General features: G+C 40.2%; 6 protein-coding genes and 1 long non-coding RNA gene across 12 annotated transcripts; 1 reads left to right on the top strand and 6 right to left on the bottom strand.

Annotated features, from left to right (window-relative positions):
* Nucleotides 1-8,810: 8,810 nt before the first annotated feature.
* On the bottom strand, nucleotides 8,811-19,527 carry LOC146576643 (uncharacterized). Of its 3 annotated transcripts, none has more exons than XM_085272058.1 (8): nucleotides 19,040-19,527; nucleotides 14,827-14,886; nucleotides 14,521-14,577; nucleotides 12,414-12,473; nucleotides 12,179-12,262; nucleotides 12,027-12,086; nucleotides 11,524-11,583; nucleotides 8,811-11,417 (listed from the first exon to the last, which is right to left on the bottom strand). In XM_085272058.1, exons 1-8 carry the CDS (start codon nucleotides 19,256-19,258, stop codon nucleotides 9,177-9,179), a joined length of 2,841 nt encoding a protein of 946 aa, XP_085128184.1. In that variant the 5' UTR covers nucleotides 19,259-19,527; the 3' UTR covers nucleotides 8,811-9,176. The 3 variants fall into 3 exon arrangements, with proteins under 3 accessions (XP_085128184.1, XP_085128185.1, XP_085128186.1); XM_085272059.1 differs by having other exon boundaries at nucleotides 12,048-12,086; XM_085272060.1 differs by lacking the exon at nucleotides 12,027-12,086.
* A 298-nt stretch (nucleotides 19,528-19,825) lies between these two features.
* Nucleotides 19,826-24,375, top strand: LOC146576642 (uncharacterized). 3 transcript variants are annotated; one of them, XM_085272687.1, is made up of 3 exons: nucleotides 19,837-19,959; nucleotides 20,192-20,272; nucleotides 21,390-24,375. In XM_085272687.1, exon 3 carries the CDS (start codon nucleotides 21,414-21,416, stop codon nucleotides 23,163-23,165), a length of 1,752 nt encoding a protein of 583 aa, XP_085128813.1. In that variant the 5' UTR covers nucleotides 19,837-19,959; nucleotides 20,192-20,272; nucleotides 21,390-21,413; the 3' UTR covers nucleotides 23,166-24,375. The 3 variants fall into 3 exon arrangements, with proteins under 3 accessions (XP_085128812.1, XP_085128813.1, XP_085128814.1); XM_085272686.1 differs by lacking the exon at nucleotides 20,192-20,272 and having other exon boundaries at nucleotides 19,826-19,959; XM_085272688.1 differs by lacking the exons at nucleotides 19,837-19,959; nucleotides 20,192-20,272 and adding an exon at nucleotides 20,062-20,154.
* Nucleotides 24,376-24,509: 134 nt separating this feature from the next.
* LOC146576641 (uncharacterized) lies at nucleotides 24,510-29,072 on the bottom strand. 2 transcript variants are annotated; one of them, XR_014892348.1, is made up of 3 exons: nucleotides 28,939-29,072; nucleotides 26,499-27,508; nucleotides 24,510-25,823 (listed from the first exon to the last, which is right to left on the bottom strand). It is a non-coding gene; the product is annotated as an uncharacterized LOC146576641 (long non-coding RNA). The 2 variants fall into 2 exon arrangements; XR_014892347.1 differs by having other exon boundaries at nucleotides 24,510-27,508.
* Nucleotides 29,073-31,189: 2,117 nt separating this feature from the next.
* On the bottom strand, nucleotides 31,190-42,187 carry LOC146576640 (uncharacterized). Its single transcript, XM_085272054.1, has 11 exons — nucleotides 41,918-42,187; nucleotides 38,313-38,366; nucleotides 38,142-38,237; nucleotides 37,977-38,036; nucleotides 36,036-36,086; nucleotides 35,840-35,923; nucleotides 35,722-35,766; nucleotides 35,182-35,259; nucleotides 35,024-35,083; nucleotides 33,974-34,033; nucleotides 31,190-33,867 (listed from the first exon to the last, which is right to left on the bottom strand). Exons 1-11 carry the CDS (start codon nucleotides 42,131-42,133, stop codon nucleotides 31,627-31,629), a joined length of 3,045 nt encoding a protein of 1,014 aa, XP_085128180.1. The 5' UTR covers nucleotides 42,134-42,187; the 3' UTR covers nucleotides 31,190-31,626.
* A 1,095-nt stretch (nucleotides 42,188-43,282) lies between these two features.
* On the bottom strand, nucleotides 43,283-50,884 carry LOC146576639 (uncharacterized). The gene is made up of 9 exons (XM_085272056.1): nucleotides 50,610-50,884; nucleotides 49,295-49,351; nucleotides 47,701-47,754; nucleotides 47,508-47,591; nucleotides 47,372-47,413; nucleotides 47,044-47,115; nucleotides 46,914-46,952; nucleotides 45,825-45,884; nucleotides 43,283-45,712 (listed from the first exon to the last, which is right to left on the bottom strand). Exons 1-9 carry the CDS (start codon nucleotides 50,823-50,825, stop codon nucleotides 43,472-43,474), a joined length of 2,865 nt encoding a protein of 954 aa, XP_085128182.1. The 5' UTR covers nucleotides 50,826-50,884; the 3' UTR covers nucleotides 43,283-43,471.
* A 627-nt stretch (nucleotides 50,885-51,511) lies between these two features.
* Nucleotides 51,512-56,867, bottom strand: nucb1 (nucleobindin 1). The gene is made up of 13 exons (XM_085272057.1): nucleotides 56,770-56,867; nucleotides 55,474-55,597; nucleotides 55,268-55,375; nucleotides 54,997-55,129; nucleotides 54,586-54,689; nucleotides 54,185-54,370; nucleotides 53,998-54,088; nucleotides 53,825-53,883; nucleotides 53,507-53,599; nucleotides 53,331-53,420; nucleotides 52,267-52,437; nucleotides 52,058-52,175; nucleotides 51,512-51,969 (listed from the first exon to the last, which is right to left on the bottom strand). Exons 2-13 carry the CDS (start codon nucleotides 55,591-55,593, stop codon nucleotides 51,884-51,886), a joined length of 1,359 nt encoding a protein of 452 aa, XP_085128183.1. The 5' UTR covers nucleotides 55,594-55,597; nucleotides 56,770-56,867; the 3' UTR covers nucleotides 51,512-51,883.
* Nucleotides 56,868-57,245: 378 nt separating this feature from the next.
* ccndx (cyclin Dx) lies at nucleotides 57,246-59,107 on the bottom strand. The gene is made up of 4 exons (XM_085272685.1): nucleotides 58,713-59,107; nucleotides 58,383-58,598; nucleotides 57,888-58,208; nucleotides 57,246-57,667 (listed from the first exon to the last, which is right to left on the bottom strand). Exons 1-4 carry the CDS (start codon nucleotides 58,977-58,979, stop codon nucleotides 57,518-57,520), a joined length of 954 nt encoding a protein of 317 aa, XP_085128811.1. The 5' UTR covers nucleotides 58,980-59,107; the 3' UTR covers nucleotides 57,246-57,517.
* Between the last annotated feature and the right edge of the window lie 3,405 nt (nucleotides 59,108-62,512).

The raw sequence follows: 62,512 nt of genomic DNA, 5'->3' as shown, positions 1-62,512 counted from the left end.
AGTGACTGAGGACATGCAGAGGGTTAGTGTGACACAGGAGGATGCTCGAGACAGGGTGAGGTGAAGGCAAATGATCTGCTGTGTTGACTCTTTAAGTAAACAGCCTAAAAAAAGAAAGAATTTAAATTATGAAAGAATTTAAATTATGAAAGAATTTAGCAGAAATTGTGCTTAGAAGCAAATTTCCAGGAGAAAAAGAAAGAATTTTCAAATCTTATTTCTTATTTCCATTTTAAAATCAGATTCAGTATAAATGCAGTTTTGAGGTCAGAGTTCAAGAGTTTAAAGATTTATCCATTAAACACGAGGAGACTAATTGTTTCCCACAAGCCAAAAGATGAGTATATAAATGGACAAGTACCGTACCGTTTTATCCATGGTGCCCACTTTCCACATTTCATTACAGTGATTTTTTATTTAAAGTAATTCTAACCAAAACATAAAGGTCAAAGGACAAATCAGGAGATTGTAAACTAGGATAGAAAACAAATGTAATCTATATCTGCTGTATTTCTAGTTTATTTATTTTTTTAAAATATGTTTTTGGATTTACCCAATCTTTCTCTTTTAACTGAGATATATATTTGAGTGGAACTTCGTGCAAGTAAAGCTGTTAAACACGTGAAAACACTGAATTTTCAGGACAGAATGAGTAGCCTGATTCAGAAAAAAACATCAGAGAGGGACCGTGAACATATTTACCTTTTTTTGCCCCTCGGAAATAATAAATATGTTATTATAAAGTTGCTCTGTGGGGAAAAATGAGCCGTGACTGAACAAAATGAACGCTTCAAAGAGGTTTATATTAAAGACAAACTCGAGCTTTTCCGCCTCCCTTCCTGCTGTTTCTGTGAAGCTTGACGACCTCCAATCGTTTTCTCTCCTCGTGAAGACGCTGTCTCTTAAAGAAACACGCTCTTACCGGCTTTCACGTTTTTAAACCTCCCATCCTCACATCCCCACATTTCTTTCCAGCTGCCTCTCCTCGCCTTTTCTCCGTGCTTATCCGCAGAACAAAGGCAGACCAATCTGAGCTGTTATGTGGGTGAATACTTTCCAATTTATCCTCTTTGTGTAATAGATAAAACTTGCAGGCACAATGGTACAATTCCACCCTCTAGTGTCTGAAATGGAGAAATTCAGTACACTAGTAGCATAAGGTTTCAGGCTAAATGTCTGGAATTTAGGCAAACATCATCATATCTGTTTAACTGGAGGTTTTTAAAAGGTCGCAGTCAGCAATGAACAACTTCAAAATGAACAAAGTTGAACTTTTGCGAAGTCAGACATTAGAAAGGAATCTGGGGCTTATTGTGGGGGAACTTTTTTTCTTCTTCAGTCTAATTAAATAGAAAAAAAATGTATACATTTCTTCTTTTATGTGATTGGTCGGAAAATGTGAAGATGTATCTATGAAAATTTCTCAGTCACTTCACCAATAGGAGCTCTGGGGAGGCGGGTTTTAAGCCCCTGGGTATTGGGGTGGGGGGGTTGCCGGGGTGACGTAATGTCCTCTCCAGAGAGCCACCAGTGCTCTAAATTAAATAGTTTTGAGATGCGGAGGGGGTGGGGTGTGTGTGTGTGTGTGTGGGGGGGGGGGGGGGGGGGGGGGGGATAAAGAAATGATGGAAAATAATAGAAAAAATGAAAAGAAAGAAAAAGAAAAGCCAGAAGAAGTCTTTGTAATACTGAGAAGAAATGTTATGTGATCTACTTTCTTAAAGATTTTGGTGTTGGTACAATTTAATGGCCCAAGGTTGTATAGTATACCAGATAATACCTTTTACTAGACACACCTTGCTAGTTGTAGTTGGATATTATTGCCTTAATTCTACATGACACAAATCAAAACAGCTGCTGGAAACATTCCTCTGAGATTCTGGTCCATAGTGACATGATCACATCGCACAGTTGTTGATTTAATCCCAAGCTCTCATTCCACCACATGCCAGAGGTGCTCTATTGGACTCAGAGCTTGTGACCTTGGAGGTCATCTGAGTACAGTGAACTCAGTGTCATGTTTTTTGAAGGATGCAAAGTTGGTACTAAAGGGCCCACACCATTTCATCTCCACCAACAGCATGAACTGTTGAAACAAAGCAGGAGGGATTCATGCTTTCATGTTGTTAAATTCTGTCACAGCATCAAAACTCAGACCAGGAAGTGTGAATTGTCGCCTCAGTTTATTGTTAGCTGTCAGGAGTGGCACACAGTGTGCTCTTCTGCTTCAAGATTTACTGTTTTGTGTGTTCAGAGATGCTGCATGGTTGTAAAGAGCAGTTATTTGACTTACTGTTGCCTTCCCATCAGCTTGACATAAACTGGCTAATCTCCTCTGCCATTAATAAAACATTTTCATCCAGTATACTACACTAGATTGGCTCTCTTTCAGACCATTCTCTGTAAACCCTGGAGGTGGTTGTGTGGGTAAATTCCAGTAGAGGAGTGACACACTCAGACCAGCTCGTCTGGTACCAACTACCATGCCATATCCAAAGGCACCAATCCACCTTTCAGTTTGAACCTCAGCAGGTCATCTTGACCATGTCGGCACGCCTGAATGCACTGAGCTGCTGCCATGTGAGTGGACTGTGAGTGTATTTTAATGAATATAAGCCAGGTTGAGAATGTTGTACAGCCACAAAATGTCTAAAAACGATGGAAAATAAATATATAATGTGTTTTGTTCCCTTTTTTTTCACATCTGCAGCTGAGTTAACAGATTACTATACATCACTTCAAAAATCAGAAATGATACTTGCAAAATATTCAGTTAATCTATTTATTCACATTAAAATTTGACAGTCTTTGCGAATAATGATGAAATGCACTCATGAGTTAAGGTCTGCAAAAAGTAATTTGTCCATTTCAAATCGACAGAGAGACAAAAGCTAAATAATAAGCTTCCTAGTTTACGGAATAACAGAGTTGATTAAATATGAGCTGCAAATACATGAGATGTTGCCTGGAATGACAACTCTGTGTGACTCATTTGGGATTTTCATACAAAGAGACAAGAGAGGAAGGGACAAGCAGCTTGGCATTGTGATTTGGCAACACTACATGAAAAAGGTTTATTACTAAAAAGCTCAGAACAGCAGCTGGAGGAGGAGGAGGAGGCACCATTTACAGAATTACAATGTCTGCTCCTCTTTAAGGGATTGAACAAGTCAGAGTAGTCATGATGGATGTGAGCAGAAGTACTCAAATCTTTTATATAACTACAACTATCAATACACCTATTGGGAATCATAGTTCTTTAAAAGTAAGTCTCGATATTAAATTTGATTAAAGGCGGAGGTGGAGGATGTGTTCAGATCCTTTCTTCATTACAAATAAAAGCCCTGCAGGAAATTATTTATTTTATAAGAGCATATAATAAGATATAACCCCTCCCCCAAATTAATAACAGCCAATTAAAATGGACATAAAATGACTCTATGTATTTGCCAAATATATTTTATCAGTTGACCACTGGACAGTTTAATCGATTCACCTCTGCTTTTATATTCTAATTAGCAAATGTACTGTCTATTTTAATTTATCTTGTTTTGTATGGAAAAAAAATCTGAAATTTAGAGTAGAAAAGTAGAATAACTGGAGCTGTCAAATAAGTGTAAAGGGATAAATAATACAGTGGAGGAAATAATTATTTGATCCAGAGCAAAAATGAACAGTCTCTAATTTTTCTGTTAGTTTCATTTTAATCTAGAAAACCCCCCCACACTACATAAAAGTTATACATTGATTTGCAACCCTTTTGGCAAGCACAGTGGTGAGACGTTTCTTGTACTCGGTTGCCAGGTTTGCACGTCTCAGGAAGCATTCAGGCACTTGTTTTCCTTTAGGTTTTTTGGCTGCTCGAAGCTTCAGCGTCTTGCACAGATTTTCTATAGGACTGAGGTCTGGAGACTGGCTCGGCCACTCCATGACCTCAATGTTTTTCTCCTTTAGTCACTCCATTGTTGTCTTATCGGTATGTTTTGGATTATTGCCATGCTGGAAGGCTTGTTCTCAATCCATCTTCAGTGTTCTGGCAGAGGAAAGGAGGTTCTCTTCCAAAACTTTATGGTACATGGTCCCCTTGATTGGTGCCTCAATGCAGTGAAGTCGTCCTGTACCCTTAGCACAAAAACATGTTGCCACATCCGTGCTTGACTGTGGGGATGATATTCTTCAGGTCCTCCAAACACAGTGGGTTGAGTTGGTGCCATATAGCTTGGTTTTGGTTTCAAACCGCAGAACTTTCTCTGAATCATTTAAATGTTCACCGCCAAACTTAAGACAGGCATGTACAAATGCCTGCTTGAGCAGGGGGACCTTTCCGGTGCTGCAAGATTTCAATCTATTACAGCGTAGTGTGTTACCAGTTTTGTCCTTGATGACTGCTCAGCCCCTATAGTTTTGAGCTGATCCCCCACCTTGCTCATGATGATCCTCACCCCATGAGGTAAGGTCGACTGAATGTCATTTTAAATGTCTTCAATAACTTCTGCATAACTGCACCAACAGCTGTCATCTTCTCACCAAACTTCACCCTGATGGTCTTATAGCTCATTCCAGCATTGTGCAGGTCTACAGTCTTGCTCCTGACATCCTTTGACAGCTCTTTGGTCTTTCTCATGGTGGTGGAGAAGTTTGAATGGAACAGAATGGAATGAACATCTGTCCACAGACACCAGAAATCACATTAGTAAGTAAGTAAGTAAAGTTTATTTATATAGCACCTTTCACAGACATATGTCACAAAGTGCTTTACAAGGTAAAAACATAATAGAGTCATAAAATACATCATAAATACCCTGGTCTAATTAAAAGCTTTTTGAAATAAAAATGTCTTTAGCTGTTTTTTGAAGGTCTCCACTGAGTCCAAACCCCGTAGAAATGGGGGAAGCATAACACTAAAAAACAAACAAAACCTCATAAATAAACTCACCTCTTTACGTCCATGCTGAATACAGCTGCACATTATCATATTTAAAAGTTAAAAATATTTTTAATGTAAACACTTGTGTAAAACGCTTACTTCTACTATAGTTTCTAGATGTTTTTTCAACAAGTAGATTTGACTAGAATTGTTAAAATATTTTCCTGTAATAATAATTCCCTTAACAGTTTAACTAAAGGAATGTTTGTTAACCAATCTAAAATTTACTGTGATGCTCCTATATTAGCACAAACATCAGCTATAATTATTTTACCATTTTTCTTTGCTAACTGCTTAATAGCTACAGTCAAGTTTTGGTCAGCATCATTTCAGTTAGCTGCTGAAATAAAAACAAAAACAAAAAACAATAACTTGTGCTTACCCTGCAGCAGAAATGCATTTTAATGTTTATACTGCCTGAAAATGGTGGAGAGACGATAATAACCTCACCTGAAATCCCAAGTGAATTCAACAGGACATAGAGAGAAAAATGCAAATATAAATCTGATGAGTCACAGAAGTTGCTTCATGATAAACACAGACTGGATAATTTGGAAGGTTTGTTCAGACATCTATATTTGGCTGATGTGACAGCAGTGACTGACATGTGGCAGATGCATGGTCACCAGGAGGGGAGGGGCCCTGTGGGGTCATGACAGGTCAGCGGGTTAGAGGAATGCTGATAGGAATGCCCTGAGCGACAATCAGGGGTGCAACTCATCATGAGGACAACAACAAGAAGGATCAGCAGGTCCCCTGGGAGGCATGACAGTGGACAACAGGCCCAGTGTGTCTGCACACTCACAGTGATTCAGAGGAGAGGAGGGGGAAGCTGCGTTCACAAAAACTCATCTAAACAAGGAGATGCAATGTGTGATACACAATAAACACAGATTATTACGCAGTGGGGGGAAAAGCTTGTGGAAAGACTTGGTTTTCAGCTTTAATTGATCATAAAATGTGCAAACACGATCTGCTAGAAAACACACACTCACTAGTTTTTCACCTATCTGGAGACAGATAAACAACTCAGGTTCTGGTGGAAAAACTGGTGAATATTTCTACCTTGCTTATAGCTGGAAATTAGACCTTTTTAAGTCACTCTTTGTCTTCACAGAACTGCTTCAGCTCAGCATTATTCTCAGACTCTCTGAGGAGTCTGGATGCTTGTTTTATGCCTAAGCAGGATAGTGTGAAGACAGTCTGCAGGCAATCATGGATGGCCCGTCTACTTGCAGAGAGTGTTTGCTGTCAGAAGGGGGCAGTGTCAAAAGCATGATTCAACTAGTCTGTGGGTCACTCTTGGTTGTGCTGTTGCCGGTCGATCAGCCAACTACAGAGAAGAGTGAAGCTATAACCTACGAAGAACTGAAGTGAAAGGCCGGTCCTTATTCTATATCTCAGTAAATTTCATTTCTTTATTTATTATTAATTTATTCATCGCCTGATGTCAACCAAATAAAACATGGAGACACCTGTAAACTGAGACAGTGAAATCCTGATATTGCAGGAGGCTTTCTAGGCCACTGTCACCTTATGCTCAGTCCCTGACCCTATAGCCACAAGCTGTGGGTAGTAAGTAAAACAGTGAGATTATAGATACATATAGCAGAAGTTAGCTTTTTCTGAAGGATGTCTGGGCTCTTCCTTAGAGATGAGGATGAAGCTTGGTCATTTGGAAGGGGCCTAGTAGTAGAGCTACTACCCATCCACATTGAAAGGAACCAGCTGAGTTCCTTTCAGTGTGGTATTTTAGGCATGTCTAACTGGGAGTAGGCCCTGAGAAAAACCAAGGAAACACTGGAGAGATTATGTCTCTCAGCTGGCTTGCCTTCACATCTCCCAGAAACATGTGGGTAAGACAGGGTGATCTGGGCATTTCGGTTTAGATTACTGGGAAAATGGATGGATGGATTTAACCAGGTTTAATGAGAAGAGCTGGTTTAAAGATTAGCACATGTTTTCCAACTCAAGCCCACAGAGGTCTGACTTAAATCATAAATGACAGACTTTTAATGTGTCTCAAACACAGGCATTCTTTAATTTTCCTCACTTTTACAAGGTATTTGGCGATGTTTGTGTTGATCTGTGTGTCGTGGATAGTTGGCTGTCTGGTTAGTCGCTGCAGCTGCTTGCAGAAAAAGACCAGTTCTCTGCACGAGCAGTCGGGCCTTCCTTCACAGCTGCAGGGTTTCGGTACAACGACCAAGGACTCCACCACAGCAAAGCAACTGCTTGTCTCTATTACTGAATTGTTTCTTTTTAATGTGGTACTGCACTCCAAACTAGTAACTAGCATGTTCTTATAAACACAACACTTATATTCGTTTACACCACCACAAAACAAAGCAAAACCTCATCGTTTCTATATTTTAAAAAAGAGGAAACAAATGAAAAACACTGTCAGGTTGTCTTTTGTAGTTTTATCATCAGATGAAGCAGAGCTAGTTGCTCCTTGGTACTATAACATAAAAGAGAAAGAGATATAAGCAGGTGTATTTAGGTAGGTGTAAGTTTAACATGTTTCTTAAACAGTCAAGGTCAAGAGTAGGGCTGCAATGATTCATCGCAGAACTTGAGTAACCTGATTACAACATCCTCTAGGCAAATTCTTTTCTTTGATGTTTGGTTTAATCCATTTAAGTCGAGCGAAGTTTGCGACTAAAAATAGACTTGCAATAAAAAGGTATTTAGGGGCGCACGTCAATTAAAAGTATTTGAACATGCTCATGCCGCTCCCACTTTTCTCCACAAAGAGCCTTGTAGAGGCTAAACCTACTCTGAAGCCACTGAGGTGTTCGATGGGCGGGGTCGACGCGATGCTACTGTTATGAGCAAAACCTGTGGTAATGAGAAAGTCCAATAACTCCTGCTCATCATCGGTTCCATTTGTTGTTCCACCGTTCATCTTAGTATGCAACGTGTTTGCAATTAAACACGTAACGGTAATTAAATATACCTTAATAACCTTAAATACAACTAACCACTCTTACTAGATTTTATCATGTCGTCTCAACAAGAACAAATTAAGTTGCTGAATTTCTTTTTTTTGAGTGCAGACACACGCTTACTCATTCACAAGTGCATTTAGACACATAGAAATACACAAATACACATACCCATGTTAATGGAATAATCAATGGATATAAAATAATCAACAGCTGCAGTCCAAGTCAAGCATTAAAGCTAGGAGCAATCTTGGGATTTTAGTTGCCTGAATCTGCCTGTTGCCCCCTGTAGAGTTGTCAGTCCAAGAGTACCAGTACCCCAGCGCAAGGAACCTTTCCGAACACTTACTCGTGTGATGCACATTTCTAAATTGTGTTTATTTTGTTCTCACAATGGCTGGATAGCTGGTGGAAATCTGGTGAAAGACTTCTAGCTGACTGGTTCTTGTTTAAACAGTTTTTGTGTGGTTGGGTTCCGTGCTTTGGCTTTGACCTGTTGAAGGAGAAAAATGGTTTAAACTCAAGCAGCACCCACAGGGCAGGGCATAGTGTTGTTAAATGAAGTGTAACCTGTAGAAATCTCCCACTTTAATAACACCACAATCGTATTTGCTTTGAAAAGTTACACTGAGAAATCCTCCAGCATCTTCAATTGTGTCACACAAAAGTTGTTCTAGAAACAAAAGCTCAAACCTGTGCCCAACATTATCTTTACTTTTATTGGTATCAGATGATGTAATCAGTCTATTGACCTCAGCCAAAATTAATATGGAGCCACGTGAAGTATTCCTCATAGGAAGCTCTTTTGTCAACTGTTAGATAATGCTGGGATAATGATGGTGATTAAAAAAACAAACCGGTCCATAAAGCATGGGTGCTGCTGGTATTAAAGCCAAATGAGAGCAAAGAAGCACAAAGATGTTCTGAAACGCATGCACATTTTCAAAAGTTTCCACTTTTTAATCAAAGCTGATATATGCAAAACAAATGCAAAATTGAAGGACCTTCACTGGTGGTGTCTAATTTACACACAAAATATGGAACTGGTACTCTTTAACAGGAAGATGTAAAGCATTGCACAAAATAAAAAAGTAATGATAAAATACTAATGTAAATCACTTTATTCCGCTGGTGCAATAATAACCTAATCAATGCAGTACACAAGTTGTGCTTGTTGTATGTTTCAGTACTGCCCACAGTGGGTTTATGATGATACATCAGTTGGAAATCAGTTGTTGGAACATGGAAAACATATTTACTTATTTTTTACCTGATTTCCTTGATTTAATCAGGGGTTGACTTTAATGTGTCTCAAACACAGGCATTCTCATGACATATAAGTGACCCACGTGTTCAATCATGAAGCATTTGGAAACAATGTCCTGGCATGTTATTGCACACAGTTCATTTGAGTTCCTCACTTTTACAAGGAATTTGGCGATGTTTGTGTTGATCTGTGTGTCCTGGATAGTTGGCTGTCTGGTTAGTCGCTGCAGCTGCTTGCAGAAAAAGACCAGTTCTCTGCAGGAGCAGTCGGGCCTTCCTTCACAGCTGCAGGGTTTCGGTACAACGACCAAGGACTCCACCACAGCAAAGCAACTGCTTGTTTCTATTACTGAATTGTTTCTTTTTAATGTGCCACTACACTCCAAACTAGTAACCAGCATGTTCTTATAAACACAACGCTTATATTCAGTTACACTGTCACGATGTGGCTGGCACCACGAAAGTGTTTCATTCTTCTGCAACGCTGCAATTTCTCTTGGTGTCAAAACTCTCTGAGAGCCACTTCCCAGAGTCACTAACTCTTCTCCAATGTAATTTAATGACTTTGTAAAACGATCACAACTTGCCATGGAACAGAAGAAGTCTTTGATTTCTGTGCTGGCGTCCTGAAGGGTAGCACTTCCTTGTCTTATTATTTTCTCATATGAAAAGAAATTCTTGAAAATCTGTAATGAAATTGACTGCGTACCAGAGTACATCTGCAACAGTCTGCTGTTCATGTCTTGAAAAACAAAGACTGAATTGGCCCACAAAAGCCCCCAGTTCCGGACACCTTCTGTAAGATGCGTCAACAAATGGCAGTCGTACGAACAATGCTCGAGTCCATAGAGAGACGGTATCTGTGCTACAAACTGAACCAGACACAACTCTGCACAGTTGAGCTCATCCTGAGTGGCAAAGTGGGAGAGGAGGACGTGAAGGGCACAAGGAAGAAGCATCCAGTGCTTGTAGTACACTGCTGGCAAAACATTCCTCAGTATTACAGGAGAATAGAGGAGAGCAAATGCTCTCCACTCACAAGCTGTCCAATGCATCCTCTCACTGAGGCTCCGGGGACTTCGGCTGATTTCATTTGGTGGCTGGATCTCACACAAGGCTCTGTCCAGGTCGTTTAAATGCTCATCTGTCAAATGGAAGTCCTTGCTGGCATAAAGTGGGTCGAACCACAGATTGACGAACTGACGGACAACGCCCAGACAAAAACAGTGCATGTAATCTGGAACAAAGCCTTTGATAATGTCAAATGACGGCAAAAGAAACAGGAGACTTGGACCTTTAACCCCCATTTGACTCTGGTCATAACTATTTCCCATCACTAACTCAGCAAGTTGGACTGTTTCAGGCATGTGTCTCAGATCACAGCCGTCCATCTGTATCGGGTAAACTCTGGTAAAACCCCTGCCCTTTATAACCATCTCACCTTTGTGGTAGCAAAAACCACAACCAAATTCTTTGTTAAACGGCTCAAAGTTCTGCACCATTGCTCTTGCTATCGCATCACATGTGCATATTTTAACTGTTACCGTGGTGTGATGCTCCGAGCCGATCTCATCTTTCCAACAGAACCCTGCAGCAGACAGTTTCTGAAGCTCGTTAATGAACGGAGTCAAAAAACTCTGAACTTGTGGTTTTCCTTTGCCAAACCATAAAGTGTGCAACAGAACGTTTTTGCACCGTTCCACATACGGTAGTTCATTGATGGTACACAGGATGGGCCAGATGGAGTATTTTGAGGAGCTGAACACGGGCGAGCCATCGCAGTTGAAGGTGAGTGTAATACTGCCGTCTTGTCTTTCACTCTTGTATTCGTTTCCAGTGTGGACATCAGAAAAGGAATCATCCCTCGTGAAATGCTTCCCAAGCTTTGAGTGGACGCGTGCAAGGAGGTTTCTTAGCTGAATTTCGAGCGGCATTACAAGGAAGTAGTAAGCCTTCAAGATCAGATATTTTCTGCTCAAGCTCTGCTGGCACACACTACACTCATTACCGGGATCCACACCAAGGTAGTTTGTACACCTGGGGCAATAAAAGTGAATCTCAGTCTTTCCATTGTAATCAGTCGAATGCTTTTTTAAAAAGCGAAGCGACTTTGGAACACATCCGGGTACCACCAAGTTTAGGAGGTGCAGGAGATCTCTGGATGCTGCTTTTGACAAGCCGTGCTTCACAATGAACGCCAGGAGGAGCAGGAGGAGGGCTCCCATTGTGACTGAGGAACCAGCATATATCTTCTTCTCTCCACAGAAAAACTGCTCCTAGTAACACAGGCCAGAAATATGCTTTAAAAGCTAAATGTAGTAGAAATGAACCAAAATGTCATCATTTCCATATGTAAAAAAATAACAAATGAAAAATACTAACTGTCGGATCTTCTTCTGTAGTTTCATCATCACATGAAGCACAGCTCGTCGGTTCTTGGTGCTATAACATATAAGAGAACGAGATACAAAATGTGTATTGAGGCAGATGATGTTTCTTAAACAGAGTAGACGAGGTGAAGACTGGCAGAAATCTAGAGGATATAGGTGCCAGGAACCTTCTTATAGCCCCTGCACAATTATGAGTGGGGAATTTTATTGTAGAGAGTATCTTACTATAATATAAAGCACCTGTAGGTGACTGTGGCTGTGATTTGGCACCATGTAAAAAAATTGAAATGAATTTAAATAAATTTAGCTTTTGTGAGCAACACATTTTGCAAGCTGTAATCCTGCCTCTTTCTACTAGGCATAGGACATTTAAACGTGACGATCTATGGATGTTATTTAAGTGGCAGCCTTCAGTCTATGAAAAAAGAAGAAGAAAAAACAGACTCAGTCTCCTCAGACTGCCATGTTAAAACTTCCTGTATGCATATACGCTACCATTTCATGGTCTGGATCTACCTCTTTGGTTTCTGCTTTCCCAGCTGACAGATGACTGGCCTACGAGTCAAAAAAAAGATGGATGATGACCATCTCAATGGCATAATTTTAATATCCTTAAAATACTTTTCACTCAAGGCAGCTTCACATACCGTAGGATCTTCATCTTCGTCAGAATCAGATGAGTAACAATCTGTGTCCCCATCATTGTAGACTGTGTTATCTCTCGCAATATGCTGTCATGGATTGTAGCACAAAAACAGAATGAGGAACCTTTTTCATTTTAGAAGTATAAAAACTTCTAAACATATCAATAAACTACATATGCCGGATCCATGATTTAATCCCAATAATAATCCCATGTAATGTTTGACACCCCTACTTTACCATTACATGCTCTGAATCTCCTCTTCTGTCATCTGTAGGCCCAGCAGACACATGAGTGGCCTGAGATAAAGAAAATTATGATTTCTAAGCATGATATGATCACATTCAACGTTTATATATAATCACCATAGGATGTTTTGTATCTTCAGTATTAGATACTATTGTCTCCAAGTACTCCAACTAACTAATGGCCTCAATAAGAAATTTCATTCACCACCTTTTGACAACAGCTGTACTACAGTTAGGTCCATAAATACTTGGATAGAGATAACTGTTTTTTTTCTAATTTTGGCTCTGTATATTACCACAATGAATTTTAAATGAAACAACTGAGTTGCAGTTGAAGTGCAGACTTTCAGCTTTAATTCAATGGGTTGAACAAAATGATTACAAAAAAAAAAATGTCAGGAACTAAAGCACTTTTTAACACAATCCCTTCATTTCCAGGGTTCGAAAGTAATTGTAATTAAATAACCTAAAATATAATGTTAATTTTTTTCCCTTTTTAATCCTCTGCCAGGCCTTTACTGCAGTGGCTTTCAGTTGCTGTTTGTTTTTGGCTTTTCTGTCTGAAGTTTAGTAAGGTTAGGTTAAGATCAGGTGACTTACTTGGCCATTCAAGGATATTCCACTTCTTTGCTTAAAAAAAAAACTCCCTTTGGCTGCTTGTTTTAGGTCGTTTTCCATCTGTATTATGAAACAGCGCCCAATCAATTTGACTGCATCTAGCTGGATTTGAGCAGACAGTATGTCTCTGAACACCTCCAAATTAATTCGGTTGCTTCTGTCCTGTGTCACATCATCAATAAACACTAGTGTCCCTGTGCCACTGGCAGCCATGCATGCCCAAGCCATCACAATTACTCCGCCGTGCTTTACAGATGATGTGGTGTGCTTTGGATCATGAGCTGTTCCACACCTTCTCCATACTTTTTTCTTGCCATCATTCTGGTAGATGTTGATCTTGGTTTCATGTGCCCAAAAAATATTTTCCCAGAACTGTGCTGCCTTTTTTTGATGGTTTTTTTTTTGTTTTTTGTTTAGCAAATTCCAGTCTAGCCTTTCTATTCTTGAGGCTTATGAGTGGCGCCTTTATTTACTTTCATGCAGTCTTGTCTTTATGGTAGACGTTGATATGGATACGCCTACCTCCTGGAGAGTGTTGTTCACTTGGTTGGCTGTTGTGAAGGAGTTTCTCATCACCACGGAAATGATTCTGTGATCATCCACCACTGTTGTCTTCTGTAGCCGTATAGGGGTTTTTTTTTTGCGTTGCTGAGTTCATCAGTGCTTTCTTTCTTTCTTAAGATTACGACACTGTAGATTTTGCCACTCTGACTGTTTTAGCCATTGCTCGAATGGGTTGTTTCTGTTTTTGCAGCTTACAGATGGCTTGTTTCAACTGCATGGAGAGCTCCTTTGACCGCATGTTGTCTGCTCACAGAAAAATCTTCCAAATGCAAACATCACACCACAAATAAACTCCAGGTCTTTCATCTGCTTAATTGACATTAATGACATAATGAAATTGCCCACACCTGCATATGAAATAGCCTTTGAGTCAATTGTCAAATTACTTTTGGTTCTTTTAAAAAGAGGTGGGACATATTAGGAGCTGAAACTCCTAAACCCTTCATCCAATTTAAATGTGATACCCTCAAATGACACCTGAGAGTCTACACATTATTTCCATGTTCATTATATAACTATAGATGGAATATGTTTCAGTAAACGGGTAAAAAAACAAAAAAACAAACTTGTGTCAGTGTCCAAATATACATGGACCACTCTGTGTATTTCACATGTATCTAGAGTGGCCAGGGAGGATAAATAAGCTTCTTCAAAAACTTCCATGACTGCTCCTATAAAAAGATGAAAAATGCACTTGATTTAAATCTGGTTGCTTATTTTATTTTCTCCCTAGAAGTGTGACACTGGACAAAGAAGCTTGTTTGGTTTGTGCACAAAATTTAAATCAGTTATGTTTACTCCCTTTTTGCACATTTTTACTCTATTCTTGCGGCCAATGTTATAGCCTCTCTGGATTTTAAGTAATTTTGGATTCTTCTTTTTCTAAACCTTAAAAATTCTCAAAACGATAATTTACCGTTTGATGGTCTGAATCTGTTCTATCATCTGCTGGCCCAGCAGACCCATGATGAGCCTAGAAGACAGGACTTTGTTATAAACATCTTCATATGATCATTTTAATATTGTGAAAGAAAAAGCATTTCATTTACTGTAAGGCTCACATATACGGGTGCTACTTCAGTATCAGATGAGCGGAAATATATAATCTCGACATGAATGTGACGTTACAGTCTTTCTGATCATTAACTGTAAAATAACATTTAATTTTTTTTCTAAGGTTTAATAATTCTTATTATATAGTATCAGTATTAAGATATTTTACCTTTTTATGGTTTGAATCTCCTCTTCTGTTACCTTTTGGCTCAGTAGAGCCATGACCAGCCTGAGAGACACAAAAAGATAAATTAAGGAATCTACACATATTTGGTAATTTAAAGATGTGAAACATCAATTTGCAGCTGCCATTGATTTTTAACAGGAGTATTATCATTGTTGTGGTTGACAAGCCTCATGCATCACTAGGTGTGATCATGAATCTTTTCCTGTCCTCTATGTGGTCTGTCTTGTCCTCAGTGTTTTACTTTCAGTTATGCCTGTGCGTTTGTCTCTCTGCTTGTTCTATGTCCTAATTGTCTAGCTGGTGTTGTCATGTCTACGTCTCTCCATGTTTCCGGTTTTATTTAGAAAAATCTGGTGTTTCCATGTTTAATGTGTATAGTTGTACGTTCCCTGTGGTGTCATTATGTTTATTCCAGTCAGTTGTTTCCCCATGTGTTTCCACTTCCCCTGATCACCTCCTGTGTGTATTTAGTCTGTGTTTTCATTTAGTTTTGTCAGGTTGTCTGTTTTCCTTCTCCCCGTCATTTCAGGTTTCCAATGTCTTTATGATTCTGTGATTCTGAGCGGTGTTTTGTTATTGGACTTCTGTGCAAATCACAGTTTGGCCATAACGAACACCTTGTTCAAACACAAGAGTGTCCATAAGTGCACGTGGCACCAGGACGCTCTAGGCCGCAGGTCGATGATCAATTTTGTAATCGTATCACCAGACCTGCGACCAAATGTTCTGGACACTCGGGTAAAGAGAGGGGCTGAGCTGTCAACTGATCACCACCTGGTGGTGAGTTGGATCAGGTGGCAGGGGAGGACGCTGGACAGACCCGGTGCACCTAAAAGCGTAGTGAGGGTGTGCTGGGAACGCTTAGCAGAGGCCCCAGTCCGTGAGATCTTCAACGCACACCTGCGGCAGAGCTTCAACAGCATTCCGAGGGAGACTGGGGACATTGAGTCTAAATGGACCATGTTCAGCATCTCCATTGCCGAAGCTGCTGCTTTGAGCTGCGGCCACAAGGTGGTTGGTGCCTGTCGTGGTGGTAACCCCCGAACCAAATGGTGGACACAAGAGGTGAAGGGAGCCACCAGCTGAAGAAGGAGTCCTATCGGGCTTGGTTAGCCTGTGGGACTTCGGAAGCAGCTGACAGGTACCGACAGGCCAAGCAAAATGCGGCTCGGTCAGTGGCTGAAGCAAAAACTCAGGTGTGGGAGGAGTTCGGAGAGGCCATGGAAAAAGACTTTCGGACTGCCTCGAAGAGATTCTGGCAAACCGTCAGGCGTCTCAGTAGGGGAAAGCGGTGCTCTACCTGCACTGTGTATAGTGCTGGCGGAGCGCTGCTGACTTCGACTGAGAAAATTGTCGGGCGGTGGAAGGAATACTTCAAGGACCTCCTTAATCCCATTGACACGTCTTACGAGGAGGAAGCAGAGTCTGGGGATGAGGGGGATGACCCGCCAATTTCCGAGGGTGAGGTCACTGAGGCAGTTAAACAACTCCTTGGTGGCAGAGCCCCTGGTGTGGATGAGGTCCGCCCCGAGTTCCTGAAGGCTCTGGACATTGTAGGGCTGTCCTGGCTGACACGCCTCTACAATGTTGCGTGGAGATCAGGGGCAGTACCCCTGGACTGGCAGACCGGGGTGGTGGTCCCCATCTTTAAGAAGGGGGACCAGAGGGTGTGTTCCAACTACAGGGGGATCACACTCCTCAGCCTTCCTGGGAAAGTCTATGCCAGGGTGCTGGAAAGGAGAGTTCGTCCACTAATCGAACCTCAGATACAGGAGGAACGATGCGGTTTTCGTCCTGGTCATGGAACACTGGACCAGCTCTTTATCCTCTCAAGGATACTTGAGGGCGCATGGGAGTTTGCCCAACCAGTCTACATGTGTTTTGTGAACTTGGAGAAGGCATTTGACCGTGTCCCTCGGGGTGTCCTGTGGGAGGTGCTGCGGGAGTATGGGGTGTCTGGCCCATTGCTACGGGCCATTTGATCCCTATACAACCGGTGCAAGAGCTTGGTTCGCATTGCCGGCAATAAGTCGGACTCGTTCCCGGTGGGTGATGCGTTCCACCAGGGCTGCCCTTTGTCACGATTCTGTTCATAATTTTTATGGACAGGATTTCTAGGCGCAGCCAAGTGGTGGAGGGCTTTCACTTTGGTGGCCTCAGAATCTCATCTCTGCTTTTCGCGGATGATGTGGTTCTGTTGGCTTCATCGGGTGAGGGCCTCCAGCTCGCACTGGAACAGTTCGCAGCCGAGTGTGAAGCAGCGGGAATGAGGATCAGCACCTCCAAATCTGAAGCCACAGTTCTCAGTCGGAAAAGGGTGGAGTGCCCACTCCGGGTCGGGGATGAGTTCCTGCCCCAAGTGGAGGAGTTCAAGTATCTCGGGGTCTTGTTCACGAGTGATGGGAGAAGGGAGCCGGAGATCGACAGACGGATTGGTGCTGCGGCCGCAGTGATGCAGACGCTGCACTGGTCCGTTGTGGTGAAGAGAGAGCTGAGTGTAAAAGCGAAGCTCTCAATTTACCGGTCGATCTACGCCCCTACCCTAACCTATGGCCACGAGCTGTGGATAGTGACTGAAAGAACGAGATTGCGGATACAAGAAGCGGAAATGAGCTTCCTCCAAAGGGTGGCTGGCCTCTCCCTTAGAGATAGGGTGAGAAGTTAAGCTAGAGGAGGTGGCTGGAGAGAGCGAGGTCTGGGCTTCTCTGCTTAGGCTGCTGCCCCCGCGACCCGGCCCCGGATAAAGCGGAAGAAGATGGATATACGGATGGATGGATGGAGTTGTTATAGCCAATGCTAGTTTTTTCAGTTTAGGTTTTAGTTTCGTAATAAAGGCTTGCCTTTTGTTTAACCAGTAAGTAGTTTTCTTTCGTGTTCTGCTTTTGGGTCCGTTCCTTTAACCCCCCGGAGTTCCCCACCGTGACAACTACTGTTACCAAAAAATCTACGGCGGGATAATAATGGCCGACCAAAATATAAGTCAGTTAGAGTTAGATAAAGCACATTCCTTCAGTGTTAAAAGTGGGGCTGCACCTATTGATTCCTTAGTAACTGAGGATTTTATCAATTATTCCATCAATTAAATGACTTATCGGATAAGAAATACTTTTGTCTCGGCAATAGTGAATATTCAAACGAATAAAAAAATAAAACAAACTGCTCCTTAGTTTCCATTTTACAAGTTACAATGTTTTAACAGTTGAACTCACTTTAACTAACAGTTTATGAAGGAAACATTTTATGAAACGTTAACAAAATAATTAATCACAATACAATATAATAAAGCATCAATACAACCCAAACAAGGCCATCAAATAAAATAGTCTTTAGTTTCGGTCTTACTGGAAGACTTATATTAATAAAGAGCTCTGACAGTGTTGTCTCCTGGATGAGGCAGATTTGGTGTGTCTTAACGTGTTTGTGTGTGTGTTTGAGCATTTAACGCAGCATATCAGCATTTTCATTTATGTAATATAATTTATATTTATATTAACCTACATTAGGAATCACTCTGGCAGAAAGTGGGACTAATTTAAACATCATGTCACACTGAGTTACGAGTGTACATATGCTTTTATTTTGACCTCTGTGGATTTGCTGTAGATTTTGTCACTGTTTAAAACAAACAGCGCTGGGTGGGAGGTTCTGAAAGGTTCTCTTTTCTTCACGTTGGAGCTCGTTTTCTAGTAAAGGTTTTTAACGGCGCTTATAGGAACAGCGCTCCACCTGAGCTAATGGCTCCATCTCTCTGCTCTCCGCCGGGTGTGCAGATCCCATAAAAAACTATGACAGCATCATCTTCACTGCTGCCGGTGTGTTACCAGTCTTTTTTCGTTGAAAACATGGGGACTGCCTGCATTAATGTTGTAAAGCTTTTTATTCACACGTATGCTCCCAGATGCATCTTCTCCTGCAGGTCTGATTTTAGTTGCAAACGTGGGAGAAACCCTCGCCTTTATAAGTTGAGATCTACGCAGTCGTGCATTAATTTAAATGAAGCAACGAAGCAAAAAAATAAAAAATGAATAAAAAAATAAATAATTAAATAAATAAGATGCGTCGAAGATGTTTTATGTATTATTTTTGTGATCCAGTTATTTTAATCAACTCGATGACTCGCTGCAGCCCCGCAGAGGTGCCTTTATGCACGCATGGCTGCACGATTTACTTTTTGCAGACTGATTATTAAGGTTACCTCGTTGATGATCTTTGTCTTTGCAGACGTCTTTGTAGGGCGTCCACTTCTCGGCAGAGTAGCCACAGTATTGAATCGTCTCCATTTATGCACAATCTCCCTGACTGTGGAGAGATGAATACCTAAAGTGCGTGCTATTATTTTATACCCTTTTCCAGTTTTGTGCAAATCAACAATTTTGGCTCGTAAATCTTCTGAGAGCTCCTTTTTACGAGGCATGATTCACATGAACAGGAATATCCATCAATAAAAACATTTGAATATATTTGTTGAGGGATTCAGCCACCAGGAAGCGCTCCCTCTGCACCGGAAGTGTGGACTTTTTCCTCATTATTAAAAAAAACAAACAAAAAACAGGACAAAAAGAAACAACTTTCTTTGGGATTCTGACAACCTAATAATTTGTTAAAACAACACAGTATGAACTGCAAAGGTTATGATAACCAGAGATAAGAAACTTGCACTCTTTTAAATTCCAGCCTTCTTGACTGCTATAAATTAACCAGAGCAGGTCAGTGATTTACGGAAGAGGATTAGGGCCACTGGAAAAAAAAAAAAAGAATTCTGACTTTAATCTCAGAATTCTGACTTTATTCTCAGAATTCTGACTTTTTTCTCAGAATTCTGACTTTATTCTCAGAATTCTGACTTTTTTCTCAGAATTCTGACTTTAATCTCAGAATTCTGACTTTTTTCTCAGACTTCTGACTTTATTCTCAGAATTCTGAGATTAAAGTCAGAATTCTGACTTTAATCTCAGAATTTTGAGGTGGGCACCTGCAGGCTTCCAGCTTCGGTGACAGCGATGTGTCCAGTTTGGCAGGTGGAGAACTAATTCACTAAATATGGTGGATATAAGTGACTTTTTGCGTGGCCGAGGGGTCCCCGAAGATGCTATTTTATTAATGGAAGAGCAGAAGGTGAGTAACAAAAAAGAGAAATAGTTTGGTGTCTCCTATTTTTACAGGAAAACAGTTACGGTACAGTTACGGTTAGCTGTTAGCATGCTTGTTAGCTTATAATGTTATATAGGAATGAACGTGTTTCACGATGTTACAGTATACTAGGTGAATTGACGTTTTAACTGTTGTTGATCGCAGGATCATCCCAGATGGGTTCGTTGCATTTTATTTTATTGTTCTACTATTTCAGAGTTTTTCAAGGCAGTTAAGCGGAGCTGTGTTACAGATGCTAGCCGCCTGCCAATATCACTGATATATTTGATGTGTACAAGTAAGTTACACTTAGTACAGCGGAGGAGAGAAGCTGTAATGAATGTTTATGCGGATATTTCACTCAGAAAAATGGGTGGCGTTCATACACAGCCACCGACACAGCCCCGGTTGTTGTTCTGACGGTGGCCGACTGACGATCCCCTCACAACATGTTAGCTAACACAAACTAATGTAGTGCATGTAACTGTGTATACGTTAGTGGTACAGTGTCGGAAGAAATGAGCAAACTGTTTATAATGTCAGAATGACATCATCTTTCTCCTATATATAAAAGTGCTGGCTGAGGAGCGCTGCCGGGTTGAACTTTGACCTCGGAGTGACGTGACGTTTGTTCGCACAACCAATAGAAGTGCAGAAAGTCGCAAATCAGGCATATTGTTCGCATAAACACAAAAATAAATAACGAAATAATCCCGATATTGTGCCAAAGACTGATTTACAATGTTACTTTGTGTTCTATGTGTAATACCTTTGCTTAAATGACTAAATGGACTGTGTATTTATGACTCTGCGTTATAGTCTTACATACATAAGTAACATTCATATGTACAGATAAAAATGTTCAGAGCTATGTACACAAGCGTGTACACAAAAGTCTACTGCTGATCGAGCTGCTCAGTGGTCGTACAGTCTCATGCAGAGAGCGTGGAGGTGTTGTCCATGGTGGATGTTAGCTTAGACAACATCCTCTCCTCCCCAGTCTGCTCAGTGGACTTTAGCAGACCGCTAAAGCTGGCCCTCCCGACCAGTTTGTTAAGTTTCCCCCTGTCCCTCTCTGCCATTCCACCACTCCAGCAGACCACAACATAAAAGACAGCAGACGCCACCACAGTGTCGTAGAACATCCTTAGAAGACGTACTACCTACATCATAACCAATCAAGTCCCACTTTTTTTTAAATACAGAAGAGGATTTATTATTTACTGAAAGGCTATGCCTTAGTTTGCTTCTTTCATTATTGTGTTTCGCCCTGCATAAAATAGATAGCTTTTCTGATAACTACAGTCAATACTCTCCTACTGGCATTAACGAGGCCTAAGAGGCTTAACTGTAACATTGCTTTGCAGCGTAAATGTTGCAGAAAATGACTGTCTTTTCTTTCTTCCTGTGTGCAGATTGACTGTGACGTCATAGCGCTGATGGATGACGCAACTTTGGCAAACTACATTCCCTCGTACGGAGACCGAATTGCCGTCTTCAATTTCTGCAAAAGCAAGCAACCACTGTCAAAAAGAAAACTAGGACTTCTGCAAAAACTTCGTGAGAAAATGAAAACCAGAAAAGAAAGTCCAAAGGAGAACACTTCACATACAGATGCAGGAATAAGACAGACAAAGAAGCAAAAAGCAACACGCAATGTTGAGATAGGATGGATACATTGTGATGGAAAAATAGCCAAACAGGTGAGAGCGAAGCAGGGAGGTGGCACTAGAAAAATTCAAATGGCCACTGATGCTGGATTAAAAGATATTCTTCAGGAAGGAAAGAAACTTTTTTTTCCTAATGGCATATCTCCTAAGGGATGTGAAACAGATTTTGAGTTTGAGGTTTGGGACTTTAAACAGAACCACCTTACTGATGATACCTGCCAGTCTATTGGCAATATGTATGAGGCAGCGAGACTGACAATGTTACGCTTCTACATTGCAACAAAACCAAAAGATCCTGAAGAAGATGCCAGCGAGACATCTGAAGTGGTGTTTGTCTCAGAAAGCAGTGGCAGTGATATTAATCCATTGCAAGTGGGGGAAGTCAGGGGTAATTTTGATGAAGTCATCGCTGGTTCAGAAATTTTAGATGATCCAGAAATTACTTTTGGTCCAATTTTTGATGCTGAAGAAGATACAGAAGACACATTAGTCTATGAGGGTTTTCTTGTACCCCTCAGTCCACCTAATTCAGAGAACATAATAACAATCACCATACGTCATACTGACACTTTACATGACATGATTACTGCTTTCTCTGATGAGGAGATTTTGACCAAAACACTGAATGTGAAGCGCATACTTCCAGACAACACAGAAGAACCAGGCACTGGATCAGGAATACTAAGAGATGTACTCACATGCTTCTGGCATGAATTTTATGAGCGATGCACCCTAGGTGCAACCATTAAAGTGCCATTCATTCGCCATGATTTTCCTGCTGAAAAATGGAAGGCAGTTGGGCGAATACTCCTGAAAGGTTACCAAGAATGTCAGTATTTTCCAAATAAACTTGCAATCCCTTTTATGGAACAAGTGCTTTTCAGTGGTGTTTACAGTGATCTTAAAGCACACTTTCTACAGTTTGTCAGCAGCCAAGAATGTGATGTTTTGATGGAAGCAGTAAAAGATTTCTCTGCAGTTGACTTGGATGATCTTGTGGAAATTCTTGACAGTTATGGCTGTAGAAAAAGAATCACTGCTGAGACTCTTCCTACAATCCTTGATGAAATAGCACACAAAGAGCTTGTCCAAAAACCAATGTTTGTTATTGACTGCTGGCGGGAGATCATCGACCCCCATATCTCCCTCAGTCCGGAGGGACTGACCAAGTTATTCTCTGAACTGCAACCAACTTCAAAAAAAGTGTGCCAGCTGCTGAAATTTGCTGTGGATTTGACTCCACAACAAAAAGAAGTGAAAAATCATCTCAAAAGATTCATCAGAGAGCTGGATAACATTAAACTTCAGAAATTTATGTGTTTCTGCACCGGATCTGACCTTATAGTAACAAACAGTATTTATGTGGAATTTCAAGATATGACAGAGTTTACAAGAAGACCAGTCGGACGCACGTGTGGGAATGTTCTGCAGCTAGCTAACAGCTATGAAAACTTCCCAGATTTTCGTTCTGAATTTAATGCAGTTCTTGAAAGTAATGTCTGGGTGATGGACATTGTTTAGACTCTCACAGCAATGCGCTACATTTGAACTGCTCATGCACACTAGAGCATAACTGTAAAGAGATGTTAGGAATATGTATTTTTATGTATTTTGAACTTATACAGTATACTTTTTTTAATTAGAGAGAAGTTTCTCATCTCTGTTAGAAGTCTAGTTTTGGCTAATATTTCATTTTCTTTTATCATTTTGAGTTTTACATAATACAGTCACAAAACAAAACGAACAGGTACACTGTTTACTACCATATCCAGAGCTGTCTTCACCAAATCCAAGCTTTCCAGCTGTAAGACAGAAACCTTCAGCAAAAGCATGAAGAAAGATTACTTAAGATCTATAAACTATAATTAAACTGCTCTTAAACGTTCTTTAATGCACCATGTGTGGTGTGAGAGCTCAGCACAGTCAAATACTTTTGTAAGTAATTAGTAGAAAGACTAATTCATTCAGATGGTATTTTCTTATTAGGTCAGGGCTAAAACTGAACATAGTTATAACGTAAAAGTAATGCTGTTATGCAACACTGTATTGTAAAAGGAATAAGTACAATTTTATACTTTAGCATTTGTCATGTCTGAAAACATTTTGCTTTACAGTATATGCAATTTTTAGTTAAGGTAGGTTAAGGTATCAAAGTTTGGCATTTGTTGTTGATTACAAAGGTTCCATATAAAGTTGGTGAAAATATTTTTTTAAATTCCAGTATTTTCTTAATGTCATATTGTTTCTAAGCATACCTGTTATTCATCCATCAAATTGATTCAAGCTGCTTAAAGGATTCAGTCTGTTTTGAAGATGGTTATTGATTACTGAGATCATAAATAAACACTGTACACTTCAGTGCAGTGGTCAAGTACTGTGATTATTCAGGCATCCTTTTGTAATGCCAAATTGGCATGTTCTCAGATATAGTATTAATCTTAACACCTGAAAAAATGTCTTGTTACTGCCAGAAATTATGCATTTTTATTTGTATGCATGTATGTTCTCAGTCATTCACACTTGTTTTTATTTCTATACCATAGATGACACTGAAGGAATATGTGATACCACAATAGCCAGTGTTCATGGTCTTTACAGTAAGTCACTGATGTATACTGATGCATAACAAGACTATATGAGATCTATAAGTTTGTTTTAAAAGTTGAGTCATTCTTGTTACAGGGCAGCTTATACGGTTATGAGTTTTAGCCATGTTATTGGCATTGGAAAGAACAGGTTTCTTGTAAACTTTTTCCAATAAAATGTTACTGTACACAGTACATTTGTATTGTTGTTTTGAATATGTTCATCAAACTCCATATCTATTTGAACATGCCAGAATTCAAGAGACTGCCACACATGAGCTCAGTAACATGGAAGAATACCATTTATTTTTAATTTCAAATATTTCATAAAGATACACAAATATAAATGTAAAACATGTTGCACTTAATGGGACAATAACTTGGTTCCACTTGCAGGAACTGTTTTGTTGCATTGTTGCTGGGATACTACAAATAAAAGTCAAAATATTTTTGGTATGTTTCTTATAATTTTAGGATTCATATCATGAAGGAGCCTTGTATACAACAGCTAACACTGAATCAGTATAGCAATGATTCGTGGTCATTTTACATGAAAAACCAGCTAAAATATCTTACAACTAACAGAAGTGAAATACATTAATAATTAAGTGATGGATCTTCACATGGGTAAATGATTATAATAGCTTTGCTTTAATATAATTGCACTAAAAGCTCCCCAAAAGGCATAACGACTTTAAATATTAACAATGATACGTTTATAGAAACATGCTGTTGTCAAGACCTAGAATTGTTAATGCTACTATGGTTTGCTGAAACATACCACAGATAACCCGGGCACTTAGCATATCATATGCTGGTGCCTGGGTTTCCAGCCATGAATATTAAGAGTAAAGTTTGATACAGAAAACAATGAGCAGGGAGCTGGTCAGTTTATATTTTATATACTATGCACATGTCTGGCAACAAAACACAGAAATTTATATTGCAATTTACTGGTAGGCAGGTTTACACCACTTATGATTCAATCAAAAATATAACATTTGTAAATGCAGTTTAATGTATGGCCTTTTAAAAGGATTGACATGTGTTTCATAACTGATTGATAATATCACAATATTCAGCTTTTTCAAGTAATATATAAACATTTCTGTTTAATGGTAGTGTGAATGTAGAAAAACATTTTTCATTTAATGCAGTGCAGAAATACCTGCATAAAAGGTACCTGTAAGACATGGCACCTACTATCAAATCACGTTATCAAGATAAAGAGAAATATTTTGTATTTATTTGTACATTTACACACTGAAGTTCCTTAAATACTTTGCAGTATTTCTTCTCTTAACCTAATGTACAGATCCGCAGCACCAAGTGGATCTCCTGGGGCATCCCATTCATTTTCTACCATAAGCAGACAACACAGTTCAAAGACTGTTTCATCACAGGGGTGTTGACCTTTTGGGCTACACTCTTCCATACACAAAGTGATATCCTCCATAGAAATAGGCTTCAGTCTATCCTCAGCACTGTGCAGCTCTGGAAATGAGTACATTACTACTGGTCGACCCGATGCTGCACTACCACTTGGCCGGATTTTGTGCGAGTTCCATGTGTTCACAACTTCATCAAGTTCATCCTACATGAAAAACAACACAATATAAGTACCGGTATATGAAACAGACCATGTACCAGTAGATTTAGCCAAAGTTGAGGCTTATTAACTCATTAATCAACAGACATAGAAACTGACCTCTAATTAATGTAAAACCAAGCAGCAACAACAAAAGAGCACTTTCACTAAACAGCACATGGACACAGAATGGTGCTGCATGATTCTGCTGTTGAATAGATAGCCCAACACTTTATACTCAGTGTGCAATGATTCTACAATAAATTTTCAATAGAGAATTAACCAAATGATAGGATTGCTTTCTGAAACCGTGCCCAAAGGACCACTAGGTAACAGACTCCATAGTAATTTAAACCATGTGGCAATAAATAAAAAAAAATGCTCCATGCACCTGTGCTGAGAAAGGTGCAGTTACTTCCACTGATAACATGAATACAATTCCATCAAAGTATTAAAATGGAATCCCAAAAAGTTGATTCTGTTCATCTGGATGTAGCGTTTTCAGTGTGAGAAATGTTCTGTCAAAAAACATTCCTTACCTGGCTGATTGAGCATGCATCAAGACATATTAAAATGGAAATAAAATTCATATTTAATTTAAAGAAAAAAAATGTTCTAACCATATTTATATTTTCTATTTATGCAGCTAAGACATTACATAGCATGAGCACATGCTTTTACCTGAATAAGATTGAGAAAGCAGAATTGGATAAGACTTTTGTCCAAAAAATCCCCTGTGAAGTGGCCATCATCCTGAAAAGTTTGAAATAAGTTCATCCAAAATTGTGCACTCTGTTTGCGTAGGGTAGCCCACCATCCTTCTATACGTTGGTTGGCCGTACTTCTTCCGTAAAGGAAACTTTTCTCACCTGCAAAACTGTCTGTGTGGTTTCTCCGTAAAAACATCTGCATTTGTTCAACACAACCATTTTCGGTACCTCGGTCAGCACGTAACCTTTCTGGACATCCGCTGATGCATGAAACTGTTTTCAGAAAATAACTTGCAATCAATTTAGGGTCACTGTTTGTAGTATAAGCCTCCATCCATAAAACATAGCGGCTAAAACCATCTATGCAGCCACTGATAGCAATACCATATGGTTTCAACTTGTCATAGCCATCCATGTGCCAGAGAGCATTTGGCCCTCTGCAGCTGTACTGTCGTCTTCTCAACCGTCGAGCTCGTCTCAGTTCCACACCTTGAGGGTCAAGCAATTTGATTATGCATCTTACAGTATCTTGTGACACCACAAATCCATGTTGAATTGCACGTAGATGTAGCCAACGATAACCTTGCATCTGTCCATTTGTCATGATCTCTTGTTGGACAAAGGCTAGCACTTCCTCCAAGTTTGATTGATTCTTCCTTCTAAAAAGCCCAAGTCTTTTACAAATTCTCTTTAGAGTTCGAACACTTATAATTGTCTGATGACTATGTGCTAAAATTGAAAGTATTTCTTTGTTACTGAAAGAAAGTCTGAAATACAGTCTTATTAAGTCATCCAAATCTGACATGTCAGCCACTGTTTCTCTCACTTTGAGAGGTGAACTTTTTGCAGAAGTCCTAGTTTTCTTTTTGACAGTGGTTGCTTGCTTTTGCAGAAATTGAAGACGGCAATTCGGTCTCCGTACGAGGGAATGTAGTTTGCCAAAGTTGCGTCATCCATCAGCGCTATGACGTCACAGTCAATCTGCACACAGGAAGAAAGAAAAGACAGTCATTTTCTGCAACATTTACGCTGCAAAGCAATGTTACAGTTAAGCCTCTTAGGCCTCGTTAATGCCAGTAGGAGAGTATTGACTGTAGTTATCAGAAAAGCTATCTATTTTATGCAGGGCGAAACACAATAATGAAAGAAGCAAACTAAGGCATAGCCTTTCAGTAAATAATAAATCCTCTTCTGTATTTAAAAAAAAGTGGGACTTGATTGGTTATGATGTAGGTAGTACGTCTTCTAAGGATGTTCTACGACACTGTGGTGGCGTCTGCTGTCTTTTATGTTGTGGTCTGCTGGAGTGGTGGAATGGCAGAGAGGGACAGGGGGAAACTTAACAAACTGGTCGGGAGGGCCAGCTTTAGCGGTCTGCTAAAGTCCACTGAGCAGACTGGGGAGGAGAGGATGTTGTCTAAGCTAACATCCACCATGGACAACACCTCCACGCTCTCTGCATGAGACTGTACGACCACTGAGCAGCTCGATCAGCAGTAGACTTTTGTGTACACGCTTGTGTACATAGCTCTGTACATTTTTATCTGTACATATGAATGTTACTTATGTATGTAAGACTATAACGCAGAGTCATAAATACACAGTCCATTTAGTCATTTAAGCAAAGGTATTACACATAGAACACAAAGTAACATTGTAAATCAGTCTTTGGCACAATATCGGGATTATTTCGTTATTTATTTTTGTGTTTATGCGAACAATATGCCTGATTTGCGACTTTCTGCACTTCTATTGGTTGTGCGAACAAACGTCACGTCACTCCGAGGTCAAAGTTCAACCCGGCAGCGCTCCTCAGCCAGCACTTTTATATATAGGAGAAAGATGATGTCATTCTGACATTATAAACAGTTTGCTCATTTCTTCCGACACTGTACCACTAACGTATACACAGTTACATGCACTACATTAGTTTGTGTTAGCTAACATGTTGTGAGGGGATCGTCAGTCGGCCACCGTCAGAACAACAACCGGGGCTGTGTCGGTGGCTGTGTATGAACGCCACCCATTTTTCTGAGTGAAATATCCGCATAAACATTCATTACAGCTTCTCTCCTCCGCTGTACTAAGTGTAACTTACTTGTACACATCAAATATATCAGTGATATTGGCAGGCGGCTAGCATCTGTAACACAGCTCCGCTTAACTGCCTTGAAAAACTCTGAAATAGTAGAACAATAAAATAAAATGCAACGAACCCATCTGGGATGATCCTGCGATCAACAACAGTTAAAACGTCAATTCACCTAGTATACTGTAACATCGTGAAACACGTTCATTCCTATATAACATTATAAGCTAACAAGCATGCTAACAGCTAACCGTAACTGTACCGTAACTGTTTTCCTGTAAAAATAGGAGACACCAAACTATTTCTCTTTTTTGTTACTCACCTTCTGCTCTTCCATTAATAAAATAGCATCTTCGGGGACCCCTCGGCCACGCAAAAAGTCACTTATATCCACCATATTTAGTGAATTAGTTCTCCACCTGCCAAACTGGACACATCGCTGTCACCGAAGCTGGAAGCCTGCAGGTGCCCACCTCAAAATTCTGAGATTAAAGTCAGAATTCTGACTTTAATCTCAGAATTCTGAGAATAAAGTCAGAAGTCTGAGAAAAAAGTCAGAATTCTGAGATTAAAGTCAGAATTCTGAGAAAAAAGTCAGAATTCTGAGAAAAAAGTCAGAATTCTGAGAATAAAGTCAGAATTCTGAGAAAAAAGTCAGAATTCTGACTTTATTCTCAGAATTCTGAGATTAAAGTCAGAATTCTGAGAAAAAAGTCAGAATTCTGACTTTATTCTCAGAATTCTGAGATTAAAGTCAGAATTCTGAGAATAAAGTCAGAATTCTGAGATTAAAGTCAGAATTCTTTTTTTTTTTTTTCCTGTGGCCCTAATCCTCTTCCGTAGTGATTTAATGTAGTCTCTATTTGAGGTTCACTCTAAGGAATCAAAATATGTAAAAAAAAAAAAAAAAAAAAGAAAGAAAAAAAGAAAAAAAAAGAAAAAAGAAAAAAAAAGAAAATCATGAAATTTCAAACTTTTTCCAACAAATGAATAGGAAATCTTGTCAAGATTTCTGCAGGGTTGGAAGGATGATGTCTGGTCTTCCAGCAGTCAGTTTCTGGAGAACTTTCGCCTCATAAGTCCTAAGAACATCCCAGAACATTTATTGGTTTGATGCACACTTCTAACTTGTGTTAATTTTGTTGCCACCATATTTTACTATGATGGTGTATGGTTGGGTTCCATATTGAAGGAGAAAAGTGACTTAAACTCAAGCAGCACCCACTGGGCAGAGCATTGTGTTGTTAAATGAAGTGTATCCTGTAAAAATCTCCCACTTTAATAACACCACCATCACCATATTTCCGTAACAATGCTTTTAAAAATGACGTCAAGAAAACTCCAGCATCTTTACCTTTGTCATACAAATGTTGTTCTAAACACAAATACCTCAAACTAAGATTTTCCCCAAACCTGTGTCCATCTTCTTTCCTTTTCTTTTCTTCCCCTTTGTTGGTATTAGATCCACAGTAGACAATGAGATTAACATCTTACTGATAGGAGTGCCCTGAGTGGCTCAGTGAACAACTCATCATGAGGACAAGAAGAAGAAGCATCAGCAGTTCCCCTGGGAACAATGACAGGAGACAACCCAGAGTGTCTGCAGACTCACAGTGAAAGGAGGAAGGCGAGGCTGGGTTCAAGAAAACACAAAACAGGAATTTCACAGTGTGTGATAGACAAGACACAAACGTAGTACACAGTAAACAGCCTGTGGACTGACTTAATGGTCATTAATGCGATCTGACATTCATCTTAGTCACAATACAAACACAATAGGTTGACAACAGAGACAAAATTTTTTTCATGTTTTCAAGTATTGGATAATTCTAGTGTTGGTGGAAGAACTGAATCTTGTAGATGGCCAAACCTTTTGTCAGGATAATCTTGTTTGTACAGTGTTGTGAAAAGGTATTTGACTCCTTCCTGATTTCATAGTTTTTTGCATATTTGTCTTGGATGTTAAAGATAATGAGACAGATTTAAATATTACGCCAAGATAACCTGAATAGTTCAAAATCGTTTTTCATTTATTAAGGTAAAAAAGCTATCCAAACCTGCCTGGCCCTGTGTGAAACAGTAATTACCCCCTAAAGATAATAACTGATTTTGAAACTTTTAAGACGTGTTTGTGATAACTGGCAATGAGTCTGTCACTTTGTTGTGGAGGAATTCTGGCCCACTTTTCTTTGCAGAATTGTTTTAATTCAGCTACAGATTTGCCCGAACAGCTTTGGTACACCTTGATTCTCAAACTCTCTCAGTGAATGGCTCTGTTGAGATCAATCTACAACTTTTTTACATGGGTTGTACTCTGATATTCTGAACTCTCCAAAATATGATTTTTTTTAGGGGTTCCAGGGGGGTGACTCCTGTAATTGTAAAAAGAAGTCACATTCTACATTAGTCGATGGGGAAATAGCCCCAACTCCTCATGGACCAGTGCAGATCCATCTAATGACAACGATAATGATGGTGATTTTAAAGACTTATGGAATCCATAAAGCATGTGTGTGTCTGTCATTACAGCTAAATGAGAGAAACAAACAAAGATGTTCTGAAACTTAAGGCAATTTTTCAAAGATTCAAGTTTTTAATCAAAGCTGATATTAACAATTTGATGTTGAATAAAACAAACATGAAATTGAAGGACCTTCACTGGTAGTTTCTGCTACATACCAAACATATGTACAGGTGCACTTTAATGTACAACAAGAAAATTGCACAACTGAAAAAGATAATAATAAAATAGTATTTTTAATGCACTTTGTCCGGCTGGTGCAATAAGAGCATAAAGTAATGCAATACAGAGGTTGTGCTTATTGCATGTTTCGGTACTGCCCAGGGTTGTGTTGAATGTATCACCTGTTGGAAAATAGACAGCATGTTTTCTTATTTGAGTTATCTGATTTAATCAGGGGTTGTCAAAGTGGCGAAGGTTGGTTGGAGCATTTCCAACATTTCCAACCCAAGCTCAGAGAGGTCTGACATGAATCATAAATGACAGACTTTAATGTGTCTCAAACACAGGCATTCTCATGACATATAACTGACCCACGTGGTTAATCATGAAACATTTGGAAACAATGTCCTGGCATGTTATTGCACACAGTTCATTTGAGTTCCTCACTTTTACAAGGAATTTGGCGATGTTTGTGTTGATCTGTGTGTCCTGGATAGTTGGCTGTCTGGTTAGTCGCTGCAGCTGCTTGCAGAAAAAGACCAGTTCTCTGCAGGAGCAGTCGGGCCTTCCTTCACAGCTGCAGGGTTTCGGTACAACGACCAAGGACTCCACCACAGCAAAGCAACTGCTTGTTTCTATTACTGAATTGTTTCTTTTTAATGTGCCACTGCACTCCAAACTTGTAACCAGCATGTTCTTATAAACACAACGCTTATATTCAGTTACACTGTCACGATGTGGCTGGCACCACGAAAGTGTTTCATTCTTCTGCAACGCTGCAATTTCTCTTGGTGTCAAAACTCTCTGAGAGCCACTTCCCAGAGTCACTAACTCTTCTCCAATGTAATTTAATGACTTTGTAAAACGATCACAACTTGCCATGGAACAGAAGAAGTCTTTGATTTCTGTGCTGGCGTCCTGAAGGGTAGCACTTCCTTGTCTTATTATTTTCTCATATGAAAAGAAATTCTTGAAAATCTGTAATGAAATTGACTGCGTACCAGAGTACATCTGCAACAGTCTGCTGTTCATGTCTTGAAAAACAAAGACTGAATTGGCCCACAAAAGCCCCCAGTTCCGGACACCTTCTGTAAGATGCGTCAACAAATGGCAGTCGTACGAACAATGCTCGAGTCCATAGAGAGACGGTATCTGTGCTACAAACTGAACCAGACACAACTCTGCACAGTTGAGCTCATCCTGAGTGGCAAAGTGGGAGAGGAGGACGTGAAGGGCACAAGGAAGAAGCATCCAGTGCTTGTAGTACACTGCTGGCAAAACATTCCTCAGTATTACAGGAGAATAGAGGAGAGCAAATGCTCTCCACTCACAAGCTGTCCAATGCATCCTCTCACTGAGGCTCCTGGGACTTCGGCTGATTTCATTTGGTGGCTGGATCTCACACAAGGCTCTGTCCAGGTCGTTTAAATGCTCATCTGTCAAATGGAAGTCCTTGCTGGCATAAAGCGGGTCGAACCACAGATTGACGAACTGACGGACAACGCCCAGACAAAAACAGTGCATGTAATCTGGAACAAAGCCTTTGATAATGTCAAATGACGGCAAAAGAAACAGGAGACTTGGACCTTTAACCCCCATTTGACTCTGGTCATAACTATTTCCCATCACTAACTCAGCAAGTTGCACCGTTTCAGGCATGTGTCTCAGATCACAGCCGTCCATCTGTATCGGGTAAACTCTGGTAAAACCCCTGCCCTTTATAACCATCTCACCTTTGTGGTAGCAAAAACCACAACCAAATTCTTTGTTAAACGGCTCAAAGTTCTGCACCATTGCTCTTGCTATCGCATCACATGTGCATATTTTAACTGTTACCGTGGTGTGATGCTCCGAGCCGATCTCATCTTTCCAACAGAACCCTGCAGCAGACAGTTTCTGAAGCTCGTTAATGAACGGAGTCAAAAAACTCTGAACTTGTGGTTTTCCTTTGCCAAACCATAAAGTGTGCAACAGAACGTTTTTGCACCGTTCCACATACGGTAGTTCATTGATGGTACACAGGATGGGCCAGATGGAGTATTTTGAGGAGCTGAACACGGACGAGCCATCGCAGTTGAAGGTGAGTGTAATACTGCCGTCTTGTCTTTCACTCTTGTATTCGTTTCCAGTGTGGACATCAGAAAAGGAATCATCCCTCGTGAAATGCTTCCCAAGCTTTGAGTGGACGCGTGCAAGGAGGTTTCTTAGCTGAATTTCGAGCGGCATTACAAGGAAGTAGTAAGCCTTCAAGATCAGATATTTTCTGCTCAAGCTCTGCTGGCACACACTACACTCATTACCGGGATCCACACCAAGGTAGTTTGTACACCTGGGGCAATAAAAGTGAATCTCAGTCTTTCCATTGTAATCAGTCGAATGCTTTTTTAAAAAGCGAAGCGACTTTGGAACACATCCGGGTACCACCAAGTTTAGGAGGTGCAGGAGATCTCTGGATGCTGCTTTTGACAAGCCGTGCTTCACAATGAACGCCAGGAGGAGCAGGAGGAGGGCTCCCATTGTGACTGAGGAACCAGCATATATCTTCTTCTCTCCACAGAAAAACTGCTCCTAGTAACACAGGCCAGAAATATGCTTTAAAAGCTAAATGTAGTAGAAATGAACCAAAATGTCATCATTTCCATATGTAAAAAAATAACAAATGAAAAATACTAACTGTCGGATCTTCTTCTGTAGTTTCATCATCAGATGAAGCAGAGTTGGTCGCTCCTTGGTGCTACAACATAAAAGAGAAAGAGATATAAGCAGGTATATTATACGAAAAACCCTGCTGTTTTGCTCACATTTAAGCTCCTCTTCACCTACACATACAGTCTCCAAAATTAGAGCAAACTCCTAACCTCTAAATCCAAGCTGTGTCGGAGTCTTTGGCACAAATTCAGGTACATTTTCAGTCTGTGTTGAACTCCATCAGGTTTGCTCCTGTATCCAATCATATTTGGGACAAGTATGGGAAGGTTCTCATACTTTCCTGGGATGAGGAAGGTATCCCCTTTGAGAACTTAAGAATATAATCCACATTTCTTGCAGTTGAGGTGGTTCTGTTAGCTTCATGGAGCATGACCTTCAACATGCATTGCAGCAGCCTGTAGCTGAGTCTGAAATGTCCAAGATGAAATTTAGGACTCTAAATCTAAGGCCACGACTCTCTGCTGGAAAATGTTAGAATTCTGCCTTTTGGTTGGGGGAAAGATTGCTAAAGGTGAGGGTATTCAAGAAACTTGGGATCTTATTCACAACTGATCAGAAGGTAGAAAATGGATTCGACTGCTGGACTGGTGAAAAGGTAAGGAAAGGTTGCGAATACAAGTGGCCAAAATGATTTTCCTTCATAGGGTGGCTGACCTAAGCCTCAGAGATAGGATGAGGAGCTTGGAATAGAACCTCTGGTCCTTTGTGTCAAAAAGAGAAAGCTCCAGGAACAAAAACCAAAGCAAATGAAGAAGTGGAAAAAAACTGTCCTTCCTCCAGTGGCCACTTGAGACTGGGTTTAAACCCCCCCCCCCCCCCCCCCCCCCACACACACACACACACACACACCAGAATAGAGTCAATCCCCACAGATTTCTGGCAAAATGTCCAGAAATTATCATATTTACAGTCTGGTACAAAAAACTGTTTCCCATATCACATCATATTACACCCGTATGGGTGTATGTACATATGGGTGGATACACAGTAATTATTTCTGCATGTGCATATTTACCATTTCATGGTCCGGATCTCCTCCTCTGCTCTCTCCTATTCCAGCTGACAGATGACTGGCCTAAGAGTCAGAAAAGGATGACTGAGGAGCATCTTGATGTCATCATTTTGATATCGTTAATAAACCTACTTATCGTTACTTATTGTTGCTTCACATACCATAGGCTCTTCATCTTCATCAGATGAGTAGGAATCTGTGTTGCCATCACTACAGATGGTGTTTTCTTTCATAATAACCTATTGAGGATTTTAACAAGAAAACAGAACGAAGATGCTAACTGCCCCAAATTTCAATTCAATAAAGCACTTTGGTGGAATCTGATGAGATAGGAGTTTTGGATTGTGGATGTGCAGCCAACAGATTTGCAGCAACTGTGTGATGTTATTACATTCTATAATGAATTAGGGTGGTTCACAAAGTGGCTGGTGATCATATATGAAGTTCTGCAACATCACCTATGTAAAGGTGCAATCTACACTATCTGCTATTTTTTGATCCCTCCCTAAAAGGACTAGAGAGGTCAGCTTGAATGTAACTGCAGTCAAATCTAGATCAGACATGTTAATAATAATGAGATGGTATTTTTCTGTTTTTCCTATGCGGACTATGTCCATTCAGTGTCTCTTTAGATTTTAAAAGGTAAACAGAATGAAAGGTTCTTCTCTTTCCAAACAATGCTTAAACTGAAGGAACTTTACCATTTTATGGTCTGAACTTCCTCCTCTGATATCTGACGGTCCAGCCTGGAAGACAGGAAATGATGAGCTACAAACGTCTCCATGTGACAATTTTAATACTGTATGGTAGCTAACACACCATATTCTCTTCATCTGTTGCTTCAGTATCAGATGAGTAGGAATGTTTAATCTCTACATCCTTGTGGGTGGTGTTAAAGTCTCTCTGGATTTAAAGAGAAATATAGAATGACGTGTTTTATGGGATTACTTTTAAAAATCAGATATTTATTTTATACAAACATTTAAACAATTTTAACAAACACATAAACACTAACGTCTTGTTCTGTAGTCTCGTCATTAGATGAAACAGCAGTAGCCTTTCGCTGCTATAGAGAAAGAGACAGAATATAGATGTGAGCCAGAAGAAAAAAAAACACAAGTATCCTGTCACTCAAGCACACTTTTGCCTTCATGTGCCCAGAGACGTGACAAAATAAATAACCAAAACCTCAGTCAAGCACTAAAATAACTACAGCCATGTAGTAACCTAGAATGAGACATTATGTTCATTTAGAATGTTTCTTAAACAAAAGGTGAACACAGTAGAGTTAGTGGTTATCACAGCTATAGCGATACCCACATGTCATTCAAAGCATCCATCCAATAATACATCGCTTAAAACTTGAATACAATCCAAACCTGTGAGTTGTAAAAACCTTTTACCCCAGTACACTTGTTGTAAATGGGAAATTAACAATAGAGAGCATGGAGTTCCATGGAGATTATCCAAGTGTCAATTTGCAAGGCTAAAAATCAAAACCAAGCACAGAAGTGCCAAAAACTGCAGTTCCTCAAGTGGTCACTTGAAACTGGCTTCAAAAGTGAGTGAAACCCACAGAGTGTCATGTTAAACTGTCCAACTTTAGAAGTAGACATGTTTAGGGCTGTTTGATATAAGGATATATATCGGATGACGATATAAAAACGTCTATCGTTTCATTTTACTCTATTGTTTGTTTCGTGGTGTTGCAAAATAAACTGTTTACGGCAATATTTTTTCACCGTTCTGATGGTCACTGTAGTGGCTATATTCATTTCTTAAAGTTCTCTCTTTCTCTAATATTTAATATAACCACACTACAGACGGACAAGCGACTGTTTTTATGCGTTGTCGTTAGCAACAACGATGGTAAAACCATCACGTGTCCGCTTGTTTATTTTCCACATAAACCTTTCAGAATAAAGCTCAAGATCCTGTTGAGACTTTTCAAAATAAACTGAATCACGTGAAAGGGTATGCAGAGTGTTTTACATATGAGGAACAAAAAAGAGCCGCCAGGTGCTAAAAAATAAACCTTAGACTCAAACGTTAGAACAGGCTTTTCCCCGCAGCACACCGTGTAATAAATACTCACAAAGAAAACGGCGGCCGTTACAACTTATGTCTAAAAATATATAGTTTCATGCATCGGTTAAAACACTGGACTCCAGGTACACGACGCCCAGCTAGAAACACTTCACGCAAGTCGAGCTGCCCAGATTCACAGAATTTACAAAAAATTTAAAATTTTCATGATTTATATCGTTATCGGATGGTAGAGGTCTTTTATCGGGATATGAGATTTTGGTCATATCGCACAGCCCTAGACATGTTCACATCCTGGTACAAAAAACTGTTTTATTAGTGATATCTTCTTTTTACTCTAGCAGGTATTTGGGTGTACTACAGCCATAACGTGTATGAATACTGGTTGCTGATAACTTCATTCAATTCTCCCGTCCAAATGTGGTCTTGCGCTGAAAGGCCAACATGGCTGTGGCCAAAATACCAATGATAAGGCTTCATGGTTCTCCACATACCCACAGATGATATGACCATGGTTAAGTCCATCCTTCATATACAATCTATATGTATAACTCAATCGCCATTTGAGGTACTGCAGCTTTCTGGAAAGGCTTCTTTTTTCCCATGCAATGAGTACATATATAAAAAGTTGAACATTTAAATTTGGCTGGAAATGTTAGTTCTACTCCTAGCAGTATTAACCTGAAATTTCCAGGCAGACAAAGTGGACTGGACAAAGATACCAGCCTGAATAAGCCTGGAGTCAAATTTAGATCAGATATGTTTTTATTTCATAGTTTCCCCAATAGAGTCTTTGCACATTTTAACCAGACCTCATATTCTCTCCATTAAGGGTTATAATCTCTCTGAACAAGTAAACAAAATTAGAGGGCTCTTTTGTTTTCAAACTTTAAAAATGAAGATGTTTTACCGTTTTAAGGCCTACACCTTGTCCTCTATTATTTGATGGTCCAGCAGACGCACGTCCAGCCTAGATGACAGGAAGGGATGACCTATAAATGTCTTCATATGATCATATTAATATTGTGAAAAAAAACAAAGCAGAAAATGCTTAATTTATTCTGAGCTCACACACCACAGGATCATCATCTGTAGCTTCAGTATCAGATGAGCAGGAATATATAATCTGTGCATCACTGCGGACAGCGGTAGAGTCTCTCTCGCTTTTTAACTGAAAAATAGAATGATATTGTCTTTCTATTTTTCCTCCCAAAGTTCATCAGTCCTTGCATTAATGAATTTTTACCTTTTTAGTGTGTGAATCTCCTCTGTCTTTTGGCTCACTAGGGCCATGACCAACCTAAGAAACAGAAAAAGATGCATCAAGACATATGGTAAACATTAATGTCTGGCTGCACCTCAGATATCAACTTGTCATTGATTTCAGCAGCGTGATTAACATTTCTTTAATTAAACGAAGCCATCATGTGAACAGCCAGACCTTTGGGGGCATCAAACATTAAAAAATAATTTCATACAAATAAAAATGAAATCCTGGGCAATACTGCATCTTTAGAGACTGGAAAAGTAACGTGCCCTCTTTGTTGTTGCATGAAATATGATGTCACCCATGTTATTTAATTTAATTCAATTCAATTTTATTTATATAGCGCCAAATCACCACAACAGTTGCCTCGAGGTGCTCTATAAGAAAAATAATACAAAGAAAACAGAGAAAACCCCAACAACAGGGTCTAAAAGACATGTTGATGGTTTGGAGGAATTATTTACTGAAGTTAGCTCAGAAAGATCAATTGTAGCTGTAGATCATGTTACATCTGTGAGATGATTGAGTAATTTTTTTTCTCTAATGGTTAAAATTTAATTCATGAAGAAGTTCATGAAGTCATTACTAGTTGACGTTAAAGGGACGGTTGGCTCAACAGCGCTCTGACTTTTTGTCAGCCTGGCTACAGCGCTGAAGAGAAGCCCAGGGTGGTTCTTATTTTCTTCAATCAGTGATGAATAATAAGGTGTTCTAGCTTTTCATAAAGCAGCAAACTATTTTTTCAGGTCTTCTACAATAAATCTTCCAGATTAGTGAGACGTCATTTCCTCCAGCTTATGAGTTATCTGCTTTAAAGTCCACGTTTGAGAGTTATACCAGGAAGGCAAGTACTTTCTTGTGGAGCTACAGTATCTAAAGTTGTACGCAGTTAAGAAGTACAACTATTAACAAGATAATCGACCTTTGTGGGAGGAGCATTCAGGTACCTGCTCTGCACTGTGTTGGCACAAGGCGTTGAAGAAGATAACAGTGGGTGAATTATATCCTTATACTTAGTTGCAGCACTTGTAGAAAGAAATCGACTGTGATGAAATCTATTCCCCACTACTGTCTGAGAATTCAGACAGAAACTCTGAGTAAGGCCCAGGTGGACAATCGATAACAGCAAATAAAAGTGTTTTTTGAGTTTTTAAGCCAGGGAGGACAAGGCGAAGCATCAGGCTTTCAAATGAATTCAAACTCCGCCTGGGTCCCTGGTTGATTAACAAGCTGGAGTGGAAGAGTTGAGCTTCGAGGATTATTGAGGCACAGGATATCCTGTTCACCTCGTTATTTCTCTGTGTGCATGTGTTTCACAATAACTACTGAAACAATATAGTGCAAGTCCATCCATCCATCTTCTTAGGCTGCAGCGGGGGCAGCAGCCTAAGCAGAGAAGCCAAGACCTCCCTCTCTCCAGCCACCTCCTCAAGCTTATCTGGGGGAACACCAAGGCGTTCCCAGGCCAGCCAAGAGATATAATCTCTCCAGCGTGTCCTGGGTCTGCCCCGGGGCCTCCTCCCGGTGGGGCATGCCCGGAACACCTCATTCAGGAGGCGCTCAGGAGGCATCCTTGTCAGATGCCCGAACCACCTCAGCTGGCTCCTTTCAATGTGGAGGAGCAGCGGCTCTACTCTGAGCCCCTCCCTGGCTGAACTTCTCACCCTATCTCTAAGGGAGAGGCCAGCCACCCATCGGAGGAAGCTCATTTCCGCTGCTTGTATCCGTGATCTCGTTCTTTCGGCCACAGCTCGTGGCCATAGGTGAGGGTAGGGACGTAGATCAACCGGTAAATTGAGAGCTTCGCTTTTACACTCAGCTCCTTCTTCACCACGACGGACCGGTGCAGCGTCCGCATCACTGCGGCCGCAGCACCAATCCGTCTGTCGATCTCCGGCTCCCTTCTCCCATCACTCGGGAACAAGACCCCACGACCCCTTGTGCAAGTCTTTGTGGTTAATTACAGGGGGTGAACTGACAAAAATAAATAACTCAAATTTTGTAGCTAATCTAATTAAAATTCCTTTTTAATCTAAAAGAAATGAACTGAAATGACTTTCAGAATAGTTTATGCCTTTTTAGGGTATAATTATATATTCACACTCTTTAAAAACACATTTGCAAACAACATTCAGAGATATTCCGGCTCTTAGAAAATGTAAATATAAAAAATCCCTCGTGAAATGCTTCCCAACATGTAAGTGTGACAAATCAGAAAGAAGGCTTCCTGATTTGTCACACTTATATGTTTCACATGTCAAGGTAATTTTAATATTTCTGACAACCATCAGAAAGGATTACAAAGCCATTTATTAGGCTTTGCGACATCAGTGAACCACAGTGAGAGACATCATCCACAAATGGAGAAACTTTGAACAGTGGTAAACCTTCTCACTGTTCTCTTGTCCTACCAAAATTACTCAAAAAGACTAAAAAGAAACACACACACACACACACACACACACACACACACACAAAAGAACAACTTCTAAAGAACTGCAGGCCTCACTTGTCTCACTTAATGCTAGCATTCATGATTCAACAATAAGAAAGAGACGGGGCAAAAAAGGCATCCATGGGAGAGTTCCAAAGAGAAAACCATTCCTGACCAAAAAGGATTCTGTGGACTAATGAGACAGAAGATGAACTTTTTGAAAAGTTTGATTTCCTTTACATCTGGCATAAAACTAACACAGAATTTCATACCAACAGTCAAACGTGATGGTGATAATGTGATGGTCTGGGGCTACATGGGCAAAAAGAAAGAAAGAAAAAACAACCTAGTCTAAGTCTGGACTTAATTCCAACTGAGATGCTTTGGCATGGCCTTTAACAGGCCGTTGATGCTCCAAAACCCTCCAGTGTTGCTGAATGAAAACAATTCTGCAAAGAGTGGGCCAAAATTCCTCCACAGTGAAAGACTCATTTCCAGTTATTGCAAATGCTTGGATGCAGTTCTCGCTGCCAAGGGTGGCACAATCATATACCTCCCTTGGTTTAGGGGGCAATTATTTTTCCACACAGGGCCGTGTTTTCCCTCAATAAATGAAATCATCATTTAAAAACTGCACTTTGTTTTTACTCAATTTATCTTTGCCTAATATTCTAATTTGTTTGATGTTCTTAAACGTGTGACAAGTATGCAAATAATAGTAATAATGACTAAAAAAGACATTTTTTTCAGTGTATCTAGCAAATAGTTAAACAAAGCTTCTTTCGGTAGAAATCATTTAATGACAGAAGGTTTTGCGGTTTTTTTGGATACAATGTTACCACATTGAAACATCAGAGTAGGTGAATAGCGCCGATCATTTGTTACAGTGTAATGCAGGAAGACTCCCGGCTACCGTAATCGGATCTTACTTTGACACGTACCTCCAACTTATACACAGCTGGCACCACTGGCCGCTAAATAATAACTTCCATATTTTTTTCTTTCCAGTTGACACCAGTTATCCGAAAGCTGTGAAGCAGCGTTATTTTCATCAGGGTTCAGAGCTAAGAAGCTCATCTGGATGCTGCAGGCGTCTAGTTTTGTACACACGGCTGCTTGATTTGCTGTTTGCAGAGTAATTAAGGGTTACCTCGCTGATCTTTGTCTTTGCAGACGTCTTTGTAGGGCGCCCACTTCTCGGCAGAGTAGCCACAGTACTGAATCGCTTCCATTTATACACAATTTTCCTAACTGTGGAGCGATGAATATCCAAAGTGCGTGCGATTATTTTATAACCTTTTCCAGCTTTGTGCAGATCAACAATTTGCGATCGTAAAGCTTCCGAAAGCTCGTTTTTGCGAGGCATGATTCACGTATTCATTACGGGTTTCAGCTATCAGGAAGCGCTTCCCCCTGCACCGGAAGTGTGAATGGATAGTTTTTTCTTGAAAAAAAAAACTAAAAACTAAAAAAAGGCAAAAAATGTTTTGTTTTTTTTGGAGGGGAAGGCTTTATAATAACGTAATAATGTGTTAAAAACAACAAAGTAAAAACTGTAGCCACTATTATTACAGTCTCTTTGACCTTTCTTCTTGACTGGCAAAGATTAACCAAGACAGGCCAGTAATTTAATTATTGACCTGTAGTCTCTGCTCATGTCATTTAAAGGAATCAAGAAAAAAAAAAAGTCAGGTTTTTCATGGAACCCCATACATTTTTTCTATAATAAATGAGATGAAAAGTGAAAACAGCAGTGGGATATGACTTTGTTTTAATCCTTAATACTTTGCTTCTATCAGATAATGATAATTTTCAGGAGGGGGAGGCTGGGTTCATGAAAAGCATATGTAAACAGGGAGAAACCACAGTGTGTTATACACAGGATACAAACGTGCTACACAGTGAAAAAACAGCCTGTGGAATGACTCAACTGGTCATACATGTGACATTCATCTTAGTCACAAGACAAACACAATATGTCAGACAAGGTAAAAAAGCTATCTAAACCTGCCTGGCCCTGTGTGACACAGTAATTACCCCCCAAAGCTAATAACTGGTTTTGCCAACTTTAAAGACCTGCAATAAAGTGTTTGTGATAACTGGCAATGAGTCTGTCACTTTGTTGTGGAGGAATTCTGGCCCACTTTTCTTTGCAGAATTGTTTTAATTCAGCTACAGATTTGCCCGAACAGCTTTGGTACACCTTGATTCTCAAACTCTCTCAGTGAATGGCTCTGTTGAGATCAATCTACAACTTTTTTACATGGGTTGTACTCTGATATTCTGAACTCTCAAAAATATGATTTCTTTAGGGGTTCCAGGGGGGTGACTCCTGTGATTGTAGAAAGAAGTCACATTCTACATTAGTCCATGGGGAAACAGCCCCAAATCCCCATGGACCAGTGCAGATCCATCTAATGACAACGATAATGATGGTGATTTTAAAGGCTTATGTGTGTGTCTGTCATTACAGCTAAATGAGAGAAACAAACAAAGATGTTCTGAAATTTAAGGCAATTTTTCAAAGATTCAAGTTTTTAATCAAAGCTGATATTAACAATTTGATGTTGAATAAAACAAACATGAAATTGAAGGACCTTCACTGGTAGTTTCTGCTACATACCAAACATATGTACAGGTGCACTCAGACCTCTCTGAGCACCCAAGCTCAGAGAGGTCTGACATGAATCATAAATGACAGACTTTAATGTGTCTCAAACACAGGCATTCTCATGACATATAACTGACCCACGTGGTTAATCATGAAACATTTGGAAACAATGTCCTGGCATGTTATTGCACACAGTTCATTTGAGTTCCTCACTTTTACAAGGAATTTGGCGATGTTTGTGTTGATCTGTATGTCCTGGATAGTTGGCTGTCTGGTTAGTCGCTGCAGCTGCTTGCAGAAAAAGACCAGTTCTCTGCACGAGCAGTCGGGCCTTCCTTCACAGCTGCAGGGTTTCGGTACAACGACCAAGGACTCCACCACAGCAAAGCAACTGCTTGTTTCTATTACTGAATTGTTTCTTTTTAATGTGCCACTGCACTCCAAACTTGTAACCAGCATGTTCTTATAAACACAACGCTTATATTCAGTTACACTGTCACGATGTGGCTGGCACCACGAAAGTGTTTCATTCTTCTGCAACGCTGCAATTTCTCTTGGTGTCAAAACTCTCTGAGAGCCACTTCCCAGAGTCACTAACTCTTCTCCAATATAATTTAATGACTTTGTAAAACGATCACAACTTGCCATGGAACAGAAGAAGTCTTTGATTTCTGTGCTGGCGTCCTGAAGGGTAGCACTTCCTTGTCTTATTATTTTCTCATATGAAAAGAAATTCTTGAAAATCTGTAATGAAATTGACTGCGTACCAGAGTACATCTGCAACAGTCTGCTGTTCATGTCTTGAAAAACAAAGACTGAATTGGCCCACAAAAGCCCCCAGTTCCGGACACCTTCTGTAAGATGCGTCAACACATGGCAGTCGTACGAACAATGCTCGAGTCCATAGAGAGACGGTATCTGTGCTACAAACTGAACCAGACACAACTCTGCACAGTTGAGCTCATCCTGAGTGGCAAAGTGGGAGAGGAGGACGTGAAGGGCACAAGGAAGAAGCATCCAGTGCTTGTAGTACACTGCTGGCAAAACATTCCTCAGTATTACAGGAGAATAGAGGAGAGCAAATGCTCTCCACTCACAAGCTGTCCAATGCATCCTCTCACTGAGGCTCCTGGGACTTCGGCTGATTTCATTTGGTGGCTGGATCTCACACAAGGCTCTGTCCAGGTTGTTTAAATGCTCATCTGTCAAATGGAAGTCCTTGCTGGCATAAAGCGGGTCGAACCACAGATTGACGAACTGACGGACAACGCCCAGACAAAAACAGTGCATGTAATCTGGAACAAAGCCTTTGATGATGTCAAATGATGGCAAAAGAAACAGGAGACTTGGACCTTTAACCCCCATTTGACTCTGGTCATAACTATTTCCCATCACTAACTCAGCAAGTTGCACCGTTTCAGGCATGTGTCTCAGATCACAGCCGTCCATCTGTATCGGGTAAACTCTGGTAAAACCCCTGCCCTTTATAACCATCTCACCTTTGTGGTAGCAAAAACCACAACCAAATTCTTTGTTAAACGGCTCAAAGTTCTGCACCATTGCTCTTGCTATCGCATCACATGTGCATATTTTAACTGTTACCGTGGTGTGATGCTCCGAGCCGATCTCATCTTTCCAACAGAACCCTGCAGCAGACAGTTTCTGAAGCTCGTTAATGAACGGAGTCAAAAAACTCTGAATTTGTGGTTTTCCTTTGCCAAACCATAAAGTGTGCAACAGAACGTTTTTGCACCGTTCCACATACGGTAGTTCATTGATGGTACACAGGATGGGCCAGATGGAGTATTTTGAGGAGCTGAACACGGACGAGCCATCGCAGTTGAAGGTGAGTGTAATACTGCCGTCTTGTCTTTCACTCTTGTATTCGTTTCCAGTGTGGACATCAGAAAAGGAATCATCCCTCGTGAAATGCTTCCCAAGCTTTGAGTGGACGCGTGCAAGGAGGTTTCTTAGCTGAATTTCGAGCGGCATTACAAGGAAGTAGTAAGCATTCAAGATCAGATATTTTCTGCTCAAGCTCTGCTGGCACACACTACACTCATTACCGGGATCCACACCAAGGTAGTTTGTACACCTGGGGCAATAAAAGTGAATCTCAGTCTTTCCATTGTAATCAGTCGAATGCTTTTTTAAAAAGCGAAGCGACTTTGGAACACATCCGGGTACCACCAAGTTTAGGAGGTGCAGGAGATCTCTGGATGCTGCTTTTGACAAGCCGTGCTTCACAATGAACGCCAGGAGGAGCAGGAGGAGGGCTCCCATTGTGACTGAGGAACCAGCATATATCTTCTTCTCTCCACAGAAAAACTGCTCCTAGTAACACATGACAAGCCAGAAATATGCTTTAAAAGCTAAATGTAGTAGAAATGAACCAAAATGTCATCATTTCCATATGTAAAAAAAATAACAAATGAAAAATACTAACTGTTGGATCTTCTTCTGTAGTTTCATCATCAGATGAAGCAGAGTTGGTCGCTCCTTGGTGCTACAACATAAAAGAGAAAGAGATATAAGCAGGTATATTAAGTTCCGGTGCACGAGAAAACCCTGCTGTCATGCTCACATTTAAGCTCCTCTTCACCTACACATACAGTCTCCAAAATAATTCAGTGTATCAAGCATTAATTAAATAATTTATCCAAAATCTGTGCACTGTGCAGCCCCACACACAGGGTGATCTGCACTAACTCACTAATGGAGATTTGCCGCGTTAATGCGGTTATGACATTAACGTCATTTTAATGAGATTAACGCCAACAGCACTACTAAAACTATATAATATTGTAACAGAGAAGTTACCAATGTTTGCTTAGGATGTATCCTAAATGGCTGAGGTTCAAGAGGTGAAGTCTAGTAGGAACTTAGTGGTTACAGCTGCCTGTGTTAGTATCCTTGAAGTACCCGTGCGCCTAATAATTCACAACTTCAAACTTAAATCAAATTTGGTCAAATTTGTTTTCCTGGATATGTTTACTCCTTCATCACAGACTGTTTTTTTGGGATGCTTTAAACGATAGTTGCAGATTTCGGACAGAATCTGCAGATTATACAGTACAAATAAAATGTTCACATTTCTCCAACGTTGTCTTCCCAACCGTTTCACTGGATGGCCAGGAAGCGTTTGCGATGTCTTCTCCGGAGCTGAAAATTGGCGTCTGTCTTGTGTCAGTGACGTAAAAGACGGATTTAATGCGACATGACCATTCAAACAGCAGTCGCTTTCTAAAACATCAGATATGTATCGGATTCAGTCCACATACGAAAGTGACCCAGATCGGATTTGAAAATATCAGATTTGTGCCGTTCACACTGTCATACCATGATCGGATATGGGTCGCATAGGGTCAAATAAGTCGGATTTGATGCGCTTTCGTCTGCAGTGTGAACGTAGCCTAAGTTGGGCGTCTTGATTGCGTTTGTGGTGTGGGTTCTTTCTTTAAATTCATTATTTGGATGGTTTGCTTTAGTTTTAACTAAGTAATTATTGCACTTCTTACTGCATGTGCATATTTACCATTTCATGGTCCGGATCTCCAGCTGACAGATGACTGGCCTGCAAGTCAGAAAAGGATGGCTGATGAACATCTTGATGTCATCATTTTGATATCCTTAAAATCATTTTCACTTATTGTTACTTCACATACAATAGGGTCTTCTTCATCTTCATCAGATGAGTAAGAATCTGTGTTTCCATCACTGCAGATGATGTTATCGCTCTAAAAATTTAACAGGAAAACAGAATGAGGACCTGCACTTGAAACCATGCTATCTGCTATTTTTGGTTCCTCCCTAAAAGGACTAGAGAGGTCAATTTGAATGTAAATGTGGCCAAATTTAGATTAGGCATGTTAATAATATTGAGATGGTATTTTTCAGTTTTCTATGTCGACTAATCGTCTCTGGATTTTAAAAGGTAAACAGAATGAGGGGTTCTTGTCTTTCCAAACAATGCTCAAACTGAAGATGCTTTACCATTTTATGGGCTGAACTTCCTCTGATATCTGACGGTCCAGCCTAGGAGACAGGAAGTGATGAGCTACAAACATCTTCATGTGATAATTTATTGTATATCATTTATAAATATATATATATACAGTAGCTAACACACCATATTCTCTTCATCTGCTGCTTGAGTACGAGATGAGTCGGAATGTATGATCTTTCCATCCTTGTGGGTGGTGCTAAAGTCTCTCTGGATTTAAAGAGAAATATATAGAATGATAGGTTTTATTAGATTACTTTAAAAATCAGATATTTTAAACAATCATTTAAACAATTTTAACAAATACATAAGCACTAACGTCTTGTTCTGTAGTCTCATCTTTAGATGAAACAGCAGTAGCCTTTCCTCGCTGCTATAGAGAAAGAGACAGAATATAGATGTGAGCCAGAAGAAAAAGACCCAAGCATCCTCACAGTCAAGCACACTTTTACACGACATATGCCGAGAGATACATGACTCCAAAATAAATAACTAAAACCTCAGTCAAGCACTAAAATTAATACCATTATATTATAAACTTTAAAGAAGTTCATTTAAATTTAAAGCTTACATGTAAGTCCTCATTATTTTAAATCAGAAGTCACTGTAAATTTTACATTTACTGTCTAGTATAAAGACAGCATAAACAGTATATTGTCAGTAGAGTTGGATGTCTCAAGACCGGTCTTGGTCTCGAGACCACTTTTACGTGGTCATGGTCTTGTCTTGGTCTCGGTCCCATTTTGGCCTTGCTGTCTCGGTCTTGCTGTCTCAGATCGGGAGATTTGGAGTCAACAGTATCCATGACACACAACGTAGCGTTTGATAATGTGTCATGTGCAAAAGCATCAGCTCTAAGAGCCGTGCTTAGAGAGTGCTTTGTAGTGAACCAGAAGAGTCGACTCCCCTTGAGTGAGACCCGCTCCTCAGCTCTCACACAGTGGCTCAGCTACACTCTGTGAAGGTTCTCAGTCATCCAGGTCATTGTAGTCAAAGGAGCTTACAAAGAGAAGTCCAGTCTCGTCTCGACTTTCTCTTGGTCTTTACTCGGTCTGTCTTGGTCTCGATACCCTCTGGTCTTGGTATTGTCTCGGTCTTGTTTTAGGCGGTCTTGACTACAAGTCTAACTGTCAGTGTAGACGATGGAGATCAGCCTGGACAACTCATAAAACATCTGCTCACATCTGGTTGAATTAAGTGGTTGAATTCAGATTACAAAGAGCAGTAAACCACAGATCACCAGTACAGTTGTTGTGAATAGAAAACTAACAATGGAGAGCATGGGGTTCCATGGAGATGAACCAAGTGGCAATCTGCAGGGCTAAAAATTAAAACCAAACACAGAAGTGCCAAAAACTGCAGTTCCTCAAGTGGTCACTTGAAACTGGCTTCAAAAATGTGTTAAAACCCACAGAGTGTCATCTTAAAATGTCTAACTTTAGAAGTAAACATGTGGTCTGGCACTGAAAAAACAACATTTCTGTACCCAAAATACCAATAATGAGGCTACAAAGTTAGCCACATAACCATGGCGATATCGTGTGTGGGTAAGTCCATCCTTCATAAATAGTCTATATGTATTGCTCAGTTTTTAAGCCAACCATAAGTGGCCATTTAAGGTATTGCAGTTTTCTGGAAAGGCTTTATTTTTCTTATGCAGTGTGTGCATATATAAAAAGTTGAAATTTAAAGTTTGGCTGGAGATTTTCGTTCCACTCCTAGTAGTATTAGTCTGAAAGGCAGACCAGTTGGACTGCACAAAGAGACCAGTCTGAGTGAGACTGGAGCCAAATTTAGATCAGATATGTTTTTCTATTCTTAGTTTTCCCCAGTTTTTTCCCAGAGCCTTCGCACATTTCGTCTTTCTATTTTTCCTTCTAAAGTTCATCAACTCTTGAATTAATAAAATTTACCTTTTTGTGATGCAAATCTTCTCCTCTGTCTTTTGGCTCACTAGAGCCATTACCAACCTAAGAGACAGGAAAAGATGCATCAAGTCATATGGTAAACATTAATCTGCGGCTACACCTCAGAGATCAAACTGTCATGGATTTCAGTAGAGTGATTAACATTTCTTTAAGTGAACCCTAAATAATTTTATACAAATAAAAATTAAATTCTGGATTTTTGGGGAGTGGAAAAGCAACATGCTCTTATTGGTGTGGACTGGAATAGGTAGGTGGGGCAAGTATTCACTGGTGGGATGTCACCCATGTTATATCCTGTTCATCTCATTACTTCTTTGAGTGCATTTCACAAGAGTTACTCAAACAACATTGTGCGAATCTTTGGGGTAAATTGCAGGAAATGAATTGCCAAAATTAAATAATTAAAAATTTGTAGCAAATTTCATTTCAAGAAATAAACTGAAACGACATTCAGATTAGTATATTATATATTCACAATCTCTAAAAAGACATTTTAGCGGTTAGAAAATGTAAATATGAAAATGACAAAAATGCTTTTATTAATGGAGAATGTTTAGTAATGCAAGGTGTGTGTGTGTGTGTGTGTGTTGGGGGGGGGGGGGGGGGGGTGTCACTTGATCTGTGTCTCATGTATGATCACATGCTCTCATACTGTGAGCTGGACCAGTATATGGTACCATGAAAAAGTTTTTCGTTTTCTGCTTCCTGATTTATTACACTTACATGTTTCATATCATCAAAGTAATTTTAATATTAGACAAATTTAACCTGCGTAAATAAAAAATCCAACTTTTTAAATACGTTTTAAAATTTATTAAGGGAATAATCTATCCAAACCTACCTGACCCTATGTGAAAAAGTAATTTCCTCCCTTGTTAAATGATGACTTAACTGTGATTAATCGACATTTTTTGGAAAGCCGAGTTCAATTTCAGTAGCCACACTCCTATTATTTAATTACAGAAATCACTTGAATAGAACCTGTCTGACATCCACCGACCTGGAAAGGATTACAAAGCCATTTCTTAGGTTTTGGGACATCAGCGAACCACAGTGAGAGATATTATCCACAAATGGTTTAAAACACCTTCTAAAGAAAAACAAGGTCTAGTCTGAAATCCAACTGATGCGCTTTGGCATGACCGCTGATGCTCCAATGTGGCCACTGGCCGCTAAATAATAACTTCCACATTTGTTTTCATCAGGGTTCAGAGCTAAGAAGCTCGTCTGGATGCTGCAGGCGTCTAGTTTTGTACACACGGCTGCTTGATTTGCTGTTTGCAGAGTAATTAAGGGTTACCTCGCTGATCTTTGTCTTTGCAGACGTCTTTCTAGGGCGCCCACTTCTCGGCAGAGTAGCCACAGTACTGAATCGCTTCCATTTAAGCACAATGTCCCTAACTGTGTTGCGATGAATATCCAAAGTGCGTGCGATTATTTTATAACCTTTTCCAGCTTTGTGCAGATCAACAATTTGCGATCGTAAAGCTTCCGAAAGCTCGTTTTTGCGAGGCATGATTCACGTATTCATTACGGGTTTCAGCTACCAGGAAGCGCTTCCCCCTGCACCGGAAGTGTGAATGGATATTTATTTTTATATATATATTTGAATATATTTTATTTTATGGGGCTTTATAATAACAAAATATAAAACCTGGAAATGTTGAAAAAAACCTCAGTAGTCGGATTATTATAGTTTTTTTTTTTTTATTAATTTACACTTCTACCAAAGAATGTGGTTCCTGCAGCACCTCCCAAAAAACTAGACCAGTTTATCTAAGCACGGGCTCTTTTTACTTACTGTTAATCTCTTTCCACAATAGTTCAAGAGTGTAAAATACCTGCTGACTGTTTCTTCGTTAAACTGTCCTTGCATATTTGACATTAATAAATAGCTCACACAAAAAGATCTTGTTCAGATCTTTCTGAGAAAAACTGAATTTCAGAAACAAGCGAATATTTCTGTTGTTTTCCTCCTTATCCACAAAGCGAAGTGTTGCATTACTCTCTGGAAATTCTTGACCTTGGCATGTATAGTTGCAAATTTTGTTATATAAATAACAAACTTTGAAAATCTTCCGTCTCGTGAGAGACTCATTAACTGTTCAACTTCAGCACCCACATAAAAATAATGACAATCGATCATGTCTGAAGCTGTGCGATTTAGTGTTGCAAAAAAAACCCACACAGTGCTCCCCAAAATACTTTTAAATTAAGATTTTATTCGGCAACGTTTGTGATTTTACACATGCAATTCTGCAGGATTGACAGCTTCACTGAAACTGAAGATTTCTGAGAATACATGTACTAATACCGTGTGCTTTGATATCTTTAATCTAATGTAGACCACAGACATTAACACTCAGTACACTCAGTATGTCACAAGAAACAAGCCGGTCTGTCTGAACCTATGCACACAGATCACATAATGCATTTTGCAGAACCCATCTGGATATCTGTGTCAGGGTAAATCAAACCAAATGTGCGTATGTTTAGGTGTGTGTGTGTGTGTGTGTGTGTGTGTGTGTGTGTGTGTGTGTGTGTGTGTGTGTGTGTGTAAGCTGCCTGAGCACATTAGGTGTGCAAAGGCAGATTCTGTGGGGGTTCTGCAGGCAGATTATTTTGGGCTTCAGCTTCGGGCTCAGCTGGAGCTTTTGCCTCTGTGGGAGAAATATGAAAAAAATTAATGAATTAAAACACAAGCCAAAGAATGTAACAACAATGCTGGATATGTCACAGTCAGTTTACCTTTATCTTCAGGTTTCTGTGTCTGTGGCTGAAACTGTAGTTCTCCATTAGGACCCGCAGGAGGCTGCCCATCCACTGCCTGCTGTTCTTTCTGTCGCTGAGACATTTCTAATACAGCCTGCCATTTAAAAAAAGAAAAAAAGAAACAATTAACTATTTTTTAAGTTTCAGATGATGTAAGAAAGTGACCGCCAGGGTAGGATTGTTACCTGCTGGTACTCTCTCCTCTGGGCCTCCAAGGCTTTGCCTCTCTCCCTCAGCAGCTCCTGCTCCTGAAGCAGAGTCTCAGCCCTCCTCTTCAGCTCTTCCTCCTTGTCCCTGAGTTCAGCCTCAAATCGCTGGAGCTCTTCCTCTGTATACACTGGCTTGTTTTCCAGAGTCTGCAGCGACAACAGCGGGATGCAGGTAACGCACACATCCATCCATTTAAAAAAGAAAACACGTCCCTCCCTCTTCCCGGGGAGGGACATCGAGATGTTTCCAAACCAGCTGGGGCCTATAACTTCTCCATCATGTTCTGTGTCTGCCACAGAGCCTCCTACTGGTAGCACATGTCCAACACCAGCACCTCACTTATGAGCCTCACAGGAGGCATCCTGTTTAGATGCCTCAAGCACCTCAACAGGCTCCTTTAGCCACGAAGGAGTTGCCTCCCAAATGGCCAAGATTCCCACCCTATGCATAAGCTTACTTGTAATGCTTTTAACCTTTAGCTTATTTTTTAGTCACTACCTTGGAGCCATAGGTGAGGATAGGAATGTAGATCGACTGGAGATCCAACAGTTTTGCTTTCATGCTCAGCTTTCTCTTCACCATATCGGACTAATACAGCGTCTGCATCACAACAAATGCTGCACCAATCTGTATCTCAATCTCCTGCTCCGCACTGTGAAAACACTGGTGAAAAAGACTCTGAGAATTCCAATTCATCCAAAAACTCTGCCCTAACCTGCAGTGGATACTCCACCCTCTTATAGTTATCTGATCCCCAATCGATGAAATTAGTTAAAGCATTATGCATGCATTATCTCATTATTGAAAAGAACACCACTGTCACACCCAGTCTGATTTTCCAAATGTCCATTGGTAAACAGGAATTAAAAAATAAAAAGTACATCAAAGAGTTTTCATTGGGTCAACTTGTGAGAGACTCATTAACTGTTCAACTTCAGCACCCACGCTTTCCAGGCTCATCCTGGGAACTTGAACCACACACCCAGTGCAAAGCATCCACCCACTTCCCCAACCTTCAGGCCACCTCTGAGCTCCTTACCTCCCACTCTTTGGGATTACTGAACTCTTTCTTCTCTGTGGACTTGAGGAATTCCTCCAGGCTGACGAGCCGGTCTTTGTTTGCATCCACCTTTTAACACAGGAAGGTTGGCTGCGTCAGTTAAAGAAAAACCCAGTAAAGGTGGGAAATGGTGAGATAAATAATTAACAATTTACATTTTTCATGACATGCTCCCTCATCCTCAGCCTTTCTTCCTCCATCTCCATCATATCATCTTCCTCATTCTTTGGGTCGTAGACCTTCTCCAGCTGGAGGAGGGAAATAAACAGATGTTAGCCGCTACTCTGATGCTGTGCATATGTCTGCTGTCAGCTTGTAAAAAAGCCTGCAGGAGCTTAGGAACACAGAGAAGAGCTGCATTTTGAAGGAAATAGAAATCAAACCAGGATTTTAAGCAGTCTCAGGATAAAACTAAATCTAAATCAAAGTTTAATTGAAGCAGTCATGATGTGGATGTAAGCAGGATTGTACACCTCCTTTGTAAAGAGAGCCTCCAGTTCCTGCTCATCCAAAACACCGTCTTCATTTGTATCTAAATGAAACAGAGAATAAATGAGAACCCTTCTTTCTTTGTTTTTAAAAAAAAACATATAACCCATTAACATGAAAAAAAGAGAATGGCTTAAAGCGAGTTGCTGTCACCCACCATGCAGTTTAAAAAAGGTCTTGGGATTGAACTCCTGAGGATCCAGTCCATCTGTCTCCTCCCAAACTTCCCGCAGCTGATCAACGCTACCCTGAGTGGGAAAAATAATTTTTAAAAACAGACTGAAAACCTGAGTCATTTCTAATGGTTTCTGATAAAAACGAACACGGATGTATCAGTCGCCCACCGGAGCGTTAACTTTAGGATGCTGGCGGTGTTTCTCCTTCAGCTCCTGCATTCTCTTCTCCTCCTTTTCTCTCTTCTCCTGATCAAGGCTCTTCAGGTACTCCCGCCTCTCATGCTCCTTCAGCATCTCGTAGCGCTTGAACTCCTCGTGTCTCTCTGCGTCGTAGTTCTCCAGGTCCTTAGTGGCCTAGATGAAAAGCCAGAGAGATAAAAGATATTATTGCTGCTACTATTGCTGTTAATAATATTTTTTTTAAAAATAAGTGAGGTATAGCACAAAATAGACAGTCTGATCAGTGTTGTTATGATTCTCGAGATCTGTCACACTCTGTGAAACAAATGGACAAAAATTTCTTTAAAAACTCCTAAAATTCTTCTTCATTTATCGCTGCAGCAACTTACCGTTGAGATTAGAAGCTCGAGATCTTTGGCCTCAAAGGTGTTTTGATTGTGCGGATCCAGATGTTCAAACTGCTTCAGAAGGGAGGCATGGTCCATCTGAAGACCTGTATGGATCATATGTGAATAACCAATCACATACTGGACTACCATTTGGTTCTATATATATTACTGAATAAATACACAGATTTGTACAGAGATTTTTTTTTGTAAATAACAGACTGATAAAAATGGACTGACATACAAAATTTCCATAATCAGTTAAGATAAGAAAAGTCAATGGTTCACAAATTTCTGTGAAGGTGTTAAAAATCTTTTTCATTTTTTAAAAAAGATTATTAAATCTAATAAGAACTTTAGTATACAGTTAACTGCAAACTTTTCAGTGATGTGGATCAAAGGAATCCCACTCACTCTGTGTGTTGGTGCTGTCCAGTTTGGCCTTTAGCAGCATCCTGAGACGAGAAACCTCCTGACGCTTCAGCTCATCCAAGCGAGTTCTGACATGATGACTGACCAGGTCCAGCTCTTTACTGAGACGCCCGTTCTGATGGCAAACATGAGAAATCCAGGTGAGTTTAAACAGTTTGGACACAATGCCAGCTGCTAGAATGTAAACAGTACACAGGGAAGCCTACCGACTGAGAAGGAAGAACGTGAAACAGAGGCAGAGGTGGAAACCAACCTTAATGTCCTCTGTGTTTGCTGTCTGCAGTTTCTCTCTGAAGTGCGGGTCTGTCTCTAAAACCTCAATCACCTCTCTGAGGTACCGGTCGTAGTACAGGCCAGTGTCCTATTTTGTAAGGAAATGTTAACCACAACAAGTCTCTGGTCATAAAAACAGGTCACGAGGTAGAAGAAAAAACAAATGACAGAATAATGAGCCATTACCATGTTCTCTTCCTGCACTTCCTCTTTAGGGACCTGCTGGGCTGCATTGCGATCTATAGGCACTGACCAGACCTCGACAGAGATGGACAGCAGCAGGAGCCAGCCAGATATCCACTTCATCCTCCTTTAATATGAATATCAATAACAAAAATATCTTCCAGTGTCAGTTCTCCTACATACCTACATTTATATGTAACTTGGTACATTAAAAAAATCTGTATGATGCATTTAACTCACAGAGAACCTCCTTCCCCTAAAATCTCACAACACACAACTCATTTTCAAACAAAAGACCCTGTAAGGATACTCATGTGCAAATAGGTCATGTTTCCTATTGTTTTGATTACATTACATTTACTTCATAATACTTGGTGTATACATTATGTAGATTTCCAGGAGTGGTGTGTCTTCTGGTATCTGTAGTTGTAGTTTAGGAAGTGTGAGAATCTGAATGATCTTCACCAATAACAAACCTCAGGTAGTGCTCTGGACATAGTTTATCATCTTTTTTCTATTTTTTTTCCCCAATACTATATAATTTAACTCCTATACAACCTTAATCTCAGTCAACAAATTATACGCAGTGGTTACAGCAGGAAAGTGAGCTAGTCACTTTTAGGTTTTAATGTGATTAGTTGATGACCGATGAATGCCGAATTCACCAGACGACTGCAAGGATCTATACAAAGTCTAAAACTGTAGTTCTTCGTAGATTTCGATGTATCCTTGGATATATAAAAAACAGTAATATGACATTTTGATAAGAATTAACGCAATAGATGTAATCCAAGAGGGAAGAAGTGTTACAAATAGGAGCTATACCGGCATTCTGAGATGAGATTTCATGTGCCATTTGTAATGATACCATCTATATTATTATTTATTAATAAGGCATTTGTTAATTAATGGTATTGTTTAGCTATTGCTAGGAAGCTAACTAGCTTAAGTAAGAACACTACGGATGCGGAAAATGGATACTGAGTGATGACGATTTAGCCCCCCAAAAATAATCTATTCGTTAACAGCGAACCCCTGTCACTGTAAACCCAACACAAACCTAAATTAATGATTCGCTTATGGCTTATTTCAGGCCTCTTTCGTTATTAATTGATTTTACAGATGATGTTAGAGCTCCGTGTTTTCACATCGCCGAACATGTAAGCAAGAAACGCATAGCACATTTCTTTCTACGACACAGTTTTCTCTTAATTTCTCGTACACTCTTGGTCGGCGTTAAACTGACACATAAAACTTGTCATAACACTGAAAAACATCCTTACATAGGCAGTATCTTACCGCAAGTTTGTTTTGGATATCTGACCCAATGCTTCAAGCACGAGCTGTATTTGCGTCGGATAAAACTGACGTCATGGGAATGCGGATCTCCTCCTGTGTGCTCCCTTCAGGTAACGTCGGAAATATCATACACATCCTTTTTTTTTACGGGTAAGGAGCTTTGGAATTGTGATCACAATTTTGTATTATAGTGAACATAATGCAAGCTCACCGTGATAAATGTGCCACATAATTAATGAGACAAAATCCCCCTTTAGTGAGATAACATCAAATATAAGAGATTGCTTTTGGAGGCGCGTGGCTTTGCACATGAAGGCATCAACGGATATTAGGTAAAAAAAAATAGACACAAAATATGTACAAACATTTTTAATAGCTTTAAAAATAGATTTTCTGTGTATTGAACTCAGGACAAAAACACAAAGTTATGGTAAATTGAAATAAATTAACATAAAATGAATCAACAATTGCGCATGAATAATAAATAAAAGGTATAAATATGATTCTTTAAAAAAATCTAGGCCTAATATAAAATTGATAGAAGTATTAAATATGGCACGTGGAAAAAACGCCTTTCCACAAATAAATTAACAAAAATAAATTAACAACCACACACAAAAATAGCTAAATTATATGAGGAAAAAATGTCAGAGCATTCTGAGGTCATATTGAATTTATATCAGTTTGACTGATGAGCTTAAAGGGTTTTGATTGGTTGACACTTTCAATGCAATACTTCATTCAGTGTTCACAAGTCAATCTCTCTCATGTCAGTTGGTGTTCCAGGCCTTTCGTTCTCCACCTCCTCGTCTTTTTCTGTGGGGCCCTGCTGAAGCCCACTTCTCAGACGCTGGTGGAGGGCATATTCAATCATCTCACTGTAGCACTGCAGGACAGCCTGGAAAGCAAGAAAGAGAAAAATGAAGTCTTTTGTGTAAGATATGTGTATTTCACTGCATTTGACAAAGCTTTGAAACAAGGAGGCCCTTCAAAACAAAAGAAAATGCTTCTTGTTGATTCTGTCCCTTTGCAAAATTAAAATTCCAACTGAAAACCTCATTTAAATCAAATCTAATCTAATAATTGAGTCTACTTGCAAACAAAACAGGCATTCTCACCAGGTCGGTCTGGCACAGTTCAGCCAATGCTTCACTCATAAGGGCCAGCTGAGTGAGGCCCTTGTTGCCCAGACCTCGTAGGGCACAGTTCAGTGATGCTGCAGCAACAAGCGATGGCGGGGCTCCCAGAAACCGGGAGTCGCAGACACACATGGCGGCCAGCGTGTCGCTGTGCCGCCGCAGGGTGGAAAGCTGCTCCTCTGCAGATTCACCACTGTCTCCTCTCTCCTCTACACAGGCGAGAAAATGTGGGAGAAAATCCTGCGGAGTCACTGCTGCTGTGTCCCATCGGAGGGTGGCGAGAATAACACGCTCCATTTCCTAATGGAAGGGAGCATGAAAACAGGAAAATTTTAGCTGAAGCCCAACTTTATGGGCTACATTTGAAAGACTTTGGCATCCAGTGGAGACAAATCACTGTTAGGTATTAGAGGGCCACAGCTGGGAAAGACTCCCAAATGGGATTAGGTTATTCGGAGTATGAGATAAACTCACCAACAGGTTCGATGGCAGGAAGCTGTATTCAGCTGCCGCACACAGGGTGTCAGCGGTCACGCTGTCACACTCTGTGAGCTTCGAGGCTATAAGCATGCAGCCAGCAGCTAGGCAGTACAATGAGACCGGTACAGACAGAGACGCAGACAGGAACCTGTCCATCAGAGAGACAGACAGGGGGAAGACTGTCTCATCACAACCACACTCACAGCACACCTGGAGAGGAGGGAAAAAGGATGAAAGATGTCAGGATCACAGCTGTCCCGATGACATAACTCACCCAGCACTTTGAGGCAAATCGAAAAACTGGAGCATGAGAGAACTGAATACCTCCAGGGCCCATTTGGCAAGCTCCTCCCTGCGCTCCGGATCCCTGTGGATGAGGGTGATGTAGAGCATGGAGGGCATGTATCTCTCCTCCACGTGAAGCAGCCTCTGGATCACTCGATGCCCCGACACTGTTGGGTCCCAGGCGGCTCGCAGCTGAGGCGAGCCACTGTTGTGGCCCTGGGCTTGTGCCTCCCTCTGGCTCTGATCTTGAGTCTGGTCATCCTCCACTTCCTCACACCACAGAGACACAGACATGTCTCTGTCCATCTGCACAGCCTGCTGGCTAAAATATGAACTTGTTTATGTCCAGGAGGGAATTAAAAGAAAAACCAACGTCCTTCTGCCACACGAGGAAGCTGAATAGTTTGCAGGTAAATGGAAGTTGGTAAATCACTGTAGAGCCTTCTTGGTTTTTGCTGAAATCAGTCTTCCTGAGGTGGCCCTGCTGAATATCCCCCCTCACCAGAAGCTCAAAGTTTTATACCCAGCAGTCGGGAAGAGAGGGGGAGTGGTCCAGAGGGGTGGGAAATGCCATAGGAAGGGGCAGAGACCCTCATGAGCGACATAAAATAATAAGTTAACAAACAATGCGATCTGTGCAACAATTGCCTCAACAGGTGGGGAGAGGGAGAAAGAAGGAGAGCAAGGGGAGAGAGGGAGGCAGGGGAGGGGAAAAGAGGAACAGACAAGAGAGGGTGTGGCCCGCAGGGACAGAGCAACAGCTTGTCACCGACAGTGAAAAAAGAGAAGGACGAAAAGAAAAGGCAACGAGGGGTGAGAGAGAGACAGAGAGAGACAGAGAGAGAGAGAGCGAAGCACCTCCAGACTGTGACAATGGGCATGGATGACAAAAGGATGAGGGTGTTTGTTTACAACGTGAGCACGGGAGGAGAGATGTTAAACGCTGATGTTCAGTCTTGTCCTGCTGTCAGAGAAAGATCCTGAAGTTCTGATATTTTTTTAGTTTCCCAAACAGTCCCATTATTTCTGTCTGTGCAGTTTCAGGGATTTTTGTGTCGTATAATGATTTGAGTCGGTGGTTTGCAGGTTTGCAATCCTAAAATGTTGCTTATGTCCCAGGATGCATTTGGAGAACTGTGATTAAGTGATTAAAAATTAAAGATAGATAAAATGAGAGTAAAATCTCACATTTCATTCAAGCGAGAATACCCTAAAGGTTCTTTGTTTTTACAAATGTTTTTTAACAAAGATATTTGGTAATTCTAGATAGATTCTATATTCTTTTGTAAGGAAACAATATAACAGCTGCGTGCAAACATACTAAACAAAAAAATGAATCAATTTTTGAAACAATTACAAATTAATCAATAAAGAAAAATAATATTTGACAGTGGGGTTGCAAACAGATTTCTTTTTTGGAAGCTTTTGCACTCTTTAGATGGAAACATTAAAATACCTTGAATACTGCACACATCTTGCGTTTCTCACCATTTATCAGGGGAGAGGAAGGGATTTCAAAAGTAGTTATAAATGTGTTCGTCAAACTTTTGGCTCTGAGCTTCTCTGTCGTCACAGATTGTCATTGTCAAAGCAACCTGCGTCCCCTTCGGTCTCCCCTCCCTGTGGCAATCTGCTGCTCTTGTATAAAGAGCGGCGAGGCCAGCGGGGAGGGCCGGGCGAGGTATGTGCAACAGACAGTGGAGCCGGGCAGGTCAATGAGCCGTATTGTCTCCCTTTACAAATCAGTGTCAGACAACAGCTCCTGGCCTTCTGCCTGCTGCTGGCTCTTCGCACACACACACTTCACACATTCATGGGGTAGACACACTTTTCACGCACTCCCCGGGGAGCCCACTGATGGTCACAATGGGGTCGCACTCCCCAGTGGAGAATACAGATTGTATTTGACACACTCATTACAGGTGGCTCTTCACACATTTAAGGCGTCAATGGCAGCTAAGGTTTCAAATGGGAGTTAAATGGACAGAGATACGAACACCATGCTGTGGATCACCACGACTTGATTTCAGCTGAGCATCAATAATTCATACCTGCTGTGACAAAGAAGTGATTCAGTTTCATATGTAACCCAAAACAGTATTTTTATGGAGGGAAAAAAAAGAACACTTCATTTATCTCCAAAGTTGGGCAGGTTCTGTATTACAGCAACCAAAGGACTATAAATAAAAAACTCAGTAAGACAGAATATGACAAAACAATAGTCCTAAAATGGTAAACTGAACAAACATAAGAAAGATTTAAAAGATGGAAATACACAATGGGAGAACATGCACCTGAAATCTGTACTTATACAGGGTGAAAGACACTACACATTATGGACCATATACAAAAACACAAAATCAAAGCAATTGTGATGAGTGTAGATGCTGAAAAAGCCTTTGACTCTGTCAATTGGAAGTTCCTCTACAGGGTACTATATAAATTTGGCTTTCATGATATGATTATTAAAACGATACAAGCATTATATGATAATCCTACAGCCAGGATCAAAATTAATGGATGCCTATCCAACAGTTTTACCCTAAAAAGGGGCACTAGACAGGGCTGTGCATGGTCACCGTTACTTTTTGCACTATACTTGGAACCACTAGCTCAATCCATCAGGCAAAATAAGGACATTAAGGGAATTTTTATCAAAGGGACACAATATAAACTGGCTTGCTACGCGGATGACATTTTGATTTACCTTGGACACCCAACATATTCTTTACCCAAGCTGATGCAGTCATTTGAACAATACGGCCAATTATCAGGCTATAAAATTAATATAGGTAAAACCCAGCTACTCTCATATAACTACAGCCCACCAGAAGAAATAAAATGTAGCTACTCTCTGGTATGGCAAACGGAGTGTTTTAAATATTTAGGCATAAATTTACCGAAAGACCTTACAAAACTATTCGAACAGAACTACCTACCCTTATACAAAAAAATAAAGGAAGATATAGTAAGATGGAATTTAATTCCTTTCTTTAGTTTTAATTCAAGAATTGATTCTATTAAAATGAATGTATTGCCAAGATTTTTGTATCTATTTCAAACCCTACCAATAGAGATTAACCAAAGTCAATTTAATGAGTGGGATAAAATGTTATCTAGATATATATGGCAAGGTAAAAGACCAAGGGTTCGCCTTAAAACACTACAGCTGGCTAAGCAAAAGGGAGGATGGGGCCTCCCTGACCTCAGATATTATTATTTTGCAGCGCAGATGAGAGCAATAATATGCTGGTGTAACCAATCATACACTGCCCAATGGAAAACCATTGAGGAACAAATGCTGTCTATACCTATTCAGGCAACTCTAGCTGACAATAACTTACAAACCTATATAAAAAATACTGATAACATGTGGGTGAAAAGGACCCTTAAAACATGGAGAACTATTATAAAGGAATATAAACTCGAGACCAATATTACAGTTCTTAAATGGTGTGCTTACGACTCAGAGTTCAAACCTAATGAACTGGATTCTAGATTCAAGGACTGGACAGGTAAGGGCATAACAGCCCTGTGCAGTATAATGAAGGATGGAAAATTGTTCAGCTTTGACATGCTTAGAAAAACATTTTCATTAGAAAAAGAAGACTTCTATCGATATCTGCAGTTAAGGCACTATGCCGACACGAAGATGAGAAACGTAACAATGATAAACACACGCTTGATGGAACTGTTTATAAAAAGCTATAACTCAGAAACTATTGATAGAATTGTATCATGTCTCTATAAGGGTCTGATGGATTTGAAACCACATTCGACTTCATATATTAGAACAAAATGGGAGAAGGAAGGAGGGATAAAAATATTAGAGGAAGAAT

The sequence above is a fragment of the Mchenga conophoros genome, linkage group LG4 (assembly GCF_057382185.1).
Source record: "Mchenga conophoros isolate Kocher_MC1m ecotype Shallow Benthic linkage group LG4, M_conophoros_male_GT1.1, whole genome shotgun sequence".
NCBI classification, from domain to species: Eukaryota; Metazoa; Chordata; class Actinopteri; order Cichliformes; family Cichlidae; genus Mchenga; species Mchenga conophoros.
Note: the sequence above shows the minus strand (reverse complement) of the source record. Positions and strands in the feature narration are given on the sequence as shown.

What these genes read in the sequence shown, in the direction of transcription:
- ccndx (XM_085272685.1), bottom strand. Translation starts at nt 58,979, where the DNA reads ATGGACAGAGACATGTCTGTGTCTCTGTGGTGTGAGGAAGTGGAGGAT. An exon ending in TCCTGCCATCGAACCTGTTG is followed by an intron (nt 58,209 to 58,382) that starts GTGAGTTTATCT and finishes CCCTTCCATTAG; the next exon opens with GAAATGGAGCGTGTTATTCT. An exon ending in AACTGTGCCAGACCGACCTG is followed by an intron (nt 57,668 to 57,887) that starts GTGAGAATGCCT and finishes CTTGCTTTCCAG; the next exon opens with GCTGTCCTGCAGTGCTACAG.
- LOC146576643 (XM_085272058.1), bottom strand. Translation starts at nt 19,258, where the DNA reads ATGCCTCGTAAAAAGGAGCTCTCAGAAGATTTACGAGCCAAAATTGTT. An exon ending in AGACAAAGATCATCAACGAG is followed by an intron (nt 14,887 to 19,039) that starts GTAACCTTAATA and finishes TGTGTCTCTCAG; the next exon opens with GCTGGTCATGGCTCTACTGA. An exon ending in ACGAAGATGAAGATCCTACG is followed by an intron (nt 12,087 to 12,178) that starts GTATGTGAAGCT and finishes TTTGACTCGTAG; the next exon opens with GCCAGTCATCTGTCAGCTGG.
- LOC146576639 (XM_085272056.1), bottom strand. Translation starts at nt 50,825, where the DNA reads ATGCCTCGCAAAAACGAGCTTTCGGAAGCTTTACGATCGCAAATTGTT. An exon ending in ATGAGACTACAGAACAAGAC is followed by an intron (nt 47,592 to 47,700) that starts GTTAGTGCTTAT and finishes CTTTAAATCCAG; the next exon opens with AGAGACTTTAGCACCACCCA. An exon ending in CAGCAGATGAAGAGAATATG is followed by an intron (nt 47,414 to 47,507) that starts GTGTGTTAGCTA and finishes CCTGTCTCCTAG; the next exon opens with GCTGGACCGTCAGATATCAG.
- LOC146576640 (XM_085272054.1), bottom strand. Translation starts at nt 42,133, where the DNA reads ATGCCTCGCAAAAACGAGCTTTCGGAAGCTTTACGATCGCAAATTGTT. An exon ending in GAGATCCGGACCATGAAATG is followed by an intron (nt 34,034 to 35,023) that starts GTAAATATGCAC and finishes TTTATGTTGTAG; the next exon opens with CACCAAGGAGCGACCAACTC. An exon ending in CTACAGAAGAAGATCCGACA is followed by an intron (nt 33,868 to 33,973) that starts GTTAGTATTTTT and finishes CTGTGTTACTAG; the next exon opens with GAGCAGTTTTTCTGTGGAGA.
- LOC146576642 (XM_085272686.1), top strand. Translation starts at nt 19,885, where the DNA reads ATGGTGGATATAAGTGACTTTTTGCGTGGCCGAGGGGTCCCCGAAGAT. An exon ending in TATTAATGGAAGAGCAGAAG is followed by an intron (nt 19,960 to 21,389) that starts GTGAGTAACAAA and finishes TCCTGTGTGCAG; the next exon opens with ATTGACTGTGACGTCATAGC.
- nucb1 (XM_085272057.1), bottom strand. Translation starts at nt 55,593, where the DNA reads ATGAAGTGGATATCTGGCTGGCTCCTGCTGCTGTCCATCTCTGTCGAG. An exon ending in TCGAGCTTCTAATCTCAACG is followed by an intron (nt 54,371 to 54,585) that starts GTAAGTTGCTGC and finishes CTTTTCATCTAG; the next exon opens with GCCACTAAGGACCTGGAGAA. An exon ending in GACCTTTTTTAAACTGCATG is followed by an intron (nt 53,884 to 53,997) that starts GTGGGTGACAGC and finishes TGTTTCATTTAG; the next exon opens with ATACAAATGAAGACGGTGTT.